The sequence below is a fragment of the Bufo bufo genome, chromosome 6 (genome assembly GCF_905171765.1).
Source record: "Bufo bufo chromosome 6, aBufBuf1.1, whole genome shotgun sequence".
NCBI classification, from domain to species: Eukaryota; Metazoa; Chordata; class Amphibia; order Anura; family Bufonidae; genus Bufo; species Bufo bufo.
The window spans coordinates 122,684,338-122,756,426 of NC_053394.1; the positions used below are offsets into that span (position 1 = coordinate 122,684,338).

At 45.7% G+C, this 72,089-nt stretch overlaps 2 protein-coding genes across 2 annotated transcripts in view; both read right to left on the reverse strand.

The window, feature by feature from the left end:
- Positions 1-7,237: 7,237 nt before the first annotated feature.
- On the reverse strand, positions 7,238-42,539 carry LOC121004829 (beta-microseminoprotein-like). Its single transcript, XM_040437202.1, has 4 exons — positions 42,515-42,539; positions 33,838-33,943; positions 8,945-9,050; positions 7,238-7,477 (listed from the first exon to the last, which is right to left on the reverse strand). Exons 1-4 carry the CDS (start codon positions 42,515-42,517, stop codon positions 7,348-7,350), a joined length of 345 nt encoding a protein of 114 aa, XP_040293136.1. The 5' UTR covers positions 42,518-42,539; the 3' UTR covers positions 7,238-7,347.
- A 26,786-nt stretch (positions 42,540-69,325) lies between these two features.
- The window catches only part of LOC121004653 (beta-microseminoprotein-like), an 11,953-nt gene continuing 9,189 nt past the window's right edge, over positions 69,326-72,089 (reverse strand). Inside the window, exon 3 of the mRNA XM_040436899.1 lies at positions 69,326-69,624. Within this exon, the coding sequence (XP_040292833.1) occupies positions 69,495-69,624 (130 nt within the window). The 3' untranslated portion in view covers positions 69,326-69,494. The remainder of the gene's footprint in view (positions 69,625-72,089) is intronic.

Consider the following 72,089-nt stretch of genomic DNA (forward strand, 5'->3'; position numbering starts at 1 on the left):
ACACAGGATGTTAACACATTTACACTTTAACATCATATGGCAGGGTGACAGAGTTTTAGTGACATACTCTGGGATGTTACAGATCTGAGATTAATTGATTAAATGATATCTCCCTGTCCTATGTTTCAGGAGGATTAGAAATTCCCGTGGGTGGTGCTGCTGAAGGACGAGAAGGAAATGAGGAACACATACTGGGGTACATTTTCTCATTTAACCCCTTGTGGGGAAAAAAAAAATTGGGATCTAGTAGTAATTTTTAATTTTTTCACAAATGTGTGCTTTGAAATACTTTAACAAGTGTTTCTGCCATCTGTGAGACACTTGTTTGCTGAAAAGTACCCTTTCTACCATTTGAAATGTTTGTACGGGGGTGCTCTTTCCAAAATGGGGTCACTTTTTTATTTATTTTTATTTCTGGGGGGTCAGATTAGCAAAAATAGGCCTAGGCAGGAAGGTGAAAACAGGCCTAGGGTAGATAGGGTTAATACACGCCCCCCCCCCCCAAAAAATAAATAATAAAGCAGAATGTAAAATCAACGCAGAATGTCTAATGGAACGTACATATTTTTCCTATTAATACACCCCGTAAATGGATGTAGTACAATGTAACTTTACCCCTGAACAGCAATTATGACATATTTTTTCCTTTTATTTTTTCCTATTAATACACCCCCCCAAAAAAAGTAAAACAATGTAAAATCAGCGCTGATAGGACGTACGTATCTTTTCTATTAATACACCCTGTAAATGGCTGTATCACACAGAACTTGCACCCCAATCACAAGCAAGGTTTGCTGGAATTATATATATCATATAGTGCAAACAACCTAAAAGCAGCAGTATAACACCAATTTGGATCCCCAATTAAATCAGCAAGCTGTACACTCTCCTATTGTACCCTGTTCTCCTTTTATAGTGTATATGATGCCTGCCTATGCTCTCCCTACACCTTGAATAAGCTTTCCCTGAACTTGTAAATAGTTTTTTCAGCACAATGAAGTCTTTCCTAGCACTGTCCCTAGCGCCTGTCACATCTCTCCCTGCACTAAGCACACTGGAAAATGGCTGAATCCAAGATGGCTGAGGCTATTTATAGGGATGTGACATCACAGGGGCTGGCTGGCTGCTGATTGGCTGCATGCATGGCATTGTGGGTGATCCCTCATTCCCAGAGTTCTTTGCTCCATGTCCTAACACATGCAGCAGCCATTTTAGGAAGAAATGTGATTCGTTACCACAAAGCTTGAGGAAATTCGGATTCGGTATGAATCAAATTTTTCCTGAAATTCGGATCAAATTTGACTTCGTCAACTTTGATTAGCTCATCTCTATTCATCAGTATAAAAGTCTCAGACAGCCCTAATGTCAGTATTGCCCATTTATAAGTCTTAAACCTCAATTGCCTCTTTTCTGTCCAACTTCACAGAAGTCTTATTATAGGTACAGTAACATTGTTGGAGCCGCAGAGCCGGATGCACGCACGAGTGTGAGCTCTGCTGGGGATCGCCGGTGAACAGGCCTATTAAGCTTATTTGCAACGCACCAGCATGGGTAAAACAACCAAGGATAAAGCGAAGGAGACCTCGGGCACCGGTAGGTCGTTATCTGGCCAAGGGGATCTGGACCGTTTTATAAGAAAAACGGCCCCCCAGAGTCAGAAGCGCCTCAGCAAAATGGCGCCGAGAGTGGAGCCACTAGAAACCTCTGGCTCAGAAGATGATGCAGACAGTGTTGCTGCAGCGCCTGAGGTGACAGAGGATATGCCGGTCTCAAGAGCCTTTATGAGGCAGCTGCTGTCAGAGGCTTTGAACCCCCTGGTCACGGAGCTAAAGGAATTTAAACAGGATCTAAAACAGCAGAGTGACAGGGTGGAAGCAGTAGAAAATGCCCAAGCCATCATTGTGGACTTTAACACAGCGGTCTCACATTCTATGGACCATGCTCAGGCCCACCTGAATTCACTTTACAGCCAGATGGAAGACCAAGATAATCGGGGCAGACGCAACAACCTGAGGCTCAGAGGTTTCCCGGAATCTATACAGTCTGAAGCTATCATACCCACGTTAGTAGAGTTTTTCAAAGGGCTAATGCAAGAAGGAAGCAGCATGGACTTTACTTTGGAGAGGGCGCACAGGGCCCTGAGACCCCTGCCAGGGCCGGCTGACCCCCCGAGGGACATTATATGTAAGCTGCTTAGCTTTCAAACAAAGGAAAGTGTGCTTAAAGCTGCCAGAGCTATGCCCCACGTTTCATTTGAAGGCTCTGCCATCTCAATTTTTCAGGATCTTTCACCAGTAACTTTGAGGAAGAGGAGAGCGCTCAAACCCCTGCTGGACGTTCTGAGAGAGCGTAAGTTGATCTACCGCTGGCTATATCCTTTTGGCCTGCTAGTGAACTTCCCGGATAGGAAGATTACTATTAGGTCTCCCGCTGACCTTAGAAGAATATATGATAAGCTGGACATAGATGACCTTCAGATTGAGGATTGGAATCCGGTCCAAGAACTTACCCAGCTTCCTATGCTACCACTGATCGCTCCCTGGACTCCGGTGGATCAAGGACGCTCTCAAAAGCAAAAGAAAAGGTTGGAGAAACATCGTTCCAGCAGTCCGGCGCCCGAGAAAGTCTGAGTACATACTGCATTTATGTATATCTATCTCTTATATGTGCCTTATTCTGCTATTTAACCTGATGTAAAGCTCATGTGACATTAACTGCCTGTTCACCCCCCCTGGATCCTCTAGGTGGCAGTCTACGTCCACACTTCCACACTGTCTTGTGTGGTACATCTAATGTTTATTAGTTATGTTCATGTTTTTTGTTTGTTTTTTGTTTTTATGTTGCCCCATGTCGCCTCCTATTGGTCACATGTCTTCTCTGCTAAGGTCCATACCTTTTCACTATGTCTGATCTAAAGATATTATCCTTTAATGTCAATGGCATGAATACTCCTCAGAAAAGGAGCCAAATATACCACTTGCTCCGTAAGGAAAGAGCTGATTTGGCCCTGTTGCAGGAGACACACTTTAAGCACCTACATATACCCAAAACGATAAATAAGACCTTCCCAGTATGGCATCACGCCTCCTACTCTTCAGCTGCCAGAGGAGTTTCCATAGCCTTGGGTCAGAATTTCCCCTTTTCCTTGGAAGCAAAATTGTCTGACTCTGAGGGTAGATATTTATTCTTAAAAGGTAGAGTGGCGAATACTTTGTATACTATAGTCAATTTATACGCCCCGAACAGCGGGCAGATTAATTGGCTATTGCGCACTCTGGAGATATTAAAAATGTTTAAAGAAGGATTTCTTATAATGGGGGGCGATCTTAACCTAACACTTGAACCGTCAGTTGACTCGACCTCTAAGTTCAGTGCAGTCTCGGGAAAACAGTTGAGGAGATTACTTATAGCCTTCAGAGACCTTGGTGTCTCGGATGTCTGGCGCCTCCTTCATCCTGAGGGAAGGGACTATACTTTTCACTCACAGACGCATAACTCATACCAACGATTGGACTACATATTTCTTGCAAATCATATACTACCCTCGGTCACTGAGGCTAATATAAGTAATATAATTATTTCTGATCATGCGCCGGTGAGTGTAAGTGTGAGTCTTCACGCCCTACCTCCGAGATCATGGGTCTGGAGACTGAATGAAACACTTTTGGAAGATGAGTCTCATAGAAAAGCCGTTGAACTGTGCCTTAAAAATTACTTCCTGGAGAATGCTAGTGACCTCATTAGTGGGACAACGCTTTGGGAGGCTCACAAGGTAGTTGTTAGGGGAGAACTCATAAGTCTAGGCTCTAGGGCCAAGAAAATTAGGCAGAAACAACTAGATTCCCTACTCCAACAGATATCCACGCTAGAAACTCTTCACAAAAAAACTAAAACGGTTGACGTCCTGGCGTCCCTTAAATGCTTGAGGCACAAGGTCATTGACCTTTTGAATATATGAACCGCTAGAGCCCTGAAGACTCTGCGCTTCAAACAATACCTACATGGGAACAGAGGTTCCAAGTTAGTATCCGGCCTAATCAAGAGCCAAAGGAATAAGTCTTTTATCCAAGCCATCAAGTCACCCTCGGGCCTTCGACTTATCAATACCCCAGCGATAGCTCAGGAATTCTGCTCCTTCTACTCGAGATTATATAATCTCCCATCTCCCCCTAATAGTCATCAGGTTGAGCCACACATTTCAGAATTTCTTAATTCCATTGAGATCCCGAAACTTTCAGAGGATGACATACACATGTTAGTGCAGCCATTCACAGAAGAAGAAGTGGAGAAGGTTTTAATGTCTATCCCCTCTGGTAAGTGCCCTGGACCAGATGGCTTCCCAATATCTTACTATAAAAAGTTTAAGGCTATTTTGTTACCTCACTTTGTTACAGCATGCAACCTCCTCCTCGCAGGTGGCTCTCTGACCCCGCAAGCCCAGGAGGCATATATCACGATCATCCATAAGGAGGGTAAGGACAAAGAGGCCTGTGGAAGTTACAGACCTATCTCACTCCTTAACACTGATTTGAAATGGTGGGCTAAGATCCTGAATAATAGGATGACAAAACTGCTTCCTGGGCTTGTGGGCGAGGAACAAGTAGGATTTGTCGCAGGAAGAGAGGGTAGACATAATATCAGTAGAGTGATACATGCGGTAACATATGCTAATAAAAATAAGTCTCCTCTTGTGCTTTTAGGGACGGATGCGGAGAAGGCGTTCGATAGGGTGAGTTGGGCCTATATGAGCGAAGTCTTATCTGCTTTTGGTTTCCCGTCAGACTTTGTCAGGGCTATCTTCACTCTGTATTCTGCTCCCTCTGCGAGAGTGATGGTCAACGGCACCCTGTCGGACGCCTTCCATATTAGAAACGGCACTCGTCAGGGCTGCCCGCTATCCCCCACCTTATTTGTCCTCACATTGGAGACACTCCTTCTTAAGCTTCGTCAGTCAACCATGATTAAAGGAGTGAGGTTAGGTATATATGAACATAAGATGGCTGCTTTCGCGGATGATCTACTGCTTTTATTGACAAATCCCCTGGAAGCCTTGTCAGAGGTTATGCGGATCTTCTTGCTTTTTGGGACTATCTCAAATTTCAAGATAAACTTTGATAAGTCGGAGGCCCTTGGTGTTTCCCTACCAGCTGCTTTATACAACAAAGTTAAAACCCTCACACCCTTCAAATGGCCTACACAGGCTATAAAATATCTGGGAGTAATGATTCCGAAGGATACCAAGTTACTGTTTAGCCTTAATTTCCCCCCATTGCTCACCAAAGTTAATTCTGTTATCTCTGGAAGTAGCTCTCCCTTTCTCACATGGCTAGGAAGGAAAAATGTCCTCATAACCTACATTCTGCCAGTGTTAATGTACACTTTCAGAGCTTTACCCATTAAGGTGCCAATTAGCTTCCTTGATAAACTCAACTCCAGTATGAGAAGGTATCTGTGGGATAAAGGGCGTCCTAGAATGTCCCTCCGTCTCCTTTCCAGAAGAAAAAGAGAGGGGGGCGTTTCCCTGCCTGACCTCTCAGCATATTTACAGGCCATTAATCTAGAGAGATGGCTTGCACTAGTTAGGCAAGAAACACAATACATGCATATAGACCTGGAACTGGCTTTGTTGGGCAGGGAACTATTTCACAGACTATGGTCTCTAGGGAGAGCAGGAGAAGGGAATAGAATTGACAGTGAACTAACTAAGGGGGTGCTACAGGTTTGCCAAAAATCTATGGCACTGTCATCTGCCCAAGGCAAAGCCTCTCCCCTTGCTCCTATATCTGTTATTCCTTCATTAATGTTCCCCAGCATTACTAGGCCGTCCGGCATATGGTTATCCCTGTCGCATCACAGACTAGGGGATTTGAAAAGACTAGGGATCTCCTCCGACTTTTTCACTGCTCTTTCCGAAGGCCCAGACACTGATAGGGACTTTATTCAAAAGAATGATTTCGAAAACACATGTAAAAATTTTTTGATGTCCAGCTTCCTCCCTTTACCTGACCCGACATGGCTAGAGAATTATGTTTTATTACCACGCCTACCCCAAAAACCCATTGCACTCATTTACAAACAGATTCTAGGTGCTAGAGACTCTGTCGCTCCGCCCTGGATAGCTGAGTGGGGGAAGGAATTGCACCTGGATTTTAATGAAAATGACAGTAAATGGATCCAGAAGTCTTCGCATGGCTTCTCCAAGTGTATAAAAGTACAGGAGAACTCGGTTAAGATTGCTTTACGCTGGTACAGAACGCCTGAATATCTATACAGGATTAACCTAATACCTAATGACCTTTGTTGGAGGTGTGGAATGACTACTGGATCCCTGTCTCACATCTGGTGGTTCTGTCCAACTGTCAGGCCTTTTTGGACAGAAATAGAGTGTATTATCAATAAGATTTGTGGAAAATCTTTGAAACTTACGGCCCAGCTGGTGCTTCTTTGGATGCCTACATCTGACTTTCGCCCTAGCAAAAATGACCTGGCCACGCATATGCTTATGGCCGCAAAACTTTTGATCCCAGTGAAGTGGAGATCAATTGACCCTCCAACAATTAAGATGTGGCGTGCTAGGGTGCACCAGATGTGCCAGATGGAAGAGTTAGTGGGCTGGACACATAATTGCCGAGATAAATTCCTACAAACCTGGCAACCATGGTTGACATACAGGACAGGCCTTCTAGATTCCCAACAGTGGATTGATGAGTAAGGAAATGTTTTCTATCTTAGCCTCTACATCATCTATATAGGAAGATCCCGCCAAGGTTCCAGGACTCCTTCCTTTGACATACTTTTCAGTCACTCTGTATTGTACATTCGTGCCATTGTCACATATTTAAGATTTGCTCATTTCATGCATTAAATGCTACCTAAAGGGTTATTTAATTCACAGCTTACTGAGAAGACTGAGAAATACATCATAGACCGACAAGCTGTTGGGGCTGTTCTTTTTCCCTCTCCCCCTATATTCCCTCCTCCCCCCCCCCCCCCCCCCCCCCCCTCCCCCCCACATTGTTAATGGATATTTAACGTTGCTCACATTATTATTGTTAGAATCTATCACTGGTTGGACCTCCGGATCCTTGACAAGTGGTGGACATATTATACTTTGTAACAAGATGTGATGAACGCTGTGCTGCGACACAAGCCTTTTGTCGATATTTGAATTGCTTATACAACAATAAAAAGAGATTTCAAACAGTAACATTGTTGTCTTAATTCAATCACTAAAGTCTTGTGAAGAAAGAGACTTTTTATTTGATCTTAACTTGTACATGGTGAATACATTTTGACTATCTTCCTTTTCAAGGTTGTGTTTTAAGGTAGAAATTGCAGCCAATAAGTTCAGCCCACCATTCCATAAGATTCACACTGTATGGTTGGATCTTCATTTGGAATCAGTTTGTATTTACATTCCTTTTGGTCAAACACAAACTTGCATCTCTTCTGATCATAGTTTACTGGTCTGCCATAACTATATAAAAAAAAATATATATATATATAAAAATCCATTATATACCATGTTTATAAATTTATATGCACAATATAAGAGTACTTTCACACTAACGTTAGAAGAATCCGGCAACGGAACTGCCTGCTGGATCCGGAAATCCATATGCAAACGGATATCATTTGTTTCCGGATCCAGATCGGTCTGACAAATGCATCTCTCCGGTGTCATCTGGAAAAACGAAACCGGTATTTATTTTTTTCACATTTTTAAAGGTCTGCGCATTTGCAGACCGGAAATCCGGTTCCGTCAATTTCATGAACACTTGGTACCGGATCCGGCATTAATACATTTCAATGGAAATTAAAGTCGGATCCAGCAATCCGGAAAGTGTTCTGTAATTTTGGCCGGAGAAAATACTGCAGCATGCTGCAGTATTTTCTCTGGCCAAATACAGTAAAAGGGACGGAATGAAAGACATCCTGATGCATACTGAATGGATTGCTTTCCATTCAGAATGCATTAGGACAAAACTGATGCGTTTTTTACAGTATTGAGCCCCTATGACGGAACTCAATAAAGGAAAACTTTAACGCTAGTGTGAAAGTAGCCTTAGTCAAGTGTATCTTTGTATGCAGCTTAATAATCCATCAGTTTCAAGATTATGTGTATCAACAGCAAGCACAAGCTTCAACTTTATCCACATCCTCAAGACATGGATTAAGTTGTAAACTGCAGTGGCTCAATGTACCCTCCTTCAGCCTCATAGTCAGTGGCACTATGGGGGACCTCTGCTTTTGCCCAACTATTTTAGAAGCATTATGTGAGCACTGTTAATTTTGGTGGTACTATGGCAGCACTATGCCACTTTAGGGGAGACTGTTGGCAATCATACGGTTGGAAGCACTCTGCTTGGCACTCTTGGGGGTACTTCAATTATTTATGGGTGCACGTACTTTTGTATCTATATTATTTTTGTGGTCGCCATAATTATGTACAATTTGTCTTTGGTGTGTAGATAGGGGATTTGGTACTTATGCTTTGGAGGTTTGGGCTCATGATCTTTTAAGGCCCTAGGAGCATCCTTGATAACTTTCACCCTCATGGTCCTATCACAACTTGGTACCAAGTTGTCAAGAAGAACCTTCCAAGTTACAGCAGGAGATATTCACCTCTCTAAGGCTTGCTACTCCTGGTATGTAGGCTAGGATTAGCTGATCATCTAGTGAGTAGATCAAGGCTGTAGAAAAGTTGTAAATCAGTCTGTGATAATGGATTGGTAGGAAAAGCACAGATATTTATTTGGGTGGGGGGTGTTCATGCGTTTTACTGTAAAGTGTTTCTCTTTGAGACGTTCTTTTTCCTTTTTTTTAATATACCGATGTTGTCATACTTAATATATGCTACTTTCTTTATTGCACGTATTACATATGGTTTCCTATACTGATATATGTAGTATTCCTTATTGAACTAGTGAAGAATTTCTCTTACGCTGTGCAGCATCTGTAGTTTCCAACTGAATTACATGTACAGTCCCAACAATCTTTGGTCCGCCACTCACTGTTGAGTAGATGCATCTTGTTTCCAAAGTAACACCCTAGAAAAAAATAAAATAAAATCAATTCAACATTTACAGACCTTAACATGCAACCATAATTTGAACATCTGAAAGCAGTCCAAGGGTGTTTTCACATGTGGCAGATTTGTTTCAGAAATTTCTGCAACTGATACTTTCCCCCCATTCAGATATACGGATATAGCAGGGCTAACACACATGCTTTATGAGATATGTTATTGTGACAGATCCATCTGTATAGACCTATATTGCTGGTTCGTCTGTTTGCCTTCATTTTGCTGGATTTCCTGTCCGTAGGCCCCTGTTCGTGTGCTTCCCCAAATACCGATTGAAACTACCGAACGGACGGCCACCCAGGAGAGGAGTGTGCTGCTAGTTAACCTAAATGGCCTCATTGTTCACAAAGGACTTGAACTAACTTGAACTCCTGGTCTAATTCGTGGCATTGTGGGATGTTAAATGTCTGTGTATTGAAAAGGGTTGTGACATTGTATGTTTAAATGGTGATTTCTGTTCTGTTGTCCCCACATGTGTATTGGTGATTTCCCTCTGTCTTGAGAGATAATTGGATTACTCCTCGGGTGTCTCCAGGGCAGAGAGGAGGAAACCATGATGCATTGTGGGGATGTATTGTCTCTGTAGTGCTGCATGTCTGTCCTATGTCACAGTCTCCATTCTGGTCCCCTAGGGGCGTGTCCACCAGATGGGGACCTGCATAAATACGGGCGGGTAGCCCTCAATAAATCATTCCTGTTTGACCTTTAAGATGGAGCTTGGTCTCGTTTGTGGAGGTATTTATTATTGGGATAGCGCTTTTGTTTATTGCTAGCTGTGGAAGGAGTTTGACGATCGGCTGGATTAAAAACTGCATTTCTGGAGAAAGGGGATTATTCACTAAACGGCGGCTTCATCTACCTGGCGGTGAGTGTCGTAACAATTGGTGGCAAGCAACGGGATGAATCCCACCGCCCAGAAGGCCAGCTACAAATCCCAGGGTGGAAATGCAGTGTGGCGAAACCGACCTCGCCACTGGGTTTTGGAGAGGACTGGCTGCTGGCCTCTTGCCCCAGGATTATGGGCCATATACTAACTTTTAAACCCCTGAACCGATTCAAGTGAATTTTGGATAGGTTTGTCCCCACGTTATACTGTTTAAATTAATGTAAGTTATATGTATGGCCAATGTAAACTCACAAAGTTGTAACAATTTATAATAAGTGTAACTTGTCAGCTTGGGAGGAATATGCGGGTGTGTTTCTATTGTGCCATTGTCCCATTGTGTGTTTAAATGGTGATGTCTGTTCTGTTGTCCTCACATGTGTATTGGCGATCTCCCTTTGTCCTCAGAGATAATTGGATTGCTCTTCAGGTTGTCTGGACAGAGAGGAGGAAACCATGATGCATTGTGGGGATATGTTGTTCTATGTCAGTCTTCATTCTGGTCCTCTGGGGGCGTGAACGATTGGTTGCTGTAGTTACATTGTATGTGTTGTAAATTACTGATTGGTTGTATTTCAAACCCCTGTGGGCAGTACTATGTTTGCGGTTTATGAATAAAAGAGGCTGTACGTGAAGTACAGTCAGACCACTGCTTGATCTCCAACACGGAGCCTTGTCTCGTTATTGGGGGGATTCACTGTATGCTGTTAGAAGACCGATTGCCAGAAGGATAAGCTGATCCCTGTTCGTCTGCTAGCAGCTATTCGTGAGGTTCCAGTTTGGAGTGCTATTTTGTATCCAGTTCGGGAATTTGGTGTCCTGCAGTAGCTGTGCCTGTCTCTCAGAAAGGGGCTTATCGCCTAAACGGATTTTAACCCCTTGTCTGCGGAAACGGTCCGTTACATTGGTGGCAAGCAGCGGGATCGTTCCTACAGCCAGAAGGACAGCTACAGGAGACACCATTTCTTTGGATTCTACAATTTAAAGGCAACGCATGTCCCAGTACAGCGACCCTAAAAGCAACAGGATGGAACCAGCAGTGTTATACGAGGAGGAGGACCTGGATGGCCGGGATGCATTAAGGAAAGGCATCTGGTACCAGGCCCTGGATAATCTACAATACCAGCGGGGTGAGAGTCTCCCCAGTGAAGAGCAGCGGTTGCAGAAGCAAGTGGCCCTGCGGATGCCCTTCCTGGGAGAGCAGCCCCTGGAGGAATGGGTGAAGGAACTAGAGCACCGGGTATGGCAGGAGCTATGGCTGGAGGATGCCTACCAGGCGCTTTGGTGGTATATGGCACAGTATATACCCTGGACAGCCGAACATGACAAGCCAGAGGGAGAGGAGTTTTATGGTCCTGGCTTGTTATGGGAGTCCTTTGCAGAGCCTGACTTTGGGAGCCCTGTACAGTCCAGACTTCAGGACATTTTCTATGAGAGGGAGGCTAGGCATGAGTGGGATGACCCCCATGAGGTAGAGCAAGACCTGGCTCACCTAGCAACCCTGGAGTGGGAACTGGAGCAGGACTACCGAGATCTCTTCCACTCCATTGAGAAGGCTCAGCAGGACGGTAAGGTGACAGACCCAGATCCAGACCCATTCAGCTGGGCAGATATTGTAGAGTGTTACTGGGGAGGACCCCAGGTGGCCGGTAGAGATGGGACCGAGGTCTCTCCACCGGTCCTGCAGGGAATTGGGAGCCCAGTCTCCATTCCCCAGCGGCAGTGTGAAGTGCAGGGAGAGGAGAGCAGCGCCCTCCCTCCCCAGCGGCAGTGTGAATTGCAGGGAATTGGGAGCCCAGTCTCCATTCCCCAGCGGCAGTGTGAAGTGCAGGGAGAGGAGAGCAGCGTCCTCCCTCCTCAGCGGCAGGCGGAGTTACAGGGGGCAGAGGTAGTTGTTCCTGCCCCCCAGCAGCAGCATGATTTTTTGGGAATTGGGAGCCCAGTCTCCATTCCCCAGCGGCAGGCGGAGTTCCAGGGGGCAGAGACAGTCAGTCCTGTCCCCCAGCGGCAGAGTGTCCAGCAGGGAATAGAGAGCCCAGTCTCCTTTCCCCAGCAGCAGGACACTGTATTGGGAGCGGAGACGGTCGGTCGCCCTCCCCAGCGGCTGCAAGTATGTATGGGAGAGGAGCTCATTACCCCCTCTCCCCAGCGGCAGCTTAACGCACCAGGGGGACAAAGTAAGCCCCACAACAGTGCAGATGGGACCCTGGTCTCTGCACTTACAGCACAGGGGGTAGAGACAGTCGGTCTCCCCCTCCAACAACCAGGCTCCAACCAGGCTTCTTCCGTGGTAGCGCTGGCACCAGGGCAGAGTACCGCTGATACCTGCCCACAAAGCAACCTCCACTCCAAGCCAGGGAGCAACACAGAGACCGAGAGTACCAGCTTCCAACACAACCTTGGTGGACTCACTGGACAGAGACAGGCTACTAAAGTCAACAGGTCCAGTATTTGGTTGTGGGTGGGCTGCCAGACTAACTCAGGTACCGACCGGCGTGAGGTCAGGTATCTGGTTAGTCTTCCCTGGGGGGGGAGATGTGTGGCGAAACCGACCTCGCCACTGGGTTTTGGAGAGGACTGGCTGCTGGCCTCTTGCCCCAGGATTATGGGCCATATACTAACTTTTAAACCCCTGAACCGATTCAAGTGAATTTTGGATAGGTTTGTCCCCACGTTATACTGTTTAAATTAATGTAAGTTATATGTATGGCCAATGTAAACTCACAAAGTTGTAACAATTTATAATAAGTGTAACTTGTCAGCTTGGGAGGAATATGCGGGTGTGTTTCTATTGTGCCATTGTCCCATTGTGTGTTTAAATGGTGATGTCTGTTCTGTTGTCCTCACATGTGTATTGGCGATCTCCCTTTGTCCTCAGAGATAATTGGATTGCTCTTCAGGTTGTCTGGACAGAGAGGAGGAAACCATGATGCATTGTGGGGATATGTTGTTCTATGTCAGTCTTCATTCTGGTCCTCTGGGGGCGTGAACGATTGGTTGCTGTAGTTACATTGTATGTGTTGTAAATTACTGATTGGTTGTATTTCAAACCCCTGTGGGCAGTACTATGTTTGCGGTTTATGAATAAAAGAGGCTGTACGTGAAGTACAGTCAGACCACTGCTTGATCTCCAACACGGAGCCTTGTCTCGTTATTGGGGGGATTCACTGTATGCTGTTAGAAGACCGATTGCCAGAAGGATAAGCTGATCCCTGTTCGTCTGCTAGCAGCTATTCGTGAGGTTCCAGTTTGGAGTGCTATTTTGTATCCAGTTCGGGAATTTGGTGTCCTGCAGTAGCTGTGCCTGTCTCTCAGAAAGGGGCTTATCGCCTAAACGGATTTTAACCCCTTGTCTGCGGAAACGGTCCGTTACATGCAGTATGAGGAATTAAGGCGTGCTACCCTTAAAGATATATTGGAACGCAGAGGACGATCAGCGAGTAATCTCAAGAAGAGAGAGATTATTTCTATATTATTGGAGATGGATGCAGCACAGGGAACGGAGAGAGCTAATGTGCCTGGCATACTGGATTTAACACCCGAGGAGGTACAATTTAACCGGGCAGTCCAGATAAGGCTGGCACACCTTGGCCCCAACCCTGCAGCAGATATTGTGATCCAGGTGCAAGCAGCAGTAGCAGCACAACAGGCGCTCCAGGGAAGAGGAGCTGCAGCAGCAGAGGTATCCCATAATAATAATGGAAGGAGAAAGGTACCTTTTGCTGCATTTAGACATTTTGTGGAAACAGAGGGAGAGATTGACGGGTTCCTGGCCGATTTTGAAAGGCAGTGTGCCTTACACCAGGTACCCGCAGAGGAATGGGTCACTATCCTCTCTGGGCCAGTGAGGCTTTTCGGGCCATCCCAGAGGAGAAAATTACAAGTTACCGGGCAGTAAAAGATGCCCTTTTGGCCAGATACGCTGTCACCCCTGAGGCGTACCGGCGGCGATTCCGGGACACTAACAAGCAGGCTGGCGATTCTTATGTGGAGTGGGCATGCAGGGTACACCGCACCGCAGCCCACTGGATGGCAGGGTGCCAAGCGGTAACTGGGGAAGAGGTGCTGCAAGTATTTTTGTTGGAGCACTGCTTTGATCGGTTACCTGCAGGAGTCAGAGAGTGGGTTAGGGACCGCAAACCCGCTACCTTACCTGAAGCTGCTCGTCTGGCCGATGAATACACAGATGCACGAAGGCTAGACCAGACAGCAGCCAAGGTCCCTACCCGAGTGGACCGGCAGCACCTCCAACCACTACGGTGTATCACCTCCAGCGCAATGCACCCCCACAATACCACCAGCGAACAATTATGTTCAGCCAGCTCAGTCCAACGCCCGGGATTACTCTCAGCCTATCCGGTGCTATGGGTGCAAACAGTTGGGGCACAAGAGACCGGAGTGCCCATTGAACAATACCAACCAAGCGCAGTCGTGGAGAAAACCAGCCGGCGGAAATCAGCAGCCACCCCAGCCTTCCGCTCACTGTCTTGAGCAGGAGGAATTTTGGGGCATACTACATGAGGCGGATCCAGTACAAGCAGCCCAGCAGGATAACCGGCAGCAGCACAGGCAGACCGTTAGACTAAATGGCAAAGTGGTCACTGGTCTGAGAGACACCAGAGCCACTATGACCCTGCTCCAAAAGAACCTTGTTTCGGAACACCAACACACTGGAAATATTGTGGCAGTGAGGGTAGCAGGAGGCGCCGTGTTCCGTCTACCTGTTGCCCGGGTTCATTTGGATTGGGGAGTGGGCTCTGGACATGTGAATGTGGGGGTTATGAAAGACTTGCCTGCTGATGTCTTGCTCGGGAATGACCTGGCCCCTTTGGTTTCTGCTTATGCTCCAATGGGACCTGCTGATGTCAACCCAGTGACTACCCGGGCCCAGACCCATGTTGCTGGAACCAGCCCACCTGCCGCTGAGACCCAGGTAAGACCCGATTCCCCGACTGATACCCTAGGACAGACCTTTGCTATCTGGGATTCCCCAGAGGAGTTTGGGAGGGAAACTCAGGCAGATCCGACTCTCCAGAAGTATAGAGACAGAGCAGATACTGGAGAGGAAGGAGGAGATGGGGAGCGGTATGAATGGGTGGGGGACAGGTTATATAGGATCCCTAAACCGTCCCAGAAAAGTGTTGCCCATCCGCCGAATCGACAGCTGGTGGTGCCCGCAAAATACAGCCGCGAGATTCTGCGGATAGGGCATGATGTTCCATTAGCCGGACATCTAGGGTCCCGCCGCACAGCCTATAGGATCATGCAGAACTTCTTTTGGCCAAATTTTAATCAGGCTGTGCGGATATATTGTAGTACGTGTGACACTTGTCAACGGGTAGGAAAGCGGGGGGACCACCCAAGAGCTAGGCTTATGTCTATGCCTATCATTGGGGAGCCCTTTGCCCGCATAGCCGTTGACATTGTGGGTCCACTGGCCAGGGCTAGTCCATCCGGTAAGAAGTATATTCTCACCGTGGTGGACTATGCCACTCGCTATCCAGAGGCAGTAGCGCTGTCTAATATAGAGGCAGAGACAGTTGCTGATGCCCTGGTTAGGATTTTTACTAGAGTCGGGTTCCCTAAGGAGATTCTCTCTGACCAGGGAACCCAATTTACCGCTGTGCTCACCCAGCAACTGTGGAGGGTGTGCGGCATTAAACCAATATTTGGTTCCCCGTACCATCCACAGACTAACGGCCTCTGCGAGCGATTTAATGGCACCCTCAAACAGATGTTGAGGACCTTTTCTGACACTTGCAGAGACTGGGAGCGATTCCTGCCTCATCTGTTGTTTTCTTACAGAGAGGTGCCCCAGGAATCTACTGGGTTCTCCCCCTTTGAGTTGCTCTATGGGAGGAGGGTCCGCGGACCCCTAGATCTCATTAGAGGCCACTGGGAGGGGGAGACAGAGCAGGAAGGGACCCCCATAGTACCGTATGTCCTGGAACTCCGGGACCGCATGGAGAAACTGTCCCTGATGGTAAGAGAGAATCTCCAGGTGGCCCAGGGGAGACAGAAGAGATGGTACGATCGGGGTGCCCGGCAGCGAGTCTTCCAGGTTGGGCAGAAAGTGCTAGTGCTCAAACCTGTGAAGGCGAACAAGATGCAAGCATCTTGGCAGGGCCCGTATAAGGTGTTAGCTCAGGTGTGTGATACTACCTACCTTATAGCCAGCTGTTCAGATGAAAGGATCCAGCGATCCTTTCATGTGAACATGCTAAAGGAGTATCAGGAGAGACCGGAGGATGTCGCTGCAGTATGTGCCCCTGCTGCAGACGATACAGAGAGTTTACCCTTACCCGATTTGTTAGAGAAGGACTCCCAGACTGACCTTACTAGTCTTGTACAGCTAGGGGATAGATTAAGCCCCACAGAGAAGGGACAGGCAAGACAGCTTCTGTGGGAGAAGCAGGCAACGTTCTCCCAAGAGCCTGGCTACACTACCCTAGCTGTACATAAGGTAGAGACCCCTGGACAGAACCCCCTGCAACAGCTCCCTTACCGTATCCCTGAAGCAGTCCGAGAAGGAATGCGGAAGGAGATACAGGAGATGACCCAGCTTGGGGTCATCGAACACTCCGATAGCCCTTGGGCTTCGCCTGTAGTCCTGGTGCCTAAGAAAGATGGGACCACCCGGTTCTGTGTAGACTACAGGCAGCTCAACGAGCGGACCACCACTGACGCCTACCCGATGCCCCGGGTAGACGAATTATTAGATTGTATTGCCAGGGGACGCTATCTGACCACCATAGACCTGTGTAAAGGCTATTGGCAGATTCCCCTGGCCGAGGATGCTATCCCCAAGTCGGCCTTCGTCACCCCATTTGGCTTGTACCAATTTATGGTCATGCCATTTGGGATGAAGAATGCCCTTTCAGCGTATGGTGGATAGACTTCTCGATGGATTCCAGGAATTTGCTTGTGCATACCTGGATGACATTGCCATCTACAGTGGGTCCTGGGAGGAACACCTAGTACATGTAGGGGTAGTTTTGGACAAAATTCGGGCATGGCTGAAGTGCAATACCTGGGTCACAGAGTGGGGTGTGGGAGCCAGAGACCGGAGTCGGCTAAGATAGAGGCAGTAGCTAACTGGCCCACACCTATCACTAAGACCCAGGTGTTAGCCTTCCTAGGGACAGCAGGGTATTACAGACTCTTTGTCCCAGACTACAGCACTATTGCTAAGCCCCTGACTGACCTGACCAAGAAAAATCTCCCTAAGCAGGTCCTGTGGTCTCCGGCTTGTGAAGCTGCGTTTCAAGCACTCAAACAGGCTCTTGTAAATGCCCCTGTCCTGGCTGCCCCAGTCCCTAACAAACGTTTTCTCGTCCATACAGATGCTTCCATGTATGGACTGGGGGCTGTGCTGAGCCAGGTCGGGGAAGATGGAGGAGAGCACCCTGTCGCATATCTCAGTAGAAACCTGTTATCCCGAGAAGTGAGTTATGCGGCAGTGGAGAAGGAATGCTTGGCCCTGGTCTGGGCATTGAAAAAGTTAAGCCCTTATTTGTATGGACAGGAATTTTCCCTTGTGACGGACCACAATCCCCTTGTCTGGCTTAACCGGGTCTCAGGAGACAATGGTAGACTGCTGCGGTGGAGTTTAGCTTTACAACCGTATAACTTCACCATCAGCTACCGACCCGGTAAGCAGAATGGGAATGCAGATGGATTGTCCCGGCAAACCGACGTTCTTGCTACCTCCTAGTCCGGTCATCCCCAAGTTGACCCGCTAAAGGGTCAAGCCGGGTCTGCCGGAGTGTCCCACAAGGGGGGAGCCGTGTGACAGATCCATCTGTATAGACCTATATTGCTAGTTCATCTGTTTGCCTTCATTTCGCTGGATTTCCTGTCCGTAGGCCCCTGTTCGTGTGTTTCCCCAAATACCGATTGAAACTACCGAACGGACGGCCACCCAGGAGAGGAGTGTGCTGCTAGTTAACCTAAATGGCCTCATTGTTCACAAAGGACTTGAACTAACTTGAACTCCTGGTCTAATTCGTGGCATTGTGGGATGTTAAATAACTGTGTATTGAAAAGGGTTGTGACATTGTATGTTTAAATAATGATTTCTGTTCTGTTGTCCCCACATGTGTATTGGTGATTTCCCTCTGTCTTGAGAGATAATTGGATTACTCCTCGGGTGTCTCCAGGGCAGAGAGGAGGAAACCATGATGCATTGTGGGGATGTATTGTCTCTGTAGTGCTGCATGTCTGTCCTGTGTCACAGTCTCCATTCTGGTCCCCTAGGGGCGTGTCCACCAGATGGGGACCTGCATAAATACTGGCGGGTAGCCCTCAATAAATCATTCCTGTTTGACCTTCAAGACGGAGCTTGGTCTCGTTTGTGGAGGGATTTATTATTGGGACAGCGCTTTCGTTTATTGCTAGCTGTGGAAGGAGTTTGACGATCGGCTGGATTAAAAATTGCATTTCTGGAGAAAGGGGATTATTCACTAAACGGCGGCTTCATCTACCTGGCGGTGAGTGTCGTAACAGTTATCTAAACTAAATGCAACTAAATGTGTTAAGCAATTGCTTTTCAATAAGTTTTGTTTCAAGATAACGCAATGAGTTAAGAAACTTGAATTAAGAGTGTGCTACATCTGTACAGTACAGTATGGAACAGTTACAGAAATTTCAACTCATCTACTTCATTTGAACATACAGTACATAAAATTATATTGGTGCTCCCTAACACTCCTGAAAATAAAACTTTGCTTTTTGTATGTGTAGAAAGATTTTTTTTTTCATAGAAAACATTGATATTAGTATTCCACTGCTAATTGCAATTAGTAAACTACAGTGCAAAAAGTTTGTGAAGTTAATATAGCATTTAAAAACTAGTACACTTCTAATGATTACTGTTGAGTGAATCGAAGTATCTGAAGTGGACTTCGATCCGAATTTCAGGGAAAATTAATTTTGCCACAAAGCCGAATTTCCTTGTGCTTTGTGGTAACAAATCAATTTTGCCTGAAATGGCAGTTAAAAAAAAAAATATCATACTCACCATGTGAGTGTTGCAGCCATCTTAATTGAAGATCCAGCACGAAATCTCGAGCACGGTGACGTATGACATTTCCAAGCTGGCCAGCGTGATGACATCATCACGAACAGAGTGAGATTTTGCCTGGGATCTTCAGTCAAGATGGCCACGGCGGCCTCTTTGCACTCAAATGGATAAGGTATTATTTATTTGTTTATTTTAATCGATTAACCCCTGAAAGCCCTAATTTTGTATGTCAGATGCCGCGATCAGTGATGGGGGCGGCACAATCGCTGTTCTCCGTCTGTATTGTAAGGTTTTTTTTAAGTACTGATTGGTTCTATCCACAATTATGTTCCCTTTAATTCTGTCTCTTTTATATTACCTTTAATATTCTGTATAAAAAAGTTTTTCTTGTAATGTAGTGGGTTAGAGATAGTTAGTATCCACCCCTTTTTGTGCTGATAAGACATTTCTGAGTGATCTTAGAGACATGCGTGATGCACACTGGAGAAGGGGCTGTTGGGAATAACTGGTCTGCACCGATAATTAGGGGGGACCCCACTTGGAACTTCATCATTGGTAGGATGTAAGTATTGATTTGTCCTATCTCTTGTACAACCTGAGGTGTAGCTCATGTGTTATAACTCGAGATGAGGGAATTTAAAAAAAAATTCGATTCGGCCGATTCGCCAAATTTTCCAAAAATAATCTATTTGAATATATTCATGGCAAATCGTTTTAAAAAACAGCTATTACCTGGCTGCAGAGAGCCTGTACAGTGGTGTAGAACACTGTGCGTTGCAGTAACATGCATAGGGAGTCTGCTGTAGTGAAACAATACTGTGAGGCTGGGTTCACACGGGCAAGATTTCCGCACTGAATCCGGACCCATTCATTTCTATAGAGCTTTGCACATGAGCGGTGATTTTCACGCATCACTTGTGCGTTGCGTGAAAATTGCAGCATACTCTATACTGTGCGTTTTTCACGCAACTCATGCCCCATAGAAGTAAATAGGGCTGCGTGAAAATCGCAAGCATCCTCAAGCAAGTGCGGATGCGGTGTGATTTTCACGCATGGTTGCTAAGATGAAAGTCTATTCACTGTATTATTTTCCCTTATAACATGGTTATAAGGGAAAACAATAGCATTCTTTAATACAGAATGCTTAGTAGAAGGTCAATTGAGTGTTAAAAAATAAAAATAAAAATTAACTCACCTCCTCCAATTGATCGCGTAGTTGCCGATCTCTTCTTACTTCTTTAATCATGAGCTGCCGGCTAAAAGACCTGTGGTGACGTCACATCACATGGTCCAATCACATGGTCCATCACCATGGACCATGGACCATGTGATTGTACCATGTGATGAGCTCAGTGACATCACCACAGGTCTTTTGAAAGGCCCTGAAGAAAGAACAGGAGACTGGCAGCTATGCGATCAATTGGAGAAGGTGAGTTAATTTTAATTTAGTTATTTTTAACCCTCAATTGACCTTCTACTAAGCATTCTGTATTAAAGAATGCTATTATTATATTATATATATATAACCATGTTATAAGGGAAAATAATTACATCTACACAACACCGAACCCAAACCTGAACTTCAGTGAAGATGTTCGGGTCTGGGTACCACATTCAGCAAAACGCATTGCACCCGCGCGATAAAAACTGAACAACGGAACGCAATCGCAGTCAAAACTGACTGAAATTGCGTACCTACTCGCGCGGGTTTGCTGCAATGCACCCGGGACGCACCCGGAGCCAAAACGTGACGCCCGTGTGAACCCAGCCTGAGTCAGTATGACACGCATAGGTCAGGAGTTGCTCTTAGAATCAATGCACACTTCACTTATTTGGGCAGTTACGGGGCCAAAACTGACCAAATAACTCAGGTGTGAACTCAGCCTTACAGGTCGATGTTAGCGTCAAGAAGAAGCGCACTCCTTTTAAACCATTGTCAGCTGATATTACATAGTTGTCTACAGAACCTGTTCTAATAAATGCTCATACAAGTAGAGCCCCCCCTGACAGAGTGGTGAGGGTGTCAGCAGTAAGTTTGTGTTGACGTCACTGATAATTTTACCCTTCATCTGATCTGTCAGAACAATAACCCCCAAAAAACGGGTTCTGTCTGTTGAGCATCCGCCTTCACTCGGTTAGCATTTGGTCAGTAATCCATCAGTATTGCTAAAGCCCAAAAAAAACAGGAGTGGATTCAAAACAGAGATGGCACGTAAATTGAATATTTGCATATCTTCTGTGTTTTGTACCCACTCTTACTTTTGGCTACCAAATCATAAGCCAATTCTGATGGGACCACACAGGCCTTACAGCTGCTACATAGACAGGATTCATGTTGCGTCTCATTTTTCATTCCTTCTGACAGATCAGAAGAAAGGTCAAATAAATGATGATGTCAACCAGGCCAAAAAGGCAAAAAAGTGGCTCAATCATGAAGTGGGGCGGGTAGGAACAGCATGAGAAGTCCACAGAGTGGCCCAATGACATAGTGGTGAGGTGGCAGCAGTATGAGAGGCGTCCATAGAGAGGCCCAGTGTCATAGTGTTGATGTATAGTGATGGATGAACATCTGCCGGGACGGTTCGCGAACGGAATCAAATGTTCGCGAACCGCAAGTTTGCGGCTGGTCCCATTTATTTTAATGGCAGGTGAACCTGAAAAACCTTCAGCTCATATTTGCAGCCAATAAATAATTACTAGAAGTGCACAAAGAGTCCCACAACATGGACAGTGACATACCAGATCTATTATTCAAATTTGCGATCTCCATTCATAATATTTTTTTATGCAAAATATCGGCAATATAATTTTCGCGTACGCGCATGCACACACCAATTATAATTATTTTTTCCAATACCTTTTGTCACTGTGTGTAGCAGAGGGAAAGCAGCTAAACGCAAACAAATGCTGCTGTACCCAAATGCACTATATAGAAAGTATATTATTGGCATATAACACTACGCTTCTATCATTTTTTGGGGGGGCGACTGGTATATCACACCAATTATAATTATTTTTTCTAATTGCGTTTGTCACTCTGTGTAGCTGCAGTATCGCTGCAGAAATGCTCACCACTGCTGCACAATACAAATCCACTATAATATGCTTTCTATGTTAGAAAGTATATTATAAGTGTATTACACCCCTCTGTACTGCACACCTATCAATAGTACACCTATACCAGTCATTAAACTGACTTTTTTTTAAACCTATTTGATAGCGTTTTTGTCCCTAATAGTCTGTCCCTGCTCCACACAGCAACCTTTCCCTACACTGACAAAAGACTGAATGAAAAATGGCAGCGAGATCAGGTCCATTTATGAGGTAGGGGGTATGTCCATGTGCTAAAACTTTTCAATTGGCTGTCCTGTACCACCTGATGGATGTGTCATGGGTCAAAATTCTTCACAATGTAAAAGAATATGGCGGGCGTGAATATAGCCATATGTTCGCATGTTCGGCGAATAGCAAACGAGCAAAGTTCGCCGCAAACCGACCGCCGGGTGAACCGCAAGGCCACCACTATTGATGTAGCAGCAGCATGATGAGACCACAGAGTGGCCCAGAGACAGAGTGTGGAGGTGGCAGCAGCAGCACAAGGAGACCACAGAGTGGCATGGTAACAAGAACTTGAGGAGACCACAGAGTGGCAAGGTGACATCAGCATGAGGAGACCACAGAGTGGGAAGGTGACATCAGCATGAGAAGACCACAGAGTGACACAATGACAGAGTGTGGAGGTGGCAGAAGCAGCAGCATGAGGAGGCCACAGAGTGGCACAATGACAGAATATGGAGGTGGCAGCAGCAGCATCAGGAGGCCACGGAGTGGCACAATGACAGAGTGAGTAGGTGGCAGCAGTAGCATCAGGAGGCCACAGAGTGGCACAGTGACAGAGTGTACAGGTGGTGGTGGCAGCAGCAGAAGCATCAGGAGGCCACAGAATGGCACAATGTGTGACGGGAAGGGTTGAGCGAACCCGAACTGTAAAGTTCGGGTTCGTACCGAACTTTAGGATTTTTGAACCCCGGACCCGAACCTCCAGCATTTCAATGGCGCTTTTTGAAAGTCTGCAGAGCAGCCAATCAACAAGCGTTTTACTCTTGTGCCTTTAGAAGCCATCACAGCCATGCCTACTAATGGCATGGCTGTGATTGGCCAGTGCAGCATGTGACCCAGCCTCTATATAAGCTGGAGTCACATAGGGCTGAACGTCACTCTGCTCTGATTAATGTAGGGATAGGATGCTGCTGCTGTGAGGGAGAGAATAGGAAATAATCTTTAATCTGAAGTGCTTGTTAACTCAGCGATCTACAAAGATTTTGTTTTGTGGGTGCAGTGCACAATCTTTTTACCCTGCCCTGAGCCCAGTGACACAGAAAAATAACTTTTATCCGTCTGTTAGCTAGGTGGGTGGCGGCAGCCATTTTTTGCAAGTTCAGTGCACCAGCACAGCATATGTGCATTTCTAACAGTCAAATACAAGATTGAAATACTGCAATTATATTCTGGGTTTAAAAAAACACCCATTTTTTGCAAGACCCTACATCTGGGGCCTTTGCAGCATTTGTCAGTGTGAAATCCAAGCTTGAAATACTGCAATAATTTTCTGGGTTTAAAAAACACCATTTTTGGCAATACCCTACATCTGGGGACTATACTGCATTTGTTAGTGTGAAATACAAGCTTTAAGTACTGCAATAATATTCTGGGTTTAAAAAAACACAAATTTTTGGCAATACCCTACATCTGGTGCCTTTTCAGCATTTGTCAGTGTGAAAGACAAGCTTGAAATACTTCAATAATTTTCTGGGTTTAAAAAAACACGCATTTTTGGTAATATCCTACATCTCGTGCCTTTGCAGCATTTGCCACTGTAAAATACAAGCTTGCAATACTTTAATAGTTTTCTGGGTTTAAAAAAACACCCATTTTTGTCAATACCCTACATCTGGTGCCTATGCTGCATTTGTTAGTGTGACATACAAGCTAGAAATACTGCAATAATATTCTGGGTTTAAAAAAACACCCATTTTGGGAAATACCCTACATCTGGGGCCTATGCTGCATTTGTTAGTGTGAAATACAAGCTTGAAATATTGCAGTAATATTCTTGGTTTAAAAAACATCAATTTTGGGCAAAATACTAAATTTGCAACCTTTGCTGCATCTGTCAGTGTAAAATATACTCGTTTGATACTGCTGTTATATTCTATTATAAAAAAAACACCCATTTTTGGGCCAAATACAAAATTTGCAGCCTTTACTGCATCTGTCAGTGTAATATACAAGCGTGAAATACTTCAATAATATTCTAGGTTTTAAAAAAACACCCATTTTGGGCCAAATACTAAATTTGCAGCCTTTACTGCATCTGTCAGTGTGATATACAAGCGTGAAATACTTCAATAATATTCTGGGTTTAAAAAAAAAACACCCATTTTTGGCAATATCCTACATCTGGGGCTTTTGCAGCATTTGTCAGTGTGAAATACAAGCTTGAAATACTTCAATAATTTTATGGGTTTAAAAAAAACACCCATTTTTGGAAATATCCTACATCTGGGGCCTTAGCAGTATTTGTCAGTGTGAAAAACAAGCTTGAAATATTGCAATAATATCCTTGGTTTAAAAAATCACCCATTTTGGGCAAAATACTAAATTTGCGGCCTTTGCTGCACGTGTTAGATGCTGCTGTTATATTCTGTTATTAAAAAAACACCCATTTTGGGCAAGATCCTAAATTTGCAGAGAATGAGTAGAGCGTTGAATAAGAAATGTGGCCCCAGTCGTGGTGCTGCTGGTGGAGCTCCTGTTGCAGGGAGAGGACGTGGTCGATCTGTGCTAGCTACACGCAAAAGTGAAACACCTTCCTCAGGGGCGAGTAGGTGACAGAACCTTCAGCGTTATTTGGTCGGGCCTAATGCGGCTCTACGAATGGTGAGGCCAGAACAAGTACAGGCGATAGTAGATTGGGTTGCTGACAGTGCCTCTGGTTCCTTTACATTGTCTCCCACCCAGTCTCCTGCTAAAAGATCAGAGTTGGCACCTGCAGCCGATGTCCATCAGTTTTTCACCTCACCCCCTTGCAAATAAGCCAAGCAGTCTGAGGCCCAAGTCATGCAGCAGTCTCTTCTGCTTTTTGATGACTCTGTTAGCAGGGTTTCCCAGGGCCATCCACATAGCCCTGCCCCAGAAGTAAAAGAGAGTGCACCGATGCCCAACCACTTATGTTTCAAGATGAGTACATGGGAGGACCACCGCAGCACGTCTCGGATGATGATGAAACACAGGTGCTAACTGCTGGGGCTTTCGAAAGTGTGCAGACCGACAAGGAGGGCAGGGGCGAAGACTGGATGGAAGATGATGTGGAGGATGATTAGGTCCTCGACCCCACATGGAATCAAGGTCATGCGAGTGACCTGTGTAGTTCGGAGGAAGAGGTGGTGGTCGCACAGAGCCACCAGCACAGCAGAAGAGGTAGCAGGGTGAAAAAGCGGAGCGGCCGTCCCCTAGACAGTACGCCTGCTACTGCCCACCGCAGCAAAAGACAGACCACACCAAAGCCAGCTCCAAGGAGTTCCCTGGCGTGGCAAAGACATGAGTGGTTTGCACGCTGTGCAATCAGAGCCTGAAGCGAGGCATAAACGTTCTAAACCTGAACACAACCTGCATGACCAGGCATCTAAGTGCAAAGCACGAGCTGCAGTGGAGTAGACACCTCAAAAACAAAGAAAGGTCTCTGGCTCCTCCTGCTTCCTCTTCTGCTGCAGTCTCGGCCTCTTCATCCACCTCTGGAGTGACAGTGGCACCTGCTACCCCGCAAATAGAGGATCTGCCAGCAACACCACTACCTGGGTCACCAAGCATATCCACAATGTCCCACGGAAGCGTTCAGCTCTCCATCTCCCAAACACTGGAGTGGAAGTGGAATTGCCCCCCTACTCTCCCGCGATCCCTGGCCCTGAATGCCAGCATTTCAAAATTACTGGCCAAGAAATGCCGTCATTCCGTCTGGTGGAGACGGAGAGCTTTAAAAGCCTTATGGCGGTGGCTGTCCCACAGTACGTCGTGCCCAGCCACCACTACTTTTCCAGGGGACCCATCCATTCCCTGCACAACCAAGTGGGGGACAAAATCAGGTGTGCACTGCGCAACGCCATCTGTTTCAAAGTCCAGCTAACTACGGATATGTGGACCAGTAAACACGGTCAGGGACGTTATATCTCCCTAACAGCACACTGGGTAAATGCAGTGGCGGCTGGGCCTGAGGCGGATAGCAGTTTGGTGCATGTCCTTCCACCACCGAGGATTGCAGGGCGCTTCTCTTTGCCTCCGGTTGCTTCCTCCTCCTACTCCACTTCCTCATCCTCTACCGCCTCCTCAGCCGGTCAGCGCAACATCTTCACCACCAACTTCAGCACAGCCAGGGGTAAACGACAGCAGGCAGTTTTGGGGGACAAACCCCACACCGCGCAGGAACTGTGGACGGGCCTTGAACAACAGACCGATGAGTGTTTTGTGCCAGTGAGCCTCAAGCCCGGCCTGGTGGTGTGCGATAATGGGCGAAATCTCGTAGCGGCTCTGGGACTAGCCGGTTTGACGCACATCCCTTGCCTGGCGCATGTGCTGAATTTGGTGGTGCAGAGGTTCCTTAAAAATTACCCCGATATGTCAGAGCTGCTGCATAAAGTGTGGGCTGTCTGTGTGCGCTTTCGGCGTTCTCACCCTGCTGCTGCTCGCCTGTCAGCGCTGCAGCGTAACTTCGGCCTTCCCGCTCACCGCCTCATATGCGACGTGCCCACAAGGTGTTACTCCACCTTGCAAATGCTGGCCAGACTGTGCGAGCAGCAGCAGGCGATAGTGGAGTTTCAGCTGCAGCACGCACGGGTGAGTCGCTCTGCGGAACAGCACCACTTCACCACCAATGACTGGGCCTCCATGAGAAACCTGTGTTCCTTGTTGCGCTGTTTCGAGTACTCCACCAACATGGCCAGTGCCGATAACGCCGTTCTCAGCGTTACTATCCCACTTCTATGCCTCCTTGAAAAAACGGTGTTGGCTATGATGGAAGAGGATGTGGCACAGGAGGAGGAGAAGGGATCATTTCATAGGGTTTCCGGCCAGTCATTCACAAGTGGCTCTGAGGGGGAATTCCTGCACACACAAACGCCAGGTACACAATTGTCCAGCCAGGGCACAGTTCTGGAGGATGACGAGATGGAGGATGAGGAGGAGGAGGGTGGCACCTAAACCAGCTTATGGCCATCACTGGTGCGTGGCCGGGGGGATACAGAGGACACAGACGATACACCTCCCACAGAGTACAGCTTTTCGTTGCCTCTTGGCAGCCTGGCACACATGAGCGATTATATGCTGCAGTGTCTCCGCAACGTCCACCGAGTTGCCCACATTCTAACCTGTGCTGATTACTGGGTGGCCAGACTGCTGGATCCCCGTTACAAGGACAACGAACCGTCTTTAATTCCTTCACTGGAGCGTGATCGCAAGATGCGCGAGTACAAGTGCTTGCTGGTAGACGCGCTGCTGGTGGCATTACCACCTGACAGCGGGGGCACAGTGGAAGCACAAGGAGAAGGCATAGGAGGAGGAAGAGGTCGACAACGTAGCTGGGGCACCACCCGCACCTCAGAAGGCAGAGTTAGCATGGCTGAAATGTGGAAAAGTTTTGTTAGCACGCCACAACAACCAGCACCGCCAGCTGATATGGAACGTTTTAGCAGGAGGCAGCATTTCACCAACATGGTGGAGCAGTATGTGTGCACACGCCTACAGGTACTGAATGACGGGTCTGCCCCCTCAACTTTTTGGTCTCCAAATTGGGCACATGGCCTGAGCTTGCCCTTTACGCCTTGGAGGTGCTGGCCTGCCCTGCAGCCAGTGTATTATCTGAACGTGTGTTCAGCACGGCAGGGGGAGTTATCACAGACAAGCGCAGCCGCCTGTCCACAGCCAATGAGGACAAGCTCACGTTCATTAAAATGAACCAGGCATGGTTTCCACAGGACTTGTCCGTACCTTGTGCAGAATAGACATGCATACCGGCCTTAACCAGCCATTGTTATACTACATCGCAATTGCTCATTGTTGTATTTTGGATATTTCCCACTCTTTTGGAGTGTACCCTAATTAAAAAAATAAAAAATAAATAAATTAAAACCAAAAACCAGTGTTAGCTACCTCGTCCTCCTCCACCGTGGCTTCCACCTACACCGCCTCTTCAAACTCCTACTCCATATGGACCTCCAACTCATAAATCAAGTTTATTTCTTTTTATTTGTACGTATTTTATTTTATGTCATTTCACTAATTAGTCTGTTACATTTTCGGGTGAAATTCACCAATTTATGGGTGTGATATACCACTGCTATACCTAGTAGACAGGTAAAAAAAATTCTATAATTTGTCTGTTAAATATTCGGGTGAAATTCACCAATTTTTGGGTGTGATATACCCTTGCTCTACCTATTAGACAGGTAACATTTCACTAATTTGTCTGCTACATTTTCAGGTGAAATTCACAAATTTTTGGCAGTGATGTACCTCTGATATACCTAGTAGAGAGGTAAAAACATTTCTCTAACTTGTCTGTTACATTCTTGGGTGACATTTGACAATTTTTGCCGTGATTAAACCCCTGCTTTGCATAGGTGATAGGGAATTAAATTTCAAAAATTCTTCTTTAATTGATGCGCGCCCCCTCCTTTCATTCAATGCTTAAACTTTAACAACTTGTCCCACATTTGCGCTTCAATAATTTATTCGACTTTTCCGCTGAATAATATTTAATTTCTAACAATTAACCTCCCTTGGATGTGGTCTCCCTTTCTCACGCTCCCTCTCCGGCGTGGAACCCTGATTCGCCGCTAACCGTGCTCAACATGGTAGGCGCAGAAAAGAACATCGAAAGTTGATAGAGCAGATATCCAATTGGATCGTGGACATCACGGGGACGTGTGACATGGTGGAGCAGTATGTGTGCACACGCCTACACGTACTGACTAATGGGTCTGACCCTTTCAACTTCTGGGTCTCCAAACTGGGCACATGGCCTGAGCTTGCCCTTTACGCCTTGGAGGTGCTGGCCTGCCCTGCAGCCAGTGTATTCTCTGAACGTTTGTTTAGCACGGCTTGAGGGGGTTATCACAGGTTATATTTCCCAATGTTTCGGGGTGTACCCTAATTTAAAAAAAAATTCAAATAATTAAAACTAAAAACCAGTGTAGGCTACCTCCTCCTCTACTGCCGCTTCCACCTACACCGCCACATCCACTGCCTCCTCAACCTCCTACTCCATATGGACCTCGTCCTCCTAGATCAATTATTATTATTTTTTATTTTTACGTATTTTATGTAATTTTAAGTCATTTCCTTATCCACATTTGTTTGCAGCACACTTACCATGCTCTTAACCACATTTTGCTGGCATTTGCAGCCCTCTAGCCCTTTCCATCACATTTTTTGAGCCATTTTAGTGCTCAAAAGTTTGGGTCCCCATTGACTTATTTTGTGAAGTTCGGCTGAACCCGTCGAACCCGAACATCCAGGTGTCCACTCAACTCTAGAGATGACCTGTTCCTTCCCTGCTGAAGGAACAGGAGACTCTCTCAGGCCTAGCACCAAAAGGTAGGGGAATACCACGAACAAGAAATAGGGAAAAGACACTTAACTCCACAGTATGCAGTCGAGCAGGAACTCAGAGGAGAACCAGACACCAGCTCTTCACAACCAGAAAGGATCAACCGCATAGCATGATGGGTGAGGCCAGACAAAATAGAGGATTTGGAATAAGCACTTAGGCTACACCTGAGATCAGAGGTGTGGTCATACCCAGCAACAACACAGAAACAAGTGAAACCATAGAGGCTGTCAGATCACATCACGTGCAGCTAGTCTCTTAGATCTTCTGACCCCTGTCACAGGAGAGACCGTGACAACTCCACTTTGACCTCTGCCTCCTAGTTCAAAATTATTATATTTTTTTTCTATTCTATGTTATTTTAAGTAATTTCCCTATCCACATTTGTTTCAGGGCAACTGTCCTGCTCTTACCCCCATTTTGCTTCCTTTTGCAGCCCTCTAGCCCTTACTACGACTATTTTACAGCCATTTTAGTGCACCAAAGTTCAGGTCCCCATTGACTTCAATGGGGTTCGGGTTCTAGTTCGAGTCAAGTTCGGGTCCCGAACCCGAAATTTGACCTGAAGTTCGTCCGAACCCGGTGAACTTAAACATCCACGGGTCCGCTCATCCCTCTCAGTGACATCAACACAAACCTACTGCTGACCCCCTCTGCACTCTGTCAGGGGGGCTCTACTTGTATAAGCGTTTAATAGAACAGGTTCTGTAAACATCTATGTGGAATCAGCTAACGACGGTGTAAACGGAGTGTGCTCTTTCACGCTATAGTAGGATCTTGGGCCTCTGCATGGTTCTTTATACCTGGCGCTAACATTGACCTGTAAGGGTGAGTTCACACTTAAGTTATTTGGTCAGTTTTTCCCCCCGTAATTGACCAAATGAGTGAAGTGCGAAGTGATTCTAATAGCTACGTCTGTCATCTGCGTGTCATACGGACTCACAGTATTGTTTCACTACCACAGCAGACTCCCTTTGCGTGTTACAGCAAGACACAGTGTTTTATACCACTTTACAGGCTCTCCACCACAAATAAATTCGGATCAAATCAAATCTTTTAGAAAAATTTGTCGAACCAACTGAATTGAATTTTTTTGAAATTCGCTCATCTCTAATTATTATTATGACGTGGCCTGATAGTTATCTACGTTAGAATTACAAACACCAAACTAATAAAACATACAGTAGTTGTACTGTTCATGTTTTTTTATTGAGTACATTGAGTAAACATCCAAAATACATGGAGAAAAAGTAAAAGGTCTCTTTAAATTTGTTCCTGATAATTGCCTGCTCATCAGAAGAGGTGAGAGCTTCATCTACATTCAACAATTACCACCACTGTATGGGGACGAAGGATTGGTACTGCGATCGCTTGTCACCATTGAGAATCATTGTTTCTGGACAGCAGATCGCTGTCTAGACAGCACAATCTGCTGCCCAGAAATGATACAATTTAGGTGTCTGCACAGCAATGCCTTCATCTGATTGATGAGCATTTGTTTAATCATCAAGTCATCAACCAGAATGATTGGGAACAAGCGTTCTTAAGAGCAGTCCTTCATAATCGTTGCCTAATTGTCTGCCTGAGTAAAGGGGCCTTGAGAATACCTCTGTGTTAATGACTTCCCTGAGAGCTACAGATGTAGCAGAGTTAACAGTCACAATCATAACGTGTTAACTAGATGTGATAACTCACCAAGTACAACTGTTAACACTGCTACATCTGTAACTGACAGAATGGTGTTTCAGTTAAGGAGATTAGACTAGAAATGTGAGGTTCACTGGTGTTTTGCCCATTATACAGAGGGACACAAAGTATGGTTACTGACATATCTGTTTTTGTTAGAAAGGGTTAGTTAGTAACATGAACAAGGCATCCTTTCAAGGACCCTTTGGACCCGGGATTTACATTATTAAGGTTCAAATAGCCTGGCGGCTAATAAGTTCCCGTTTAAGGTCTGTTTTAAAATGTAACATTTATTTGGTATTCTTTAAAAAATTACGGGAAAATAGAAAAGAAAAAGAATATAAAATTCCAGTGCTATGGTGCTTGGTGACAGTAATGATTCTATTTGATTTGTTATTACTGCTTATATTTGCAGTCTCTATCCTTTGTATAGCTACAACTCTGTCCTGAGGAGTTGATCAAGTTGTATTGCCCTGCTTCAGTTTGACAGGAATATCTACAGCCCAAGTCTGAGATATAGATCTCCGTCAATCCTGCATCAGAGTGGATCGAGTCTGTATCGCTCTTATCCCTTGATTCCTCTTGAGGATAGAGCGTAACTATTTGTCTCGGCTAACCCAGTGTCTGCAGCGCACCGGGGGCCGGACTCCAAGCACACTGCACTGTCTCTAAAACCTAAACTTGCAGCTCCCCCGACATGTTTCACCACCGATGTGGCGTCTTCAGGGGCTAAGGAGCTACTAACAACCACTAACCCTGGCTGTGCCAACTGTACCTTGCTATGCTAGATATACATTACATAACATGAATTAAGACTACAGAACATAGCAACACAGCAGCTCTGTGGTACTGCACATGTTGATTGTCCATGCTAGACACAGCGTTACTCTGGATATTAGCTTATGTTCATAATACTGTAACATAGTAACAAAGTTTATAAAGCTGTTATCCTGCAAGTTGACCCAGAGGAAGTTAAAAAATCCCATGAGGTAGAAGGCAAATTTCCTCATTTTAGTGGAAACATTTCCCTCCCGACTCCAATCAGGCTATCAGAATAACTGCCTGGATTACTGACCCTTCTCCAGAAATCTAATAACTATAACCTATAATATTATTACATTTAGAATACACAGAAATACACTCAGGTCCCTCTTGAACTTTTTTTGTTAATTCACCATCACCACCTCCTCAGGCATAGAGTTCCACAATCTCACTGCTCTTACAGTAAAGAATACTCTCCTATGTTTGTGTAGAAACATTCTTTCCTCTGAGGCAGAGGATGTCCCCTCATCACAGTCACAGTCCTGGGTATAAATAGATAATGGGAGAGATCTCTGTACTGACCCCTGATATTATACATACACTTTTGTATAAACTGAATAACACTAATTTTGACAATATTTTGGAGCCCACAATTATACACAGTACTCTATGTGCGGTCTGACAAGGTATTTGTAAAGTGGTAGTAGTATATTCTCGTCACGGGCATCTATGCCACTTTTGATGCAACCCATTATCTTATTGGCCTTGGCAGCAGCTGCCTGACACTGGTTTTTACTGCTTAGTTTGCTGTTCACTAAAATTCCTAGATCCTTTTCCATGTCAGTGTTACCCAGTGTTTTACCATTTAGTATGTACGGGTGACTTGCATTATTCCTTCCCATGTGCATGACCTTACATTTGTCAGTGGTAAACATCATCTGCCACTTCTCTGCCCAAGCCTCCAATCTGTCTAAATCCCTCTGTAGCAGTATACTGTCCTCTTCTGTGTTAATTACTTTTAACAGTTTAGTGTCATCTTCAAAAAATTATATTTTATTGTGTAGCCCTTCTACAAGATCATTAATAAATATATTCTAGAGAATAGGACCCAATACTGACCCCTGTGCTAGTGACATTGACCCGATGTGAGTGTGTATTGTTAATAACCACCATCTGTTTTCTCTGTGTGACTCGACACTGTATATGATATGTTTGTGAAACCTGATGAAGGGGAGTCTTTGATCCCCGAAACGCGTTGTTTCTGATTAAAAGAAGATTACATCTATAAGACCGCTTCCACTAGTGATTTCGCGCCGACGCAGAACCTCTTTTCTTCACCACGAATTTCTTTTGGGGGACTGGACATCCCATCCAAGAGACCACAAAACCTGCGGCTGCAGTCCTGGTGTCTAAAGGTCTTATTTCCATCAAAGTTTTCAGTAGAGTTGTGCCTGCCGGAGCACAACTCCATAAGGTGAGTTTGGATATTTCTCACTTTGATATCCCTATCCGGTTGAACATATTACACTATTGTGCGCTCTCTCTCTCTTTTTCTGTTTCCCTGTTCCCGAGGGGAAATTAGATCCGTCCGTGACCTACATCGACACTGTAATAGACATTAGTACACTACTAGCTAACCCACGAAAAAATACTACGAGAGTTTCAAAACTAGTAAAACCTCAAAACTGTTTTATAATAATAATGAACTGCTAATCTATGGTAGATTCACTCACACTCACCTTTAGGTTCTTGGCCGAATATAATTTTGTTGTCAGAACGGAAACAGGCTGCGTTGCTTATAGCCACAAGGATTCCAGCACCAAATACAACTGCCACAAGGTATTTCTTAAATGTAAATATACAGTATTACCAGTCAGAAATGCAAAGATAATAAATGAGATATTTGTACATTTCTTCATTGTCTAATTTTTTTTATTGTCCCAGTGTATCTAACATAAAATAAAACCAATGCTGCAATATGACCTCATGAAAAATGTATAGTCATGTATCAAACTGTTGTAAAGTAGCACTGACTTAGTTGCCCATAGCAACCAATCAGATTCCACCTTTCATTTTTGACAGCTCCTTTGCAAAATAAAAGGTGGATTCTGGTTGGTTGCTATGGGCAAGTAAGCCAGTTCTACTTTACACCAGTTTGATAAATGACCCCATTAGTTTTAATTTGATTTCTACTGCTTCTATACAAACCTATGTACCTCATGGTAACACACTACAAACATACTCTTGGTAGTCATAACATGTAGGGGACAATAGGGAATAAATAGATGGTCATATGATTAAAGTATCAGACTACAGAGTTTATTTGCAGTCTGTTACCATGGAGAATAGCAAGGTATGGAATATTTGGGTAATTCAAACCCTAGCAAGGCGGTTTTTAACAAAATAATAGTAGTATTCATTTATTTATGTATTTTTAACTAATGATTGTTCATGTATTGGATTCTGTATGTACATATTGAATAGCTTTGATGAAAATGAATATAAAATGGGATACACCTATGAATCCCTAGCTGATTATAACCTTGGTTACTTATTGCATCATTTTTAGTGAACCGCATTGAAAACGCACTTAAATCATAGTGGCGTCTATGCACAATTTCTGAAAGTATATGTATATGTTGCACCTCTTATCTTAATTCTTATTTTTATTTCGTATATATATTTATTAAAGGTATATTTTAAACGTGTAATGAGATAACAATGTAGCCTTATATATTGGAAACTAAAAACCGCAATGTTGTGCATATATGAATATGAACTGGAATCGCTATAAAACGAAAGTCCATATCCTGGTCTTCCAGTCCCCCACTGTCCCAGCATGCATCTAACCAATTAAAGATGATATAAAAAGGACACCCCAACCCCACTGTCTGTACCACTGAGGAAGGGGCCATTGACCCCGAAACGCGTATGGCTAAGTGACAGTGTGGGACATAATAAGGAAGACTTTGAAAATTACGATCGGACGCTGTACAAATTCGAAAACCCCGCCTGGAAATTGTAAGTCACCTGACCTATTCAGTGAAACCACGTGGGACGCCACCGGAAGGTCCTGGAAGGTCAAAGCTACAGACTACACTTTAAAGCAACATCCAGTGAACGGGGATCTCCCTATGAAAAAGACCGGACTCACAGGTCCTTACAGCTCAAAGTAGAGCAGCCGCACTTCTAAGAACAAACAGCCTGAAGGAGCCGTAAAGTACCCTGTGAACTATATAATTAATCATTCTTTCTTTGCTCCACCATATGATTGGTATATGAACTTTAAGGACACTGACGCAATATGGACTTCGGCAATTTATTTTAGCGGTCCAACATATGCGATTCCCAGGAGGCTACATGCGCTTTTAGAGTATTTTATGTATTTTATGTGTATTTTTATATAATATGTTGCAATATGAGATAAATAATATTTTCAGACATCTATCTCTGTCTTTGTCTATTTGATGCCCGATATTGAGTGACGCCCAACCTTGTTTCAAACCACTTTGTTACCATGGAGACACATAGGTCTATATATGAGCTACAGAGGAAATGTTTTAATCATTTAAAACCTATTGCAAAATTCCTTTAGTTTTCCTTCTATATACATCGGATCTAAAGGTTGGTTTTGAAAGTGGCTATAATCTTTATAATCGTTCAAGGAGTTGTCTTGGTCCCCAGTGCTAATAGTAATTCTGCTGTGTAATCTGCATGCTGTGCATTGAGACGTCACTTCTCGTGACTGCTATAAGAAGGATAGATATGCCATTTAGTACAGACAAAATGTAGATGAGTACAAGCACATGAACGTCCCAGAGAGTTCCTGCCTGGCTAACAATATAATTACCATTTCATATTTAATAACCCTGGTCCACCGATTACTGAAGGATACTTGAAGGTTTCAGTGTGGAAGTTTATTAAAGAGGTTGTCCCCCGAAAAATATTCAACAGTTTTCAAACCAGCAAATGGATATGAATACTTTTGTAATTGCATATAAAAATGTAGTATAGTCACTGAGTTATCCAATAAAATGTATCTGTATAGCGCCACCTGTTGTTTGTTTTTTCTTTTTTCTTTGACCTGCTCACTGAGAAGGCCGCACATGCTCAGTTTCATCCTTCAACTGCCTCCTGAGCTGTGATCGGGAGAGCATGGACACGTCTCCTTAGCTGTATCAGAAAAGACATTCCCCCTGAGCTGCCAGCTTGATATAAATCTAGCAGAGCAATGAATGGGGAGATCTCTGGATCCATGTGAGTTACAGAGCTGGTTCTATGTTTGCTAGAAAAAGATTGTCATGTCCTATATGATGTCTGATTTTTATTTTTTACAATAGTCATGGGATAACCCCTTTAAGTATCCAAGAACACATTTACCCACTTTCTTCCTTATTCACCTCCCATCATTTATTTATTCTTTTTTTATATACTTTATTCCGATTGACTTAATTCAAATGCAACACTGCATTATTACACGTCCTGCTGGAGGAAGGAACAAAGTTATGTAGAGGCCAGCACAGGCACAATTAAGACCAGCGTCTAAATTGCTGCTCTTAATAATGTGCCCCTATGTGTAATTGATATCAATATCATTGCATCCTTTATGACCCCTGCAATAAATCGAACACATTATGTATTCTGCATGGTAAACACGTAAAAATAAAAAAATAAAATAAATGCCAGTATTGTTGCTCTTTGTTCACTCTGCCATGCAAAAAATAAAATAAAAACTGATTAATAAATCATATGAACCCCAGAGTGGTACCAGTGAAAGTCCTCCTACAAAAAGCAAGCTATCTATAAGTAAATGTTGAGTCTTTGAATGGTGCCATTCAAATCATTTTGTAAAAAAGTGCTTACATTTTGGAAAAGTAAAATACTGTACATTAAATTTTTTATTTTGTATTGCCATAATCTCAATGACCCACAGAATAACGTTATCCTGTTATTTATACCAAAGTGAACGGCATATAAAGAAAACATAAAAACAATGGTGGCATTGCTCTTGCTCTTCCCAAAAATTCTAAAATTTATACAATACATTATATAAATCTCAAAATGATGCCTTTAAAAAATGCAACTAGACCACAAAAAAGCAGAGATGAAAAGAAAAAACAAAACAAACACTGACTGGTGGTTAACCCCTTTCAGGACCCTGCCATTTTTCACCTTAAGGACCAGGCCATTTTTTGCAAATCTGATATGTGTCACTTTATGTGGTAATAACTTTAAAATGCTTTTACTTATCCACGTACAGTAGCATAGGATTAGGAAGTGTATGCGCAAACAAATTTAAAAAGGTATTTGGGACGTGGAAACGTCACACAGGAGATATCACGCAGATAATGTCAATGCTGTCACCAGCGGCTAATAAAAAATTTCAGGGAATGTCACAGGTATTTGGGATGAGGAAACGTTATACAGGAGAGGTACCACCGGTAATGTCACTGTTCGCAGCGTCTACACAAAAAAGTACACTCTATGTTACAGATAATTTTTTTAGCGCACACGTTACACTGCAGATGTGGTGCTGGTAATGTCACTGTTCGCAGCAGACACCGTCTACGGAAAAAGTACACTGTATGTCACAGATATATATTTTTTCTGCGCACACGTTACACTGCAGATGTGGCGCTGGTAATGTCACTGTCAGAAGCGGACACCGTCTATTGAAGAAGTACACTGTATGTCACAGATACATTTTTTAAGTCCACACGTTACACTGCAGATGTGGCGCTGGTAATGTCACTGTCAGAAGCGGACACCGTCTATTGAAGAAGTACACTGTATGTCACAGATACATTTTTTAAGTCCACACGTTACACTGCAGATGTGGCGCTGGTAATGTCACTGTCCGCAGAAGACACAGTCTACGGAAAAAGTACACTATATGTCACAGATTTTTTTGGGATGCACACAGTTTACACTGGAGATGTGGTGCAGCTAATGTCACTGTCCGCAGCGGACACCGTCTACGGAAAAAGTACTCTGGATGTCAGATATTTTTTGGATGCGCTCACTTTACACTGGAGATGTGACGCAGCTAATGTCACTGTCCGCACCGGACACCGTCTATGGAAAAAGTACACTGGATGTCAGATATTTTTTGGATGCGCACACGTTACACAGGAGATGTAGTGCAGATAATGTCACTGTCCGCAGCGGACACCGTCTATGGAAAAAGTACACTGGATGTCAGATATTTTTGGGATGCGCAGCCTTTACACTGGAGATGTGGCGCAGCTAATGTCGCTCTCTGCAGCGGCCTAACTATTTAGCGCAGGATGCGCTAAAAATAGATATTGCTGCCACACGCAACAGTCTTTAAAAGTACTTTTGTGTCTGTAAAGTTTTAGCTATTTAGCGCAGTTCACGCTAAAAATAGATATTGCTGCTGCCACACACAACAATAGTCCTTAAAAGGACTTTTTGGTCTCTGAAAAGTTTTTCTACTAAAAATATTCATAAATCACTCCCTACACCATCTGTCCCTTCCTCAGCACAGCTCTCCCTGACTAAGACTGAGCCAAACAAGCATCATCGGGTGCTATATAGCACCCAATGACGCATTCCGGCCAGCCGATCACTGTAATGCCAGTAACCAACATGGCTACAGCATTAGGCCTCATGCACACGACCGTATGGCTTTTTCAGTGTTTTGCGGTCCGTTTTTCACTGATCCGTTGTTCCATTTTTTGTTTCCGTTGTGTTTCAGTTTTTGGTCCGTTTTTCCGTTCCGTTTTTCCGTATGGCATATACAGTATACAGTAATTACATAGATAAAATTGGGCTGGGCATAACATTTTCAATAGATGGTTCAGCAAAAAACGGAACGGAAACGGAAGACATACGGATGCATTTCCGTATGTGTTCCGTTTTTTTGCGGACCCATTGACTTGAATGGAGCCAAGCACCGTGATTTGCGGACAAGAATAGGACATGTTCTATCTTTTCACGTTACGGAAATACGGAAATACTGAAACGGAATGCACACGGAGACACTTCAGTTTTTTTTTGCTGAACCATTGAAATGAATGGTTCAGTATATGTACCGCATACTGAACTACAAAAACGGCCAGTATACTGAACGCAAAATACTGTCGTGTGCATGAGCCCTTACAGAGAGAGCAGTATTTACCTGCACGCTTATTGGCTTCGTAGCAGCCAACAAACGTGTGGGGAGGGGACTCGAGCATTGTGCTCGAGCACATGCGGTATTCAGCCCGAATACCGCCATGTGCAGAGCATCGATGCAGAGCATGCTCGATCAACACTAATTACAATACATTTTGTATTGTAATACATTGCATGTCAGCTTGTATGCTGCCAACCTGCCTGTGAGACCCAGCCTAAGGGCTGGATCTCACAAGCTTCCGTAGAAGGCAAGCCCCGATGCCTATGGAAGGCATCGGGCTTCCCTTCTCTGCCATTGGGTCCCCGCCACTGCAGCGCGGGGATCCGATGGAGATGCTTAGGACACCCGTACCCTCCGCAAACCCTCTGCATGCCGCGGTCATTTTTGACCGCGGCATACAAGGTGTTAATACGCCGGCATCAGTGTTTTCACAGATGCCGGCATATGCAGCAGGGGCCCGTCTGTCAGTGACTGCCAGGTCCGTGCAGCTGATCGGGAAGGCACTTAATCAGCCTGCCGTACATGTACGGTGCTTGTCCTTAAGTGACGTCCACCAACGCCGTACATGTACGGCGGGGGTCCTTAAGGGGTTAATTAAATGAAGGAATTTTTTTTAATGGTTTGAGTGGCAAATTTCTACTGGTGTGTATATACATACACCGACTGGGGTCATATGATCTTTCATTATCTTACCTGTCTTCTGATCGGAAAATGGGCTTTTTGGATTTTGGTTTGGCTTGAATTTTTGGAAAATTCAGGTCGAACTTGGTTTGTTTAGGATCAATTCACTCATCTGTAATTATCGCTATTTTGGATTTTTTTATTTTTTTAATGAAAAGATTCAAAGCATTTTTCTTCTGCTACCTGCATGTATTACAATACAACTTTCATTTGATTATCATTCAGCATAGATGATCATTCAGGAAAATACAGGAGGATTTGGAGAACGAGCTGTCTGCAAGCTCGCCTTTATGTATGTAGCACAAAACGCCAGTACGCAGCTCGCTATGTGTCAAAACAAAAAACGTAAAATAAACAAAAAATATTTTTAGTCGGTAAAACAAGTAATTTACTAAAGCAAAAATGAAAATCTTGCCTAAAATGTCTGCAACCACCTCCCCTGCCCAACAAAAGTCTTTAGGAGAATAACAAAATGATATACACAATAGTGATGAGCAGCAGGGGTCATATTCGAATTCACGATATTTCGCGAATATTTAGTAGAAATCGAATATTCGTTATATTCTACGATTTTTTACTAGAAAAATGATCGCGTAATATGCAAATTTTCGCAATGCAAATTTTTATTGCAAATTTTTCAATTGCCGAGTAAAAACATTATTCCTCCCTGCTTCTTGCTTGTTGGCCCACAAGCAAGAAGCAGGGAGGAATCATGACTTTAGATGGAAAAATGATGAATATTCTAAAAAACTAATATATAGCACTATATCGAATATATTTAGTTTTTTCGAATATTCGTAATATTCTAAAACAAGAATATATAGCAATATAGCGAATATTCGAAAAAAACCGAATATAGAACAATTTAGCTAATAAAGTGCTATAATCTTCTTTGTCTAATACCGTATTTTTCGCCCCATAAGACGCACTTTTCCCCCCAAAAAATGGGGGGAAAATGCCCCTGCGTCTTATGGGGCGAATGCTGACAGTTTAACATCGCAGTCTGCGATGTACGAGTGAGCGGGGGAGGGACTGGGAGGAGGAGCTGGGGGCCGGCAATTGCGGCGGGGCGGTGCAGTCACTGTACTATAGCCCCGCCACTCCAGTGCTGCACAAATATAAAATGTCTTATTCAATTAAAAGTCATTAAACATGCCCCCCCACTCCTATTATTACCGTACACCCTAATAGCTTCTGTACAATGCAGGCAGGCCGGGCGTGCGGCAGCGTAACTTCCTGATGTCACGTGCCTGCGCCGCCTACTTTATGAATGAAGCAGGTGGCGCAGGCAAGTGACATCAGTGAGTGACGCGCCGGCCGCCCGGCCTGGCTGCCGGCATTGTACAGAAGCTATTAGGATGTACGGTACTATTAGGAGTGAGGGGGCATGTGTAATCATTTTTAATTGAATAAGACATTTTATATTTGTATACTGGGGGGCGGGGGCGGCGGCCGGGGGGGGGGGTCTGTGGATAACATCCGTGGATGGCACAGTTAAGAGGTGGGGGTCTGTGGATGGCACTGTTATGGGCTGGGGGGGGTCTGTGGAATGCACTGTTATGGGATGAGGGGGGTCTGTGGATGGCACATATATAACAGTGCCATCCACAGATCCCCCCTGTAACAGTGCCAGCCACAGATCCCCCCTGCAACAGTGTCCGTCATCCACAGATCCCCCCCATAACAGTGTCGGTCATCCACAGATCCCCCCCATAACAGTGTCCGTCATCCACAGATCCCCCTGTAACAGTGTCCATCATCCACAGATCCCCCCATAACAGTGTCCGTCATCCACAGATTCCCCCCATAACAGTGTCCGTCATCCACAGATCCACCCATAACAGTGTCCGTCATCCACAGATCCCCAGTAATAGTGCCATCCACAGACCACCCTTAGTTCCAAACCCACCAAAAGCACACCTTTTGGTTAAAAAAAAAATAATCTTATTTTCCTCCCCAAAAACCTAGGTGCGTCTTATGGGCCGGTGCATCTTATAGGGCGAAAAATACGGTAGTTGTAATTTTTTTATCATCTGAAGTTCAGATTGGAAAAAAATTACAACTATTCAAAAAAAAGATTATAGCACTATATTAGCTAAATTGATCTACATTCGTTTTTTTTGAATATTCGCTAAATTGCTATATATTCTTGTTTTAGAATATTACGAATATTTGAAAAAACAAATAATATATAGTGCTATGACTCATTGGCCCACAAGCAAGAAGCAGGGAGGAATCATGTTTTTACTCGGCAATTGAAAAATTCGCATTACGAAAATTCGCAATCAACACTACTCCTAAAGTCAAAGATACTGCAGCCTTCTCATTGGTCCACAAGCTAGAAGCAGGGAGGGATCATGTGTACTGATTTAAAAAAAATCTTACGAAATTATGAATATATATCACTATATTCTAAATATTCGCGAACTTTCGAAGTACTTATTTTCATGATAAAAATTTGCAATTCGAATATTCGTGATCAACACTAATACACAACTGTACTAAGTGTAACGATAACTTGTTTTAATTTATATTGGGTTGATATCCCAGTTATAGAATGATATGTAACAAGTCTGTCTAGAATAGAATACACTCACCATCCTGAAATTCTTTTGCTGTGTTAAGTCTTTTGAACTTTGAGCCTGAGATTTATACTCGAAGGAGGACCTTCAGGGACCTTATTGAGCAATAGATTTGGAAATGTCAAATAATATTTACTTCCCTCTGGCCCTTTGGCTCTATTTGGTCACATTTTGTTTTCTCAACTTCCGATCCCACGGCCTTCAGGACATTCATTAGCCAATTTTGTTTTTGTTTTGCGTCACCTCACTACAATACTACAAAATGAAGTGCAATAGAAGATGGCAGTACTTTCTAACATCAGTGGTATTTGGTCACGTTATGTTATTCTAAATATTTTAATACTTTCACATTTGTAACTCCTTTATGTGAATTTTCATACATATTATGACTACTTTCACACTTGTGCTTTGTGAGGATCCGTCATGGACCGTTCAGATGATACAACCGTCTGCATCCGTTCAGAACGGATCCGTTTGTATTATCTTTAACATAGCCAAGACGGATCCGTCTTGAACACCATTGACAGTCAATTGAGGACGGATCTGTTTTCTATTGTGCCAGATTGTGTCAGTGAAAACGGATCCATCCCCATTGACTTACACTGTGTGCCAAGACGGATCCGTTTGGCTCAGTTTTATAAGACGGACACCAAAACACTGCAAGCTTAAATTAACCATAATAAGCTAAGGTAATTCAAGGGTTTATGGTAACATAACTGAGGTCTAAGTAAAATAATGGGTTAATGTCTCTGAAATCCTTGTGGTCTATAGCAGTTAATGGGGTTATTATACCTCCACCCTTCTCCCAAACTAATAATGGGATATTACCCAGATGGTCATCATACCTGGCAAACATATAGCCTTATCACCTAGATTCAAAACAGCCTTAGAAAAATGAAAGGTGATCAAAAGAAGCCTTTTAGGAGATGAAGGCACTTATAACCCTAAAAATACTATGTAAAATGCAAAGTTCGGCCTCTTTCACACGGGCGTGTGCGCCACATTGCCTTATTGCGGACTGCATTTGAGGATCCGCAATACACGGGTGCCGTTCCGTGGGCATTCCGCATCACGGATACGGACCCATTCACTTCATCGGGTCCGCAAATCCAGAGATGCAAAATGGTGCGGAACGAAGCGGAGTGCTTCTGTGGGGTTTCGTCCCGTACTTCCGTTCTGCAAAAGATAGAACATGTCAAGTGAATGGGTCCGCGATCCGCTGCAGCTGCCCCACGGACTGTGCTGGCGCATTGCGGCCCGCATTTTGCGAGCCGCTGCACGACCACGGGGCGCACATGCCCGTGTGAAAGAGGCCTTAGTCGGCACATTATGTAGGCCAAGGTCAAAGGGAACAGTTGCACAGTTATACATTTTGGAGAGATCCATCTGAATGAGGTTGCCAGATCATAGCAGGTGGACTAACAATAGCTGCTAACATCCCAAATACTAAATATGGCAGCTACAAACAGCTTCTTCCTTCACATACTGTACACAGTGACAAGCAAAAGAGTAACAATGTTTTGAACATTTGACTTTCAAGCTCCATATCTCACCATCCACTACAGCTTTGAACGTGAAACTACCATCATTTTATAGACAATCATTTAGGCTATCTGATACATAAATTGGACTTGCAACTACTGTATTTAACTTATGATTAGTTCTGCAGATTCTTCTCATGTAATTGCATTGTTACTGTTTTGCTCCTGGTGGTGGAACAATCTTTTTCTTCTTGAATACTACAAATTACAACCTGTAGCTCACTGTGCTATTACAGTATGTTGATTCCCAAGCGAAAGGTCAATGGCTCGAATCCAGGAGTAGTGATGAGCGGCATAGGCAATATTAGTTTTTGTGGTATTTCACAATTTTTTTTGCATAATATTTGCAATTAATTTTTCGAATTCTAGATTTCATGATCTCCAGTCATTATTTTCGCGATTGCGCAAATCGACACTAATGATGTGCATATTTTTTGCGCAATAAATGCAACTTCACATTTTATCGAATATGGCGGGCGCGAATATCAAAGCGGCAAACTTTGCGTGTTCGCGATTCGCCCGAACATGCAAACATATGGAGATATTCGCGCCCGCCATATTCTTTTACATTGTGAAGAACTTTGACCCATGACACATCCATCAGGTGGTACAGGACAGCCAATTGAGACGTTTCAGCACATGAACATACCCCCTACCTTATAAATAAACCTGATCTGGCCGCCATTTTACATTCAGTGTTTTGCCAGTGTAGGGAGAGGTTGCTGTGTGGAGCATGGACAGGCTGTTAGGGACACCAAACGCTAGCTAATAGGGCCACAAAAGTTTTTTTAAGGACTGGTATAGGTGTGCTATCTATATGTGTGATACACAGAGAGGTGCGATATACTTATAATATACTTTTATAATGAGTCAAAAACACATAGATCTATATAGTGATCACCTGGAAGTCAGGGGACTAGAAGCTAGTGGCTTACTAGGGCCATTTTTATATAGGGTAAGGTTCTGGACGGGGTCTCTCTTATTAGGGCGGGTGGTCTGTGGTTAGGCTATCAGGGCCAGAATAGCACCTGTAGGGCAATATCAGGGACAGTTCTTTGCCCACCCTGTCCTTCAATACCACATCATCATCTAGCCCACGGATAGATGTTTTTTGTTTTCCCTCCGGGATTCATGGATGTGCACTGGAACCCCCCGGATTGTGGTAGGACACATGGTTTCTGATTTGGTGCCGCCGAGCACCTGAATTAGTGCCGCCGAGCACATGTTATTGCCTACCACATCTATGCTTTTTGCTTAACTTTAATAATTTAATTTATTTTCATTTTGAGGGATATCTTTTCCATTCACACGTCCGCAAAATGGTTCCGCATCCGTTCCGCAATTTTGCGGAACGGGTGCAGACCCATTCATTTTCAACGGGGCCGGAATGTGCTGTCCGCAACCGCATTTGCAGATCCGCACTTCCGTTTCCGCCAAAAAATAGAACATGTCCTATCCTTGTCCGCAATTGCAGACAAGATTAGGCATTTTCTATTATAGTGCCGGCGATGTGCGGATCCACAAAACACTTACGGACGTGTCAATAGACCCTCATAGTAACATTATTAAAGGTTACGTTTTATCTTTATGTATATTCTAATGGATTGCCTTCCTTGTACAATGTTATAATGTACTTTCTATGTTAGAAAGTATATTATAGTGCATTTGTATTGTGCGGCAGTTGTGTGCAGTTCTGCTGCGATACTGCAGGTATATAGAGGGACAAGCGTTATTGGAACAAATAATTTCTACTGGTGTGATATACCAGTCGCCCCCCAAAAAAACTGATTGAAGCGGGGTGGTATATACCAGTATAGTGCATTTGCGCATGTGCGTACGCGAAAATCATATTGCCAATATTTCGCATTGACAAAAAGAATGAATGGAGTTTGCAAATTCGAATAATACATCTGGTATGTCACTGTCCATGTTGTGGGGCTATTTGTGCACTTCTAGTAAGTATTTCTTGGCTGCAAATATGAGCTGAAGGTTTTTCAGGTTCGCCTGCCACTAAAATTAATGGGACCCGCCACAAACTTGCGGTTCGCGAACATTTGATCGCGTTCGCAAACAGTCCGGCAGATGTTCGTCCATCACTAAAGGAATAGGATCCAGATGAAAGCACAGAGCACAGCAATGACACTGCTCTCTCTCTCAGAACTGCAAAAAAACTGCAGAGAATGGCTGCTGGGGATGTTCTTATATAGTAAAGGGGTAGGCAACTTTCCTATTGGTTGCTAGGGATGTTGCTAAGCTCTGACAAAGATATTGCAGCCTGCAAGAAGGGAGGTTACTGATAAAAAAAAAAATTATCATATTTGCGATTGCGAATATATATCACTATATTCTACATCTTCGCGAATTCTCAAAGTGCCGATATTCGCAATAAAAATTTGCAATTAGAATATTCAAGATCAACACTATCCAGGAGCACCCATTAAGAGGATTTCTCAAGTAAAGAGAAACAGCATCATCCAGCTCATCAATGGCAGTATTTTGGCCAAGAAAGTTGCCAAACTGCATCATGTGAGTGCCATGACAGTTGGAAGAATATGAAATGAACTCCACCCATCCATTCCAAAGCCAAGAGGTGGACATCCAGGCAAAATATTAGTCATCACAAGGTCTATCAGTTCTGGTGCGACAAACACGGCAGTGGAGGTGGCTCGTATGCTTTGTAATAGTGAGATCACAGACGTCCATGCAAGCACTGTGCAATGCACTTTACACAAGTCTGGTATGGTGACCTGAAAAAAGGTGACAATGTTTTGACTTCAATATCATCATATGAAGCGTCGGCTTGAGTTTGCAAAAAATTATGAACAGTTGACAGTAGAAGATTGGAAACAGGTGATTTGGAGCGATGAGACGAAAGTCAATAGACTGGACTGATGGGTGCAAATGGGTCTGGAAGAAACAAGGAAAAAGGAGGCTAACAGATCGATAAATTGAAGGAATTGTCATGTTCGGTGGGGGAAGCCTGATGATATGGGGTTGTTTTACAGCCAAAGGTATTGGATACTTGACCAGGATTGGTGTGGTCTCAATGCTGAGCTATATGCGAGTATCCTAACGGACAACAACAGGAAGCATACAGTATGTAGAAATTGACGAATAAATGGTTAAATGACAATGAAATAGAGGTGCTGGATTGGCCCCACAGTTGCCAGACCTCAACCCAATCGAACACTTGTGGGTAGAGTTGAAGAAAAAGCTGTATTCTTACCCAAGTTAGTCAATCATTATGCACCAACAATAGGAACGTTTAGAAGTAGCCTGGAGTTCTTATTATATGGCACTCTATGGACACTGAATATCACAACTAAACATCCTTTTAAGGAGGTTTCTGTTACTTAGATATTTATGGCCTTTACTTGGGATAGCTGATTAAGCACCTCACATCCGCCCATAAGATATAAACGTCCTATGGGTGGATGTTTATCTCTGAATGGACGTTCTGGGAACGTCCATTCAGAGATGGCAGCTGCATGCTAATCGTGCAGCTGCCGAGCGGGGGGCCCACTGTCAGCAGGGCACCCCAGGGAGAAGGCAGGGACAGTTCCCAGGTGTCCCTGCCTCATAGATCACTGTATACGGATCAGGTGGTGATGTGACCTCCAGTGCCGGGAGAGTGCAGGAGCTGTTGTGTCTTCCACAGACCTCGATCAGCCCTGCACTGAGGCTGTACAGCGTTGTATTCTGCTGTACAGCCTCTCTGGGGGCTGTATTTCCACTGTAAGTGGGGATACTATGTCAGCCCCAGTTACAGGAGAAATCAATAGTGAAAAAAAATGTGAAGTTAAATGTCCCTCAGAGGTCTTGTATGGTATGGTCTTGTAAGTGTAAAAAAAAATAAAAGTGTTTACAAAAATTAATTTAAAAAAAAGTTTCATATGTAAAAAAAAATTCCCCAATTAAGTAATTAAAAAAATAAAAAATAAAATAGAAAAAATAAAATAGACTTATTTGGTACTGCCACTTCCGTAATGACCGGCTATATAATTATATCACATGATCCACCCTGTCCGATAAAAACACCATAAAAAATAAAAAATAAAAACGGTGACAAAAAAAGCCATAAGAAAAATTAGCCCCTACATAAGAAAATCACTCAAACAATACTATATCTCTCAGAACATGGAGACATTAAAACTTTATTTTTTGTTTCAAAAATGCTATTATTGTGTTAAAGTAAAAAAAAAAAAGTATACATATTAGGGATCGCCGTGTCCGTAACAACCAGCATTATAAAAATAAAACATGACTAGTGATAAGCGAGCATGCTCGGCTGAATACCAGTTCGGCTCGAGCATTGCTATGCTCGGCATGTGGCGGTACTTGGCCGAATACCACGTGTCGCATTGCTCGAGTCTCCTCCCCGCACGTTTGGCGCCTTCTAAGCACCCAATCAACATTCAGGTAAATAATTATCTTCAGTGTAATGCCATAGCCATGTTAGCTATTAGCCTTACACTGATTGGCTGGCCAGAACACGTGATACCAGTTTATATAGGAGCCGATGTCCCGTGCTCAGATCATTCAGCGTCAGGGAGAGCAGACAGTAGGCAGGGACAGATAGCGTTTTGCTGGAAACGCTTTGTACATTTCGTACGCTTTGTACTTTGCCGTCTGTACGAGGTGCATGGCCAGATTTTTGTACCACACTTTCGTTTTTCGTGTGGCACTGTAGGGCTTCAGAACTTAATCTGAAAGATCAACCCCTCCCATGTGTCTGTTGTAGCCCAGAATGCAAACTGGTTTGGGGTGTAGGAAGGCGCAAGGGTCCGTCATTGACGGAAGGTATGTGTCACCGAGATTCCTGGCCTCGGTGAGGTAAGAGCCGGTAATTTTAAGTGTCAGCGGCAGTTAGTGCTGACTGACACTATTTATTTAGTATGGCTGTAGAGCCGATCGGGTCCGCCTCTTACTGGGAGAAGCCAAAGTCCCGGGTGGGTGGCTTCTCCTCACGTTCCAGGCTGGGTTTTGGTTTGGGATATAAAAACCCAGCCAGCAGTCTCAGCTGGGTGAGGTAAGAGCCGGTAATTTTAAGTGTCAGCGGCAGTTAGTGCTGACTGACACTATTTATTTAGTATGGCTGTAGAGCCGATCTGGTCCGCCTCCTACTGGGAGAAGCCAAAGTGCAGGGTGGGTGGCTGCTCCTCACGTTCCAGGCCGGGTTTTGGTTTGGGATATAAAAACCCAGCCAGCAGTCTCAGCTGGGTGTGGATTATCCTCCATTTCACAGTGAAGCCCTGGAGACTCTGTGGTTTTGGGATCTGCATGAGGTGTGCTGTGCTAAAGGGTTGAGAGCTGCATTGCTGGAAAACAGACACCCTAAAGCCTGCTGTGGATGGCTGATGAAAAACCACTAACAAGGTGAACGTTTGTGTTCTGTGGACTGTCCATGGTGTGTGAACATACACCAACACTGTGAAATGTTATTTTGTTGTGCCTTCTGTGTGAATAAACACTGAACTATTTAAGTTAAAGACTTTGTGATTGCCTCTATACAGCGTCCGCTAAGCTGCCTACCAGAGCGAATCCACACAGGGGACAGTGGTAGTGGTACCTTGTACAGATCCATGTACAATTCCATGACAGAATGCCTTTTGAGTAGAGTTGAGCGAACATCTGGATGTTCGAGTTCGAGAAGTTCGGCCGAACTTCCCGGAAATGTTCGGGTTCGGGATCCAAACCCGACCCGAACTTCGTCCCGAACCCGAACCCCATTGAAGTCAATGGGGACCCGAACTTTTCGGCTCTAAAAAGGCTGTAAAACAGCCCAGGAAAGAGCTAGAGGGCTGCAAAAGGCAGCAACATGTAGGTAAATCCCCTGCAAACAAATGTGGATAGGGAAATGAATTTAAAAAAAAATAAAATTAAAAAAAATTAACCAATATCATTTGGACAGAGGTCCCATAGCAGAGAATCGGGCTTCACGTCAGCAGAGAATCAGTCTCTTCATGCCATAGCAGAGAATCTGGCTTCATGTCAGCAGAGAATCAGTCTCTTCATGCCATAGCAGAGAATCAGGCTTCACGTCACCCACCACTGGAACAGGCCACTGTCACATATTTAGGCCCCGGCACCCAGACAGAGGAGAGAGGTCCCGTAACAGAAAATCTGGCTTCATGTCAGCACAGAATCAGTCTTCATGTCATAGCAGAGAATCAGGGTTCACGTCACCCACCACTGGAAGAGGCCACTGTCACACATTTAGGCCCAGGCACCCAGGCAGAGGAGAGAGGTTCCGTAACAGAGATTCAGGCTTCATGTCAGCAGAGAATCAGTCTTCATGTCATAGCAGAGAATCAAGCTTCACGTCACCCACCACTGGAACAGGCCACTGTCACATATTTAGGCCCCGGCACCCAGACAGAGGAGAGAGGTCCCGTAACAGAGATTCAGGCTTCATGTCAGCAGAGAATCAGTCTTCATGTCATAGCAGAGAATCAGGCTTCACGTCCCCCACCACTGGAACAGGCCACTGTCACATATTTAGGCCCCTGCACCCAGACAGAGGAGAGAGGTCCCATAACAGAGATTCAGGCTTCATGTCAGCAGAGAATCAGTCTTCATGTCATAGCAGAGAACAAGGCTTCACGTCACCCACCACTGGAACAGGCCATTGTCACACATTTAGGCCCAGGCACCCAGGCAGAGGAGAGAGGTCCCGTAACAGAGATTCAGGCTTCATGTCAGCAGAGAATCAGTCTTCATGTCATAGCAGAGAATCAGGCTTCACGTCACCCACCACTGGAACAGGCCACTGTCACATATTTAGGCCCCGGCACCCAGACAGAGGAGAGAGGTCCCGTAACAGAGATTCAGGCTTCATGTCAGCAGAGAATCAGTCTTCATGTCATAGCAGAGAATCAGGCTTCACGTCACCCACCACTGGAACAGGCCACTGTCACATATTTAGGCCCAGGCACCCAGGCAGAGGAGAGAGGTCCCATAACAGAGATTCAGGTTTCATGTCAGCAAAGAATCAGTCTTCATGTCATAGCAGAGAATCAGGCTTCACGTCACCCACCACTGGAACAGGCCACTGTCACATATTTAGGCCCCGGCACCCAGACAGAGGAGAGAGGTCCCGTAACAGAGATTCAGGCTTCATGTCAGCAGAGAATCAGTCTTCATGTCATAGCAGAGAATCAGGCTTCACGTCACCCACCACTGGAACAGGCCACTGTCACATATTTAGGCCCCGGCACCCAGACAGAGGAGAGAGGTCCCGTAACAGAGATTCAGGCTTCATGTCAGCACAGAATCAGTCTTCATGTCATAGCAGAGAATCAGGCTTCACGTCACCCACCACTGGAAGAGGCCACTGTCACACATTTAGGCCCAGGCACCCAGGCAGAGGAGAGAGGTCCCATAACAGAGATTCAGGCTTCATGTCAGCAGAGAATCAGTCTTCATGTCATAGCAGAGAATCAAGCTTCACGTCACCCACCACAGGAACAGGCCACTGTTACATATTTAGGCCCTGGCACCCAGACAGAGGAGAGAGGTCCCGTAACAGAGATTCATGCTTCATGTCAGCACAGAATCAGTCTTCATGTCATAGCAGAGAATCAGGCTTCACGTCACCCACCACTGGAACAGGCCACCGTCACATATTTAGGCCCAGGCACCCAGGCAGAGGAGAGAGGTCCCGTAACAGAGATTCAGGCTTCATGTCAGCAGAGAATCAGTCTTCATGTCATAGCAGAGAATCAGGCTTCACGTCACCCACCACTGGAACAGGCCACTGTCACATATTTAGGCCCAGGCACCCAGGCAGAGGAGAGAGGTCCCGTAACAGAGATTCAGGCTTCATGTCAGCACAGAATCAGTCTTCATGTCATAGCAGAGAATCAGGCTTCACGTCACCCACCACTGGAACATGCCACTGTCACATATTTAGGCCCCGGCACCCAGACAGAGGAGAGAGGTCCCGTAACAGAGAATCTGGCTTCATGTCAGCAGAGAATCAGTCTTCATGTCATAGCAGAGAATCAGGCTTTACGTCACCCACCACTGGAACAGGCCACTGTCACATATTTAGGCCCAGGCACCCAGGCAGAGGAGAGAGGTCCCGTAACAGAGATTCAGGCTTCATGTCAGCAGAGAATCAGTCTTCATGTCATAGCAGAGAATCAAGCTTCACGACACCCACCACTGGAACAGGCCACTGTCACATATTTAGGCCCCGGCACCCAGACAGAGGAGAGAGGTCCCGTAACAGAGATTCAGGCTTCATGTCAGCACAGAATCAGTCTTCATGTCATAGCAGAGAATCAGGCTTCACGTCACCCACCACTGGAACAGGCCACCGTCACATATTTAGGCCCAGGCACCCAGGCAGAGGAGAGAGGTCCCGTAACAGAGATTCAGGCTTCATGTCAGCAGAGAATCAGTCTTCATGTCATAGCAGAGAATCAGGCTTCACGTCACCCACCACTGGAACAGGCCACTGTCACATATTTAGGCCCAGGCACCCAGGCAGAGGAGAGAGGTCCCGTAACAGAGATTCAGGCTTTATGTCAGCACAGAATCAGTCTTCATGTCATAGCAGAGAATCAGGCTTCACGTCACCCACCACTGGAACATGCCACTGTCACATATTTAGGCCCCGGCACCCAGACAGAGGAGAGAGGTCCCGTAACAGAGAATCTGGCTTCATGTCAGCAGAGAATCAGTCTTCATGTCATAGCAGAGAATCAAGCTTCACGACACCCACCACTGGAACAGGCCACTGTCACATATTTAGGCCCCGGCACCCAGACAGAGGAGAGAGGTCCCGTAACAGAGATTCAGGCTTCATGTCAGCACAGAATCAGTCTTCATGTCATAGCAGAGAATCAGGCTTCACGTCACCCACCACTGGAACAGGCCACTGTCACATATTTAGTCCCAGGCATCTAGGCAGAGGAGAGAGGTCCCGTAACAGAGATTCAGGCTTCATTTCAGCACAGAATCAGTCTTCATGTCATAGCAGAGAATCAGGCTTCACGTCACCCACCACTGGAACAGGCCATTGTCACACATTTAGGCCCAGGCACCCAGGCAGAGGAGAGAGGTCCCATAAAAGAGATTCAGGCTTCATGTCAGCAGAGAATCAGTCTTCATGTCATAGCAGAGAATCAGGCTTCACGTCACCCACCACTGGAACAGGCCACTGTCACATATTTAGGCCCCGGCACCCAGACAGAGGAGAGAGGTCCCGTAACAGAGATTCAGGCTTCATGTCAGGAGAGAATCAGTCTTCATGTCATAGCAGAGAATCAGGCTTCACGTCACCCACCACAGGAATAGGCCACTGTCACATATTTAGGCCCAGGCACCCAGGCAGAGGAGAGAGGTCCCGTAACAGAGATTCAGGCTTCATGTCAGCAAAGAATCAGTCTTCATGTCATAGCAGAGAATCAGGCTTCACGTCACCCACCACAGGAACAGGCCACTGTCACATATTTAGGCCCAGGCACCCAGGCAGAGGAGAGAGGTCCCATAACAGAGATTCAGGCTTCATGTCAGCAGAGAATCAGTCTTCATGTCATAGCAGAGAATCAGGCTTCACGTCACCCACCACTGGAACAGGCCACTGTCACATATTTAGGCCCAGGCACCCAGGCAGAGGAGAGAGGTCCCGTAACAGAGATTCAGGCTTCATGTCAGCACAGAATCAGTCTTCATGTCATAGCAGAGAATCAGGCTTCACGTCACCCACCACTGGAACATGCCACTGTCACATATTTAGGCCCCGGCACCCAGACAGAGGAGAGAGGTCCCGTAACAGAGAATCTGGCTTCATGTCAGCAGAGAATCAGTTTTCATGTCATAGCAGAGAATCAGGCTTTACGTCACCCACCACTGGAACAGGCCACTGTCACATATTTAGGCCCAGGCACCCAGGCAGAGGAGAGAGGTCCCATAACAGAGATTCAGGCTTCATGTCAGCAGAGAATCAGTCTTCATGTCATAGCAGAGAATCAAGCTTCACGACACCCACCACTGGAACAGGCCACTGTCACATATTTAGGCCCCGGCACCCAGACAGAGGAGAGAGGTCCCGTAACAGAGATTCAGGCTTCATGTCAGCACAGAATCAGTCTTCATGTCATAGCAGAGAATCAGGCTTCACGTCACCCACCACTGGAACAGGCCACTGTCACATATTTAGTCCCAGGCATCCAGGCAGAGGAGAGAGGTCCCGTAACAGAGATTCAGGCTTCATGTCAGCACAGAATCAGTCTTCATGTCATAGCAGAGAATCAGGCTTCACGTCACCCACCACAGGAACAGGCCACTGTCACATATTTAGGCCCCGGCACCCAGACAGAGGAGAGAGGTCCCGTAACAGAGATTCAGGCTTCATTTCAGCACAGAATCAGTCTTCATGTCATAGCAGAGAATCAGGCTTCACGTCACCCACCACTGGAACAGGCAACTGTCACATATTTAGGCCCAGGCACCCAGGCAGAGGAGAGAGGTCCCGTAACAGAGATTCAGGCTTCATGTCAGCACAGAATCAGTCTTCATGTCATAGCAGAGAATCAGGCTTCACGTCACCCACCACTGGAACAAGCCACTGTCACATATTTAGGCCCAGGCACCCAGGCAGAGGAGAGAGGTCCCGTAACAGAGATTCAGGCTTCATGTCAGCAGAGAATCAGTCTTCATGTCATAGCAGAGAATCAGGCTTCACGTCACTCACCACTGGAACAGGCCACTGTCACATATTTAGGCCCAGGCAGTAAGGCAGAGGAGAGAGGACCCGTAACAGAGATTCAGGCTTCATGTCAGCAGAGAATCAGTCTTCATGTCATAGCAGAGAATCAGGCTTCACGTCACCCACCACTGGAACAGGCCACTGTCACATATTTAGGCCCCGGCACCCAGACAGAGGAGAGAGGTCCCGTAACAGAGATTCAGGCTTCATGTCAGCACAGAATCAGTCTTCATGTCATAGCAGAGAATCAGGCTTCACGTCACCCACCACTGGAACAGGCCACTGTCACATATTTAGGCCGAGGCACCCAGGCAGAGGAGAGAGGTCCCGTAACAGAGATTCAGGCTTCATGTCAGCACAGAATCAGTCTTCATGTCATAGCAGAGAATCAGGCTTCACGTCACCCACCACAGGAACAGGCCACTGTCACATATTTAGGCCCCGGCACCCAGACAGAGGAGAGAGGTCCCGTAACAGAGATTCAGGCTTCATGTCAGCACAGAATCAGTCTTCATGTCATAGCAGAGAATCAGGCTTCACGTCACCCACCACTGGAACAGGCCACTGTCACATATTTAGGCCCCGGCACCCAGGCAGAGGAGAGGTTCATTCAACTTTGGGTTGCCCCGCAATATAATGTTAAAATGAAAATAAAAATAGGATTGAATGAGGAAGTGCCCTGGGACTGCTGGTATTCAGGAGAGGGCAAGGGAGAGCTAAGAACCGGGCCGGCACCTCTGCCTACCTGTAGCTACCCTTTACTTAAAACTGACCCAGATAATAAAAACACAGGACAACAGGTAACCTTTAGCTGGGTGATGATCGGCCACAGCTTATTTATTTTATACGTCAAAACCAAAGAACATCTTGGAGCAGTATGCCAACCGCCGGACTCCCGGCGGGCAAGTACGCCATCAGCCATCTCCACACTCCGCTGTATCAAATGCCGCCAGCTGTGACTTCATATCTTAAATCATACCGCCCTTCTTAAAAGAAGAAGACAACGTAAATAACTTAAAACAATAGTTATAAAAATTCAAACACCTTCTTTCCAACCATCTCTTATATTAACATTATTCCTTTAACATTTTCTCCACCTTTTTTCTTTTTCTTTTTTTTTTTGAATAACCATAAACCCAAAGGAAACTCCACGCTGAAAATACCCAATCAAGGGCGGGAGGGTGGGCAACTCGGCTTCCGCTGCAAAGAGGAAGTGCAGCAGCAGGGGAAGGGGTTATATACTCTGCTAGAGGGAGGAGACATATCCTACCCGTCCCATAGTGACGTAAACCACCTCCATTAACCCCTTAGGCACCTAGAAGAAACCGGGCAAGGTGCAACACGTGACCCTATTAGCTAGGAAGGGGAAGGGGGACCACCAGTCCCTAAGCATCCTCCCTAAAAGTCGGGCGCTTGCCAAGTACAATAATATATTGTTAAGGGGAGGTAATTAATGTCTAATCTGCATAAGGGATGGACAGGTCCTGTGGGATCCATGCCTGGTTCATTTTTATAAACGTCAGCTTGTCCACATTGGCTGTAGACAGGCGGCTGCGTTTGTCTGTAATGACGCCCCCTGCCGTGCTGAATACATGTTCAGACAAAACGCTGGCCGCCGGGCAGGCCAGCACCTCCAAGGCATAAAAGGCTAGCTCTGGCCACGTGGACAATTTGGAGACCCAGAAGTTGAATGGGGCCGAACCATCAGTCAGTACGTGGAGGGGTGTGCACAGGTACTGTTACACCATGTTAGTGAAATGTTGCCTCCTGCTAACACGTTCCGTATCAGGTGGTGGTGCAGTTAGCTGTGGCGTGGTGACAAAACTTTTCCACATCTCTGCCATGCTAACCCTGCCCTCAGAGGAGCTGGCCGTGACACAGCTGCATTGGCGACCTCTTGCTCCTCCTCTGCCTTCGCCTTGGGCTTCCACTGGTTCCCCTGTGACATTTGGGAATGCTCTCAGTAGCGCGTCTACCAACGTGCACTTGTACTCGCGCATCTTCCTATCACGCTCCAGTGTAGGAAGTAAGGTGGGCACATTGTCTTTGTACCGGGGATCCAGCAGGGTGGCAACCCAGTAGTCCGCACACGTTAAAATGTGGGCAAATCTGCTGTCGTTGCGCAGGCACTGCAGCATGTAGTCGCTCATGTGTGCCAGGCTGCCCAGAGGTAAGGACAAGCTGTCCTCTGTGGGAGGCGTATCGTCATCGTCCTGTGTTTCCCCCCAGCCACGCACCAGTGATGGGCCCGAGCTGCTTTGGGTGCCACCCCGCTGTGAACATGCTTCATCCTCATCCTCCTCCACCTCCTCCTCATCCTCGTCCTCCTCGTCCTCCAGTAGTGGGCCCTGTCTGGCCACATTTGTACCTGGCCTCTGGTGTTGCAAAAAACCTCCCTCTGAGTCACTTCGAAGAGACTGGCCTGAAAGTGCTAAAAATGACCCCTCTTCCTCCTCTTCCTCCTGGGCCACCTCCTCTTCCATCATCGCCCTAAGTGTTTTCTCAAGGAGACATAGAAGTGGTATTGTAACGCTGATAACGGCGTCATCGCCACTGGCCATGTTGGTGGAGTACTCGAAACAGCGCAACAGGGCACACAGGTCTCGCATGGAGGCCCAGTCATTGGTGGTGAAGTGGTGCTGTTCCGCAGTGCGACTGGCCCGTGCGTGCAGCAGCTGAAACTCCACTATGGCCTGCTGCTGCTCGCACAGTCTGTCCAGCATGGGCAAGGTGGAGTTCCACCTGGTGGGCACATCGCATATGAGGCGGTGAGCGGGAAGGCCGAAGTTACGCTGTAGCGCAGACAGGCGTGCAGCAGCATGGTGTGAACGCCGGAAGCGTGAACAGACGGCCCACACTTTATGCAGCAGCTCTGACATGTCGGGGTAGTTGCGAATGAACTTCTGCACCACCAAATTCAGCACATGCGCCAGGCAAGGGATGTGCGTCAAACCGGCTAGTCCCAGAGCTGCAATGAGATTTCGCCCATTATCGCACACCACCAGGCCGGGCTTGAGGCTCACCGGCAGCAACCATTCGTCGGTCTGTTGTTCTATACCCCGCCACAACTCCTGTGCGGTGTGGGGCCTGTCCCCCAAACATATGAGTTTCAGAACGGCCTGCTGACGTTTACCCCGGGCTGTGCTGAAGTTGGTGGTGAAGGTGTGTGGCTGACTGGATGAGCAGGTGGAAGAAGAGGAGGAGGAAGCTGAGTAGGAGGAGGAGGAGACAGGAGGCAAAGAATGTTGCCCTGCGATCCTTGGCGGCGGAAGGACGTGCGCCAAACAGCTCTCCGCCTGGGGCCCAGCCGCCACTACATTTACCCAGTGTGCAGTTAGGGAGATATAGCGTCCCTGGCCGTGCTTACTGGTCCACGTATCTGTGGTTAGGTGGACCTTGCCACAGATGGCGTTGCGCAGTGCACACTTGATTTTATCGGACACTTGGTTGTGCAGGGAAGGCACGGCACTCTTGGAGAAGTAGTGCCGGCTGGGAACAACATACTGTGGGACAGCAAGCGACATGAGCTGTTTGAAGCTGTCTGTGTCCACCAGCCTAAATGACAGCATTTCATAGGCCAGTAGTTTAGAAATGCTGGCATTCAGGGCCAGGGATCGAGGGTGGCTAGGTGGGAATTTACGCTTTCTCTCAAATGTTTGTGAGATGGAGAGCTGAACGCTGCCGTGTGACATGGTTGAGATGCTTGGTGACGCAGGTGGTGGTGTTGGTGGTACATCCCATGTTTGCTGGGCGGCAGGTGCCAACGTTCCTCCAGAGGCGGAGGAAGAGGCCGATGCGGCAGCAGCAGAAGAGGCCGAGGCGGCAGCAGCAGAAGAGGTAGCAGGGGGAGCCTGAGTGACTTCTTTGTTTTTAAGGTGTTTACTCCACTGCAGTTCATGCTTTGCATGCAGGTGCCTGGTCATGCAGGTTGTGCTAAGGTTCAGAATGTTAATGCCTCGCTTCAGGCTCTGATGGCACAGCGTGCAAACCACTCGGGTCTTGTCGTCAGCACATTGTTTAAAGAAGTGCCATGCCAGGGAACTCCTTGAAGCTGCCTTTGGGGTGCTCGGTCCCAGATGGCGGCGGTCAGAAGCAGGCGGAGTCTCTTGGCGGCGGGTCTTCAAACAGCATAAGAGACTGCTGCATAACTTGAGGCTCAGACAGTTTCCCTGATATGCATGGGGGTGATGTGACAGACTGATGGGCTTGGTTTTCATGCGCCATCTGTGCGCTTTCTGCAGAAGACTGAGTGGGAGATAATGTGAACGTGCTGGATGCACTGTCGGCCACCCAATTGACTAATGCCTGTACCTGCTCAGGCCTTACCATCCTTAGAACGGCATTGAGCCCCACCAAATATCGCTGTAAATTCTGCTGGCTACTGGGACCTGAGGTAGTTGGTTCACTAGGACGTGTGGCTGTGGCAGAACGGCCACGTCCTCTCCCAGCACCAGAGGGTCCACTAACACCACCACGACCATGTCCACGTCCGCGTCCCTTATTTGATGTTTTCCTCATTGTTCCCGTTCACCACAATTTTGAAAATGGCAAATTTGGGAATAGTTTTTCAACCCAGAACAAAAACTGTGCTTTTACGGTCACTACAAATAATTTGCCCAGCTAAAACAGTACAGATTTGGTTGAATAGAAATGTGAGGCCTATTTTTTTCGCGCTGTGTGACAGGTATACGTTTAATCACAGAATTAGACTTGTATATGCACGGTAGCGTGTGTGTTAAGTTTTTCTGAATGACACTATCAGCACCTTGAATCTAAGATATCCTTTTTGGGATAGATTTAAAGTAGGCCTGATATAGCAAAAACTACTTATTTTGAGAATGGCAAATTTGGGAATAGTTTTTCAACCCAGAACAAAAACTGTGCTTTTACGGTCACTACAAATAACTTGACCAGCTAAAACAGTACTGATTTGGAGGAATATAAATGTCAGGTCTATTTTTTAGGCGCTGGGTGACAGGCTCAACTTGCCCCTGATGTAGTATATGGCCAAAAAATAACCACACTATTGATGGTTAAATGCACTTGGGTGACACAGGCTCAGCCTGCACCTGATGTAGTATATGGCCATAAATTAACCACACTGTTGATGGTTAAATGCACTTGGGTGACACAGGCTCAGCCTGCACCTGATGTAGTATATGGCCAAAAATTAACCACACTGTTGATGGTTAAATGCACTTGGGTGACACAGGCTCAGCCTGCACCTGATGTAGTATATGGCCAAAAAATAACCACACTGTTGATGGTTAAATGCACTTGGGTGACACAGGCTCAGCCTGCACCTGATGTAGTATATGGCCAAAAAATAACCACACTGTTGATGGTTAAATGCACTTCGGTGACACAGGCTCAGCCTGCAGCTGATGTAGGATATAGCAAAAAATAACCACACTATTGATGGTTAAAAGCACTTTGTGGTAGCTTGTGCTGGCGCACCACAAGCCACAAAATGGCCGCCGATCACCCCAGAAAAAAGTGATATAAAAACGCTCTGGGCAGCCTAAAAAAGTGAGCAATTCGATATTAGCACTTCAATGATCCACAGCTGGAGATCGATCACAGAATGAAGTCTTTTGAAGGAGTTAATCTGCCTAATCTCGCCCTAACGTCGCAGCAGCAACCTCTCCCTATGCTTGAATCAGCAGAGTGACGTGCAGCTCTACGTGACCCAAGCTTATATAGAGGCTGGGTCACATGCTGCACTGACCAATCACAGCCATGCCAATAGTAGGCAAGGCTGTGATGGCCTCTTGGGGCAAGTAGTATGACGCTTGTTGATTGGCTGCTTTGCAGCCTTTCAAAAAGCGCCAAGAAAGCGCCGAACACCGAACCCGAACCCTGACTTTTACGAAAATGTTACTATACAGTTCGGGTTCGCTCATCCCTACTTTTGAGGCATTCCATTATTCATTCCGTCATAATATAAGTCTATGGCCTGCATAACGGATCCGTCCAGCTTCCGTTATGCTGGAGTCCTCTCCTGCATAACGGAATCCAGACGGATCCGTTATGCAGGCCATAGACTTATATTATGACGGAATTAATAATGGAATGCCTCTAAAGGTATTCTGTTATGCATTCCATCATGGAATTGCGTTATGGTCTGTGGTAACGTAATCCATAACGCAATCCAGCATATACCCCAACCTGAACACGAACTTCAAAATATGAAGTTCGCTCATCCCTAGTGATCAGTAAAATGACATCCCTTTTGTCCTTGTACTTAACCGCCAGCATGTTCTCATGGAGGAGAGCCCTCTCAGTGGTTGCCCTACCAGGGATCTAGGGAGGCCTCTCTGATTTTGCGCACTGTGCTGCAAGCCACAGTACCTCTGTCAGTTAGGGACATGAATAGGGGTATGCTGGTATAATAGTTATCCACATAGAGGTGGTAACCCATATCCAGCAGTGGGAGCAGTAAGTCCCACACTATGTTCTGTAGGAGAGTACCTGGGGTGGTGGTAGACGGGAGGTACGTGACACCGGGGGTCCTGGCCCCGGTGGAGTAAGAGCCGGAAAACTGCATTTTGCAGCGGTTATGCTGTTAACACAGCGGATCCGGGCCGGCTCTTACTGGGAGCAGGCAGATATGTGGGCGGGTAACTGTCTCCCCACGGTCCAAGCCAGGTTTTGCAGGGAAGGGTTAAAACCCGACCAGCAAACAAGGGTGTGGTGTGCAATGTGGAGTGTCCTTGTTCTCTGGCTGTGAGAGTGAGAAGTGGAGGTGAGCTGGGCTGTGTGCTGAGGCCTGTAAAGGAGTGTGCGGGAACCCGCAGCTGAAGCCAGGAGGTATCCGTGTTCCGTGGCTAGAAGCCGGACCCAGAGACTTACTTCACCAAGGAGAAAAAGGTGACATTACTCCTGCCTTTAAATAGACTTTGCTTTATGTGACGGAAACAGGCGTCAAGTAGCCTGCAGCAGGGACTTGCTGTGATTGAACTATTATTTTGTTGTTGTATGTGACCACCCACCCTATGAACTGCACCATCTTTCACTTGTATGCACCGTGTGAATAAATAAAGCATCGTTTTTTACACCAAGACTGGTCTGTGTTGCCTCTATACTGCACTCGCTACCACTGCCTACCAGAGCGGATCCCCACACTTCCCACTAACTCCTAGGATGGGGGGGAAGCATTCTGGGGATTCTATCCAGGAATCTTTTCCTTTGTAAATGCGGAACTTGTGGGTGTACCTGGAGCTACTCTCACAAAGTTTGTAAATCTTAATGCCATACCTTGCCCATTTGCTAGGCAGGTACTGGCAGAATCTAACCCTGCCTTTGAAAAGTAATAGGGACTCATCTACACAGACATTTTGATCATCAAACCTGATGTTCAGTGGTCAGACCTAACCTAAAACAGACGGTCAAATGTCGGGTCGTTTTGGGGTGGGCACTGTGCATTGTCGTTGTAGTGTAGGAATTTCCGAATTGACAAAAAATGGCGTCCGGGTCATGGTGTTACTGTAAATTGGTCTGGTAGAAAATGTCTGAACTCCAATATTGTCTAACGTTTGGCTTCTTAACAACCCCCATATGCAGCATGAGTCCCCAAAACTTCATCATCACTGCTGCGTTTCCTGGGGTCCAACCTAGGGCTCTAGCATATGGCGATGTAGAGTTCTGAACAAAGAATTGTTGGGTGTATAGATTGGTTTGGGCCGCCTTCCCTAATACTACCCTGGGGCACCTTTTGAAGGTCCCCCATCACTGAATGATAATGAGGGGTGTTGTGGCAGACCAAGGGTCAGTCACATGAGGATCGAGCCACGTGTTCCAGGTGAATGACGTCGATGGAGGAAAATGACAGAAGTCAGCATACAGGTTAAAACTCTGCCAGGATCCCAAATTGGGAGTGTCCTAGGCCCTTTATTTATACCCTTTCCAAGGTGGGTATATTGTAACAATGCTTATCCTTGTCCGCAAAACGGACAAGAATAGGACATGTTATATTTCTTTGCGGGGCTACGGAACGGACATATTGACGCGGACAGCACACGGTATGCTGTCCGCATTTTTTGCGAACCCATTGAAATGAATGGGTCTGCATCCTATCCGCCAAAAAAATGGAGCGGACTCGGAAACAAAATACGTTTGTGTGCTTGAGGCCTTACCCTCTGAACAGGGTTATTAGAGATTACATCAATTAACTAAGATGAAAGGAACCTCACATACATGATTGCAAACTGTAACAAAGTAATCAAAAGGGTTCTGCAGTTTGTTTAAACTGATGATCTATCCTCTGGATAGATCATCAGCTTCTGAAAGGCGGGGGTCCGACACCCGGGACCCCTGCCGATCAGTTGTTTGAGAAGGCAGCGGCGCTATAGCAGCGCCGCAGCCTTCTCACTGTTTACCGCTGGTTCAGTGACGTCACGACTAGTATCAATTAGCTTGGGCGGGGCTAAGCTCTGTTCACTTGAATGGAGCTCAGCCCTGCCCAGGCCAGTTGATACTAGTTGTGACATCACTGGGTCAGCGGTAAACAGTGAGAAGGCCGCTGCACTGCTGGAGTGCCGCTGCCTTCTCAAACAGCTGATCGGCGGGGGTCCCGGGTGTCGGACCCTTGTTGATCAGTTTAAACAAACTGCAGAACCCCTTTAACTTAACTGATATGTAAAAGAATCCTTCCATGTATACAAACAGATTGCATAGAGCAAACACCAGTATTGTCTAAAGGAGCTGTTTTACTATTTCAAATAACACATGTGACTCATTCTAGTTTCATCTGGAATTTCCCGCCATGATGTTTCATAAAAATATGTACTGTTGAATAAAGAAATCAGATGTTTGACCGTTCAGGCTTCAGTGCAGATTGGTTGAATATCTCCCAGCTGGAAGAGAGAATATTCACTGCAAGGGAGAGAACATTCAAAGGTGGAGGTCTGGGATCTCAGTATGTAACCACCTCAGATCTGAACAAGCTTTCAGTAACCTCTTTAAATATTGACATGATTGGTTTACAAATATTGCAACAATTACTTCAGATTGGTACACAAATAATCTACTAAAGGGTTAATTGCAGAGACCCTGCTTTTTTAGCAAGAAATGCAGACTGGCTACTTAGCAGGTATAAAGCTTATCTTATCTTAACACATACTGCTAACTTCTATAGGTTTTAGCTTACACATCATTGTCATCTTCTTATGGTGCACACAGAAATTAAACACAAAAATCTCTTTGTCCCAGGAAAGCTGGGTACTTCATTAACAGGGGGTAGAGCAGCAGAGGAAAGTGGCATCCTCTTCTCCCTCACTGGCAGACTCAGTTTCAGAGGCAAGATATGCGTATGCCTCTTCAGCTGAGTATAGTCGTTGGGACAGACGGCCATTTTTATTTTATTGGGGTGTGAAATGTGTAAACCTTTATTTATTGTGAGGGGTGTATATGTTGTGTTTTCAACCGTGAAGGGGCTTGTAATAAATACAGAGAAAAGGAGTAGAAAAAATAAATAAATTACAGGTTCAGGGTGCAAACACGCACAAAGATGTTGCGTGCGTGTAAAAATCTACACTAACACTACCTAACTAAAATTGATTTCTATATATGTATGTGTGTGTGTATATATATATATATATATATATATATATCGTATTTTTCGCTTTATAAGACGCACCCGATGATAAGACGCACCCCAGGTTTAAGAGGAGGAAATTAAGAAAAAAATATTTTTTTATCAGATCCTCAGATCAGACCCCTATAAATATCAGAACATCAGATCAGACCCCCATATCAGGACATCACATCAGCCCCCCATCAGACCTTATATCAGCTATGTGATTTACATATACAGTGCTGTTACCAGATACCAAAAGGGCAGCACTGACAGATCAGGAAGTTAGGTCCTGCTAAGAAGGGATCTTTGCCTGGCGTAACAAATTAACCTTCCACCAGCTGACGTGCTGCGGCTGTGGTTGGCAGGGCCTTGGAGGGCGATGCTCCGGTACCTGCAGGTGGTACAGGAAGCGGATGGGTAGTATCTGAGCCATGCGGGTTACGAGCTGTGCTGCCTCTTCTACCCCGGGCTGTCCCCTTTCGCAGGCTGCTTCTCCCACTCTCTCAGGGATTGGGAATATAAGGTGTCCTCAGCGCGCCATCTGTCCAGGAGAGGGTGTCCTCCGGCTGTTCCTCGCTGACTATCGGGCAGGAGCCGTAATGGCGGAAACGGTGTCACCAGTGAAGCACCGGCTCCAGCAAGGAAGACCGGGGAGGGTGAGTACTACAAGCGCCTGCGGCGGTATGCTCCAAACTCACCTAATTCATACTAGTGAGCCTTCCATAAAGAAGTATTCGCTTTATAAGACGCACGGCTATTTTTTCCCTACTTTTGCCGGAAAAAAAGTGCGTCTTATAAAGCAAAAAATATATATATATAACTAGGTACACGAAAAAAAAATCTGCACAGTAAACTGAGCAGACCGTTCAGAAAAATAAATGTTTTTGTTCAGCGCTCAGCAGGTGCAGGACACACACACACAGATATTATGTGCATGCAAAGATCTACACTAACACTACCTAAAATTGATTTCTATGTAACACTACATATATTTTTATCACCCAAAAAAAGAAAACTGAGCACAAAAAAAAAGGCACTTATTGGTAGGTTGCAGAACTAACATATATATCTAAGCTTCTAAATCAAAAGGGGGGAGGGGGGAGGGACAGGGATAAGGGCTTGGGAAGGTGGGGGGGGGGTGGATTAAAGATCTGGAACTTCTGCTGCAAAAATAAATAAATCACTGCAGCAGATGTTCCAAATGTTCTTCTTCTTTTCTTCTCTTAACAGGTAGCAGTAAGCTGTGGTGGTGTATCACAAGTCCCAGTGTAGTGTCCCACTACATAAAGGTGGGTACTACTCAAGGGTCAATTGGGTCATGTTGTTCCCCACCTCCTGTGGAACATGGTCATGGTATTTTGTATTGCATTGTAATGTATATTGTCATGTTATCTCCTGTGTACCAGGCCTGCTAGGGGTGTAGTTTCTCCTCCCAAGCTGTAGAGGGAGCTAGGGAACCCCCTAGTATATATAGACAGGTCCAGTCCAGGAGAGGGTGTGTGTGGTTAGAAGCCAGTGTTCACTTTAGCCAGGTGGTAGCTGAAGATCAGCTTCTAACATGCAGCTAGATAGCCCAGGTTCCTAGCCTGCGTCAAGGAGAAGAAGTTTACTCTTGAAGTTATCCTGCATCTTGCAAAGTACAGACCAGTGCTAATCTTATCCAGCCAAGTAGAAAGCTGAAGGGCAGAAGTTTATTGACAGCAAGAGGATTTATACCATAGGAAGGTTTCCCTACCCAAGGATAAAGCCAGCTATTAGGCATACGGGCCTTGGAGAAAGCCAGACAGGATTCTGCAGAAAGTACAGCCTGATCTGTGAGTTTTATTCCCTCTGAGTTACCTTGCTAGGATTCTACCTGCCATTTATGTAAAGCCTGCCTGATACCAATATCCTTCAAATGGAACTGTCTGAAGCTTGTACATAGTTGAACTGTTCAGTAAAGAGGAATTCTAGTTCACTACAATCGTGTGTACCTCCATTATTCCTCCTAACAATCGGTGTGCCACCGTTACCGGCACTGGCGTCACGAACTGTAAGGGATCTTGCCACAGGCACGCTAAACCTATAACACCCAGGGCACCTCATCTATCACCCGGCCTGGTCCCTATATCCAGAGAGTGCCCCAGAGGACCTACGTGCCAGCCTCTTCATGACTGCTGTACGCCTGCCTAGGGTATCCTACAAACTGTGAGTACTAAGAGCAACCCTCGGTCCGTTAACTGACCCCCGTGACCTCACATTCTCTCACCCTGAAGGACTGGCGTACTGCACCAGCAGGGCAGATTTACAGCACAGAGCGGCACAGGTCCACTCTGCATGCAGTCTCCAGCTAGAATGGCTGCATCCAGAGGGATTCTTCCTGTTCCCTCTGCTGCTGTAGCGCTACCATTGGCTATAGCGTTGTTCCAGCCAATCGCAGCGCTGGCAGGGGACACCAAACACTGGAGTCCCCTGTCTGACCCCGGGGGAGACAGGTTCTGACTATTTCAGCACCGGTAACCTCCACATGACTTCCCCCCTGGCCCCCCTGCATCTTTATACTGCTTCTGGCGCTGCAATGTGCAGAAATACCTCATGCTGCCCTTACCCGACATGGATACCGGCTGGTAAGAGCAGCCATCGCACCCCGATTCCCCCGTGATCCACTCCCAGAACACAGAGGACCTTGCGCCGTACATGGTTCTTCAGTGCCAGGGAATGTAACGCCCCAGAGGGGCATTACCACCTTATGGGCCTTTCTACTATCTCCTACAGTTGATTCTGTGTCATCATGTTTATTTATTGCCAGGTCCTGCATAATGTGAATCTGGATTTCAAATTTTGTAACTGTTAAAGTGTAATGTACCTGGTTCGCCAGCAGATGGCGGCTGTATTGGCAGAGCTAGTTTGTCTGGAATGGGACCTATCCATTCTAGCCCTCTCTAGAGAGGGAGGAGTTTAGTTAGCGAAGGTAAGTCTAGAGTACCCCCTGCAAGAGGAAGGGTGTGTGCAAGCCAGCAGAGCATGCCTTCAGCTCTTCTAGGCCTAGAGGCCCAAGCTGTAACCTTCAGAAGCCAGGAGGAGAAGTTCCCTGGATAGAGATAAAGATACAGATCAAGATAAAGACTACAAGTCTCAGAGTGTCAGACTACAGAAGTGTCAGACTACAGAAAATAAAGTACAGCAGAAAGGAAAAGTTTCTATTTAATCTGACAGCACAGCAGAGCTAAAGAGGTTTAGATGTAGTGGTGCCGAATGTGTTTGCCTGCCAAAACCTATGCCAAAGCTTGCTGGTGACCAAGATAAAGTTGTATGATTGTTTTCTGATGCAAGTTTATTCAATTAAAGCTGTTATCACCTATATACAAAGTCTGGACTCAATAATTTCTACAATTCCCTCAACTATTCCCCCTGTTTGCACTGCTTCGGACGACAACGTATGGGGTTCCAGGATATCCAGATAGGAGCACTGTGACACGTGCACAGCCACAACACCTAAAGGGACATTATAGGCAACCCTTACACCACTATGGCATTCCTAAACCTGGCTAACACCACCACCATCTACTTAGGGGGACTCCGTCCCTCATTGTTGAAATGCAACTGACAAAACCCCGTCCGTTGCAGTAGCGCACACAGAGGGCACATGGAGCGCACACAGAGCGCACACACAGGAGGCACAGGCAGAAAAAACAGTGGGCACAGGGAGCGCACACAGAGAGTACATGAAGCACACACAGCGGGCACAAGGAGAACACACAGCGGGCACAGGCATCATACAGAGGGCACAGGGAGCACGCACTGGAGGCACAGGGAGAACACAGCAGGGACAGGAAGAACACACAGGGGGCACAGGGAGCACACACAGCGGGCACAGACAGCACACTGAGGGCATAGGGAGCACACACAGGAGGCACAAGGAGAACACACAGCAGACTCAGGGAGCACACACAGTGGGCATAGGCAGCATGCACAGGGAGTGCACACAGCAGACACAGGTGGCAAAGGGTGCTCACAGAGGGGGCACAGGGAGCTCAGAGAGGGGCTACAGGGGAAACACAGAGCTGACAGTGGGAATTCACAGATCAGTGACCATCAGTACTTGAGGGCAGTGCAGGGCTGTTACAATGAGAGTGTGACCCCAGCAGCCCTGCACCCTCCTTCACAGACATTTCTGCATACTTTATACAGAAGGACTTACCAGCTGGAGAGGGAGCAGGCCAGGTGCTTTGATAAGAGGGTCCGGGAGCCCCCTGCAGTCCAGCAGCTGAGGTCAGAGCCTGGGGGTTGAATGCAGTACAGGACGCAGCCATCTTAATCTGGTTTGGTCCTTGCAGCCTGGAGCAATTGCAGGCAAAGGATAGATCTGCCCACACAGAACGTCCTGATGCCAGTATGTGGCATCAGGATTGTAGATGATGCTGTGCTGTCACTGAGGTCTGGTGAGATGGGGAGACTGTGTGGGGTGGACAGCAGCGCTGATTGTGTTTACAAGGACCCGGCAGTATGTTAGAGAGGTAGTCAGGGAGCATGTGGAGGAGGGAAATAAAGCAACTGAATGAAAAAACAAAAAAGGCTCCCACTGTCAGCCCACTTAACTATCAAACAGCAGGGGGCCCCTTTCGGAGCAATTGCCCTGTTGGCCCCCCCCCCCCCCCCCCCCCCCTAACGCTGACCCTGCATATAGTACATGACAGTCGACAGCCCTGTACCTCAGATCCAGAAAAATTCCCCATTAATTTCTCTGCTAGATTTTTATCAAGCTGGCAGCATAAGGGAAGTGTCTTTTCTGCTATAGCTCAGGGAACATGTCTTTTCTGCTATAGCCCAGGGAATGTGTCTTTTCTGCTATAGCTCAGGGAACGTGTCTTTTCTGCTATAGCCCAGGGAACGTGTCTTTTCTGCTGGAGCCCTCTCCCTTTCACAGATCAGGAGGCAGTTGAAGGATGAAACTGCATGTGCGGCCTTCTCAGTGAGCCGGACAAGAAATAAGAAAAAAACAAAACAGCAGGTGGCACTATCCAGATACATTTTATTAAATAACTCATCCAAAATTTTGAATTACATGCAATTACAAAATATTTTTTGTGGGACAACCCGTTTAACTTGCTGATGGTAAATACATTTGACCATCGTCTTTTATAGAGATAAGTACTGAGGTAGACATTGCAGACAATATGTTCAGCCCACCATTCCGTAAGATTCACACTGTTTGGTTGGATCTTCATTTGGAATCAGGTTGTAGACACAGTTTTTCCGGTCAAACACGAATTTGCATCTCTCCTTATCATAGTTTACTGGTTTACCGTAACTATATGAAACAAAGGAATATTAAAACACATTATACACTTTGTTTATAAATACTGTACCTAAGTAAAACACTATGTACAGTATATAGCCTGGTAGCTATTTATCACTAGTGGGTCCCAAGTAGTTTTAGAGTGTTAATGGTAGTCTCTACTTTTTAAGGCTGTGGTGTACCCATTGGCTCTGTGTCCCACAGGAGGCTCTATGGTGGACCTCTACTTTGAAATCACAGTGAATGGGTAGCTTTATAAAATTAAAAACATAACATTTATTTATGTACGTAGATAAAATAATGGGCCCTACTATGCTTAACAAAAATAATTAGTTGCCACTAGTAACACTTATCTCTTGAAAGAATGGGCGGAGATGTGAAGGGACCAATAAGGGATAGTAATAAAGTAAGGAGATAGGATGAAGGATAGCCAGGTACCAAGGCAGAGAGACACAGTGCTGGGTCGAAATCCCTAGATCACCCTGTCTCTCTATATCCTCCCTCCTATCTATCACAGTATCCCTATTGCAACCCTTCCTTGAGATGGACTGCCCAGCTTTGCCCGATAGCCAGAAATGGTCCTTGAGGTGGTTACCCTAGCACCAGGGGAGGGGGCAAAAAAAGCTGGCAAAGATAAATGTGATGAATCAAGAGCAAGCGAATCCACAACTGGTGTGAAATCACCTACAGTACCAGACACGTTCATACACAAAAAAAGATATGTAATCCAAAATAATTAACACATAATGATGGTGGTATAGTCCCGACGCGTTTCCTCAGTGTTACCTGATTCGTCAGGGGACAAGATTATATCTAGAGAGCCCTTAGGCTGGGCTCAGTTATCCAACAAAATAGGGTCACAGGGGGCACACTGATAAATCAAACCCACAAGGCTTTTACAGTCTCCCTAGTGGTGGAGAACTGTGCAGCAAATGAGGTATGAAGATGAACAATTGTGTGACCTCCAATCGGCCAACCGTTGTAGAGTTAAAGACCGAGTCGCCCTCTATTTTGAAAGGCCTGTGGTGATTCCTGGTATTTAAACCTCTATCCGTGTGGAAAAAGAGATCTAAGGTGCTCAATGTTTAATACACACCAATGTCCAGGTATAGGTGTCTAGACCTGGAGGATAAACCAGGAATAACCAGAGGTCAATAGTCTTAACCAAACCGAGTTATATTGTTTGGTAAGACTTCAATCCAAACCTAGTAAACCGGTGATCATATATTCATAAATGCATCTCATTAACTGAAAGTATCTGTTCAATACACTTCCAATAAGAAAAGCATTCTGTCAGTTGATAGTATCTGTTTAACACACATTGTAACCGATCTCCCACCAGTGATGTCACTAGCGGACGTTTAGAAGTCAGTACAACATAACTTATCTAATGCTAATAACAGTCTGGTATAAAAGCATAAAGTAATGAGCAGCTTATCTGTCCAGTCGTTGGTAATGACTGTTCCCAGATAGGGATGGATGGAAGGTATTCCCTGGCGTCCCGCGTGTAGCAGTGGCAGTGAGGCCAGGTTCGCGGGTCATTTAAAAAGCCGAGAAGCCCCGCCTCCATACAACGCCCCCTCATCGTCAAAACGCGTCATCGTCACGTGGTCCTGCCGCTGTTCCGCCTATGGTCACGTGATACTCTGTTTTCCTATGACGTCTGGCGTGGAGGCGGATTCCTGTTACCAGGCAACCAAGACGACGCTCCGCTCTGATAATAGAGCCGAGGTCAGTATATGCCAGGTAGCCTGTCGGAACGCCGCCTTCCCTAGTTAGGTTACAGGCGGCTTAAAGTCTCCACTACACTTGCTTGAGGTGGTTGTTATAGTGAGATGCAGGGATGAAATCAAAGGGCAAGTAAGTTCAACCTCTGCTCCCACCACAATCTAACATGGTTTCCATTGGTCCGTCAGGTCTGCGGTTCTCCTAATGGAATATTTGAGTTTATAAGTTAGTTCTTCAGATGACTGTCATTGGCACTTGATTGCTACAACGCAACCATACTTCAATATGCCTCTACTAATCAGATCCCCAAAAGGGGAGGGTTTTAGTGACCTAGTTCGAAATGTCACTCCAACAGAATTTTTGTTGTTATCAAATTTGTTCTCACAGTGATGCAACCACTTACTAGGGGAAGCTAAGGGGGACAACCGTATAGTATCGCTCTTAGGGTACAATATAGCAGCCAAACGACAATTGCTCGTTTAAACCACTAGGGGCTACGGTTTGAAGATGGAATATCCACCAAGTCTCCCTCTGCAATATTTTCCGGTCCCAATCCCCTCCCCTTTTGGGTCTTGCGACCAGTTCAATGCCCATAAACCTCAGTCCTGAGGCATCACCCCCATGCATCATGTTGATATGTTTAGCAATGGGTGTGTCTTTGTCATTTCTAATGTCCCCCAAGTGTTCACCTATCCGGCGTCGCAACTCACGGGTGGTTTTCCCAATGTATTCAAGACCGCATATACAGT

Bases quoted from the DNA above. Each gene is read 5' to 3' on its own strand.
- LOC121004829 (XM_040437202.1), bottom strand. The intron at 9,051-33,837 runs GTGAGTGTGAGT...ATTTTTTTCTAG, and splicing joins ATTCGGCCAAGAACCTAAAG to GGTGTTACTTTGGAAACAAG. The intron at 7,478-8,944 runs GTAAGAGAAATT...TTTTTTATATAG, and splicing joins AACTACAGATGCTGCACAGC to TTATGGCAGACCAGTAAACT.